The sequence below is a fragment of the Carassius carassius genome, chromosome 46 (assembly GCF_963082965.1).
Source record: "Carassius carassius chromosome 46, fCarCar2.1, whole genome shotgun sequence".
NCBI classification, from domain to species: domain Eukaryota; kingdom Metazoa; phylum Chordata; class Actinopteri; order Cypriniformes; family Cyprinidae; genus Carassius; species Carassius carassius.
Window position 1 is genome coordinate 25,293,923 of NC_081800.1, and position 65,296 is coordinate 25,359,218.

The window sequence follows — 65,296 nt, forward strand, 5'->3', positions numbered from 1 at the left end:
GTGATGATTAAAAAAAAAAAAAAAAAAAAAAAAAAAATATATATATATATATATATATATATATATATATATATATATATATGTCATTTACTTTATCTTATCCTGCATGACTATTTATTCTCAGAAAAACAAAGAGATTTTGAAAAATGTCAATGTTTTTGTGCAGATGAAAGAAATACATAGAGATTTAAAATGACATAAAGATGAATAAATTATTGAAGTTTGAACTTTGTGCTTTGAAAGACCATTCAAATTCATTGAAATTCTGCAATTTTGAATATATATATATATATATATATATATATATATATATATATATATATATATATAAAACCAATGATTTGAAGGCTGTTTAAATGCATAAATACCTAATACAAATTAAGTAGTAGCTACTAAACTTTTACTCAGTTAAAAATGCACAATGATAATGATTTTTTATATATTTTTTTATTTTTATTTTCGTGAGGAAAAACAAAATGTACATATAACATTTAAACCCAGAGTCGTTTGACAGTAGAATGTGGCTAAAAAGGGCACTGGTTTTCATGCCTTTCACAATGCATGACATTATCTTAAAAACAGAACCTAGATATTATTATGATGGAAGCATAAAAAAATAACATTGCACTCTTTAAAGTGCTTTATAAGTAGGCTACAGTTTAAAAACAATTGCATAGCCTATGAATACAGTAATCAGTATACAGTACCAAAAAAATACAATTATGCACACTGATAGCTTTTTGTTAGAATTAAAATAAGTTTACATGTTTTTTGGGAGATAAATGCTCAGGGAATGACCTACAGAATGAATATCCCCGTTTCAGCCATTTCCTGTGACCCACACAATACTAGGATCATTAAGGGGGTGTAAAAGAATGTTCCCGCCACAGGTTCGTATCAATTTAGCCGATGCGAGAAGGTGGAAATCAGCTTTTGCAGAGCTCAACTCAATCACTCGGAAAAAGACAATTATTCCGAGCTCTCTGGGCTGTGAAATTGCTGTTGAATCACTGTTAGCGCGCCAGTGTCATAATCACTGATAAGAGATGCGTGCTGGGATACCTGCCCTTCCCATCAATTGAAAATGCAAATAACGAGTTTTATGCAGGTGATTTCAGAGTGAGGGTGGAAGCAGATGTTGCACTGCGTGAGCCGCTGAGGCCTCCGACCCCGCCACGACACGTGGAGACGAGAGTGATTGGCATTCACTACCGAACAAGAATCGCTATGGTAATGAGTGTGTCCTTGAAGCGCGCCAGCCGCTCGCCCCGTTCTGTAGTTACCGCTCATTTGCATTTCAAGTCTGATGCATTGGCAGAGGGGCATCGATAATGTTCTAGGAACACACAATTCATCATAATGTGCAATTCAACAGATGGGTAACTGTCGCACATAACCTCCTCCAATTGTCGGCATTCCTCTACAGTATTTATGCCTCCCTCTCTCTGCAAACCATCTCCCTGGTAACGTCGAGAACTTGCGGCAATCACTGACCTCCAGAGATGAAGGGAAATACAGAGATCTAACAAATAAAGCCGTGCTACGCCAACAGAAGCACGGAAAGGACAGCCAGAGGATATTTAATATGCCAGGAGCATCAGCCGGGAGCGGGAAAGTGGAGCTCCTCTGAGGACGAGGCCAATAGATAAACAAAAGAGAACGTGCGGAGAAAGAGTCAGAGAGATAATGACTCTCGTGCACTTGTCCCGAGTCTAAAGGACAGGAAGTTATCGCTCTAAGACGACCGGGTGGGAAATGAGGAGATGCGTCTAACCTTTGGAGCCGGTCTGCGGTGGACGATGACCAAAGGGGCCTCGAGGTGTCGATGTCTGATAAAGTGCAAGCTGTAATGAGACTGCGGCACTTAATTAGCTAAAAAAAGTGTGGCACCGCCTTTCTCTACTCATCAAATGAAGACGATTCATCAAGGCCCAGAGCCACACAGCGATGTTTTTGTTACTACAATAATAATTTCCCAACATAATGTCTGTTTTAAAGTGCTGGCCCTACAGTGAGCATAAATCCAGTGTAATGGCCCCCCGTTCACCCTGCTGAAGAACTCCGCTGGATTGATTCAATTTGGCTCTAGAGCTTTAACAATTATTCTCAACCTTCAGCTAAAGACTCTGTCCATACTAAAGGAGAGCTTAGTAAGCAAACTGTCTCTATATGGCAGAACGTTCCCTGGCCGTGGCAATACATAGCCTAAGCCCACGGGAAAAAGGGAAGCAGCGATTGTAAATTAACAAGCAGATGTAAGAGAAGTTAGAAAACGAGAGAGTTGTAGCATTTTCTCGCTAGCTCAGCAGGCCTGCTATTAGCAAGGGATTGGGATTCTCTGGCTCATCGCCACTGGACAAACATCTCATTAATGGCCATTAGAATCACAGCAGCCATATCCTCTAAAAGAAAGAGAAAGATCAAAGCTAGAGTACGAAATTAACTCTCAACAATTGCAAACAAAATGTATGTGTGAATATATACATATATACACACAGTATATAAATATATAGTTACATATTTTCCAACAGGGTTCCTCAATGAAAAACTGGAAGTATTAAAAAATCTTTCCAAACCAGAGCAAATCATCATGGAAATCTGAGCCAACTAATACTTTGTTTAAAAACATTGCTTTAGCTTATCATTTTGAATTCATTCTTTAGCAGATTGGTCATAATTGAAACTTGAAAAAAAAAAATTCATCATTTACACACACTCAAGTCATTCCAAGTTGTTTTCTTTCTTCTGCTGACCTTGAAAAGATATATTACTATGCTATGGAAGTCAATTGGGACCAACATCTGTTTAGAATAACTTCTTCAACAGAACAAACAACCTTTATACCTTTAGAAATACAGGTTTGGAACAACTTGAGGTTGAGTAAATGATGACAGTTTTCATTAATGGGTGAACTATCCCTTTAAAAGCTTTGTCTAGTAATCACAACCAAGGTCATTAAAAACAATGTACTGTACTTTTATTGGTCAAATGAGGGAACCCTGGGTTTATTTTCAGATATTTGGCTTAGCTTATTGAGAACTCCAAAATACTCAAAATAATACTCCAAAACTGTGTTGACATTTCCCATTGAAACCAAAATAACAGAAACAAAATTGAGAGAATGGCAAACGTATAACGCTTCCAGTGACACAATAGCGTCCAATGTTTGACACGTATTCCAGGGAGAAGCAGGTAGACAAAAAAAAAATTACAAAAAAGCAACAAAATAAAATCCACCAGCCATTAGTAGGTTTAGAAAGTTAATTTTGGACCCAGGATTCATATAAAGGGATCTGAATAATGAGATGACAAAGACAAGGCTGAAAATATGGAAAAGCCACAATCAGCTGTCTACATAAACGCAACAATTTCCTAAATTATGTTTGAGCACAAGAGTTGTTTACTGTATAAATTAGTCTAACGAGACATTAAGTCTAGTGAAAGGTGATCTATGAAATCTAATGAAGGAAACAACACAAAGTAAAAAAAAGCACAAACTTGAATTAAAAGAAAGTTGTTTTGACAAAACATTTGGCTTAAAAAACAAAAACAACAATAAACATGAACAAAATATGTTTGAAATCAACAGATGCAATATCTAGATCCAATCTGTTGGGATACAATCAGCCACACAAATGTTCCAACATCAGATTTTTCTGGTCCAGTCAGGACAGGAGGAGGACTGTTCATCAATCCAGTTAGCATCACAGAGTCATCAACCGTAACACAGAAAAGGTGCTGTAGAAAACCCACGCCGAGCTCCAACTGGATTTTTAGAAATTCTCAAGCAGTTCCAAAATCCTCTTCTGCTCACTTTCCTTAAACTCCTCGCTCTTGCCATCACCAATATTTTCTGCGTATTCTGAAAAATGAGAGGGAAAAAGAAACGGGATGTTTAGTAATTTGGATGAATTTCATGTACACCACCCAGCCCTGCCAAGAAAGCCTTCCTAATGCTGTCTCAAAGGAGCGGCAGTGTACTTCAATCCGAAAAAAAGAAAAAAAAATCAAAGGGAGAATTTGTATCCCTGAAAGTATTAAAAAAATGACTGCCCACCAGAGTTTATTTTCAGACCTCCTCCTTCATATACAGAGGAACAGATTAAAAGAGCTAGGAGTTTAGGGTTTGATGTAGTAGGATTTAAGAAGTACCTTCCTTAATTGGGCAAATAGCTTTAAGATCCATGGCTGTTTGATATGTGGTTTTGAGAGCATGTTCCTCAGTAAGATCAAATTTGCTGGTTTGATTGAGGTCTGGCTATTTCGGGACACTTCAGTTTCTCGTAACATGCAGCGAGCTGGCGCAGTGCCCGAGAGCGCAAAGGGCTATAGACACTACGATAAGGGCAACATATGCTTAGAATGAGACTCTTATGACCGCTCTGGACCAATGCGATCGGACCACAGTAAGGACACTTACAAGACTCCTCGACTTTACACAGAATGAGCTTGAGATCTTATTGATTCACCTGGAAATCTTCTCCTCCACTAAAGCTCTGAAATGGCATTAGCATCTGAATTACAACTCCAGGAAAAGCATATGGACAGGCAAACAATATTGGTTCTCAGCATGTGTTGTGACAGTGTGAATATGCCGAATGGAGAATTAGATTTGAGAGCTGCAATGGAGAACAAGATCATCCTAGATCTAATTTCAGTTTCTCACACAAAAAGGAAAAGAGCTGCATAAAATAAAATAAAAATCGAATGCAAAATATAACAGCATACAGTTTTACAATAGGGTTATTTTCATTAACTAAAACCGTATCACAGATATTCACTATTAACTACGAGTTTTCACTGAATAAACATCTTATATGCTGCTTATTAATAGTTAGTTAGGTAGTTGTCAAGTTTATGTATGTGTAGGATTAAGGGGTCTAAAATATGGTCATGCAGAATAAAGCATTAATATGTGCTTTACATACTAATAAATCAGCAATATGCATGCGAATAAGAAACTAGTTAATAGTGAAACTTGGTCCTTAAAATGAAGTTGTCACACACCTGGACTCGTTTTGTGTGTTTTTGCCCCTGTGACCCAGTTTCTGTCTTCCGTGTTCGGTTTTGATTAGTTCCCAGGTGTGTCTATTCTATTGCCCCATGTGTTCCATGTCCCGGTTAATTTAGTCATGCCATCCACCTGTGTTTTCCCAATTATCGTTTGTACTTAAGCCTTGTCCTTTCAGTTCTGTTTTGTCGGGTCTACTCGTCTAAATGTCAACTTGTCCACTTGTAACCTGTTACTTGCCTCTTGCCACCTGTTATTTTGCTACTTACCATGCCTATGTTTGAGTTAATAAATCCTTGTTTCGTTTATCCCTCGGCTTCGTGTTCCTTCCAGCAGCGTAAGCCGTGACAGAAGACCCGACCTAAAAAGTTAAAAACGGCGTTTTTCCCTCCGTTTTGTTTTCCGTTTTTTCACAGTCTTTTTCTTTCCGTAGTGTGTCATGGATCCCCTCTATCGCCCCGAATACCTCCTCCTCCTGCTGGAGCAGGAGGGACTGTCTCTCGAGGACCATACCAGACGGTTTCTCTGGCTAGCTAATGCCACCAGCTACCCGGACCACGTGCTCTGCACCTTTTATCACGCCAGCCTGAACTCCAGGTGCAGAGCGTTGTCGCCCGAAGATGGTCCTCGGGAGGATTTCGCCGCATTCATAGAGTGGAATCTGGTGAGAAATGGGTCACCTCTCACGGTCGGCCCAATGGAGGATCTCGCCAGGTCCACTCTGGACCCAGAGCCCAGCCTACAATCTCCCCACGGTACGAGGCATAAGCCCGAGCCCACCGATGACGGAGAGCCAGAGAGCAACCCGTCAGACCAGGTGCGAGAGCCGGCGACACTGCCCACCACGAGGGAGCATAATGTGGAGCGCCAAATGGGTCAAAATGAGGGGGTTTCCTATTCACCTATGTCAGTTTCTCAGTTAAGCCCAGGACGGGCTCCTGATCTTCCGTTAAGCCCAGGACGGGCTCCTGATCCTCTGTTAAGCCCAGGAAGGGCTCCTGATCTTCCGTTAAGCCCAGGACGGGCTCCTGATCCTCCTGTAAGCCCAGGATGGGCTCCTGATCCTCTGTTAAGCCCAGGAAGGGCTCCTGATCTTCCGTTAAGCCCAGGACGGGCTCCTGATCCTCCTGTAAGCCCAGGACGGGCTCCTGATCCTCTGTTAAGCCCAGGAAGGGCTCCTGATTCCCCGTTAAGCCCAGGACGGGCTCCTGTTCCCCCGTTAAGCCCAGGACGGGCTCCTGAACCCCCGTTAAGCCCAGGACGGGCTCCTGAACCCCCGTTAAGCCCAGGACGGGCTCCTGAACCCCCGTTAAGCCCAGGACGGGCTCCTGAACCCCCGTTAAGCCCAGGACGGGCTCCTGATCTTCCGTTAAGCCCAGGACGGGCTCCTGATCCTCCTTTAAGCCCAGGACGGGCTCCTGATCCCCCGTTAAGCCGAGGACGGGCTCCTGAACCCCCGTTAAGCCCAGGACGGGCTCCTGATCCTCCTTTAAGCCCAGGACGGGCTCCTGATCCTCCTTTAAGCCCAGGACGGGCTCCTGATCCCCCGTTAAGCCGAGGACGGGCTCCTGAACCCCCGTTAAGCCGAGGACGGGCTCCTGAACCCCCGTTAAGCCCAGGACGGGCTCCTGAACCCCCGTTAAGCCCAGGACGGGCTCCTGAACCCCCGTTAAGCCCAGGACGGGCTCCTGAACCCCCGTTAAGCCCAGGACGGGCTCCTGATCCTCCGTTAAGCCCAGGACGGGCTCCTGATCCTCCGTTAAGCCCAGGACGGGCTCCTGATCCTCCGTTAAGCCCAGGAAGGGCTCCAGCCCCAGAGCTTACTCCAATGCCTGCTCCTCCAAAATTCCCACCCTCCCACCCACTCCTGCCTCCTCCTCCGCTGTCGTCTGGCTGCCCCTCTGCTCGCCCTCAGCCTACCATCATTGTGGTGCGAGCTCAGCGGGACCGCCATCCTCCAGCGACGCCTTGGTCGGCGTCTCCCTCACCTCCGCCTCCAGCCTCTGAGGCCTGGACTCCGCCTCGGCCCGTTGACCCGTCGGCTCCACCATGGCTCCTAGCTCCTTCCTCTCCGCCGTGGCCCGGCAGTCCGCAGGCTCTGCCTGGCTCCCTCGTCCCTCCGGCTCCGCCTTGGTCTGGCGTCGTCCATCCTATGCCTCGGGACTCCACTCCTCCGGCTTCGCCTCATCCCTCCGTCCCTCCGGCTCCGTCAGGCTCCTTCATCCCCTCGGCTACACCTCAGTCCTCGGTCACTCTGGCCTCACCGCGGCCTTCCGGATCCACATCGCCGCGTCAGTCACCAGAGCCATCAGTTCCGCCTAGGACCTCCGGCTCCTCCCCGTCACCCTGGCTCTTCGGCTCTCCGTCTCCGCCTCGGGCTCCTCCTCCACTTGCTCTGTTGCCGTGGGTCGAGTCCCTGGAGTCGGTGACCATTCCTCCTCCATGGCTCCTTCCACCGTCGGCCCCACCTTGGGCCGTTATGGCTGTGGCCTGGATCCTGCTGGGTACCTCCTGCTTCAGATCCTTCCTGTCTCCTCCCTGGCTCCTCCCTCCGTCATCTCCTCCCTGGCTCCTTCCTCTGTGGTCCCTGTCTGCTGGCCTCCCTTTGTTGTTTCTACGGTGCGAGGACGCACCTACCGGGAGGGGGGAGTACTGTCACACACCTGGACTCGTTTTGTGTGTTTTTGCCCCTGTGACCCAGTTTCTGTCTTCCGTGTTCGGTTTTGATTAGTTCCCAGGTGTGTCTATTCTATTGCCCCATGTGTTCCATGTCCCGGTTAATTTAGTCATGCCATCCACCTGTGTTTTCCCAATTATCGTTTGTACTTAAGCCTTGTCCTTTCAGTTCTGTTTTGTCGGGTCTACTCGTCTAAATGTCAACTTGTCCACTTGTCACCTGTTACTTGCCTCTTGCCACCTGTTATTTTGCTACTTACCATGCCTATGTTTGAGTTAATAAATCCTTGTTTCGTTTATCCCTCGGCTTCGTGTTCCTTCCAGCAGCGTAAGCCGTGACAGAAGTGTTACAACTAAAACAAAGTATTTTTTTTATTGTTAACTAAAACAAAGCTGATCAATTTAAAGGGAAAAAAACTGACTGAAGGATGAGGCACAAAAATTGCATACTGGAAATAATGAAAAACACAAAAATTTAAATATAACTAAAACTGAAATAAAAATAGTGAAAGTAAATAAAGGAAAATAATAAAAAACTAAAATCTAAAACTGAAAATGCACAAATAAAAGCTAATTTAATATGTTAACAAAATAAAACATATATTAACAATCTTATAGTTTAGAAACAATTGTAAAATAACACTGGTTTGCAACTAAATTAGGTCAAATAAAACTGAAATGAGTCAATTGTCATTTGTAGGTGAACAATTCATTTAAAAATTATTTATTAATGCGGTTTCACATTAATATTTCTATTTATGTGTTTGGCAGATGCTTTTATTAAAGGTGGTAAGTGAAGTTACAGTACACATGTTCATGCATTCCCTAGGAATTGAACCCATGACCTTTGTGTTGCTAGAGACATACTCTACTATTTGAGCTATAGAAAAACTGCTGGGTTGTTTCATCCCATCTTTGGGTCAAATATGGACTAATCAATTTTTGGGTTAGAAATTTAATTGGGTCAAATATGGACAAACCCAACCAAATTTTTCAAAGTTTGTATGAAACAACCCAGCATGTTTAAGAGTGTGTCTTAAAAATAACAAGCACTGACACAAATTCGTTCAAGAAGACCAGGATTGTGGATTAAAAATGAAATAGGGTCTATTTAGATTTCATGCTGACTTTAACAGAGCTTTTTGGGAGTGTACACAGCAAGCAGCAAGCATGTAAAGGTAGACACGCTCTCAGATTATTTTCTAAGCCCTGGGACAGAGGATCAAACTCAATGAAAAATGTATAAATCAATAGGATGGGTCTTTAAAGAAGGGAAAAAAGCGAAGTGGCACATTGAAACACAAGCCTGAGGGCTGGATGATTTGAGGGGGATTATCCATTATGAGCTCTGAGATGCTGGAAACAGAGGCTCTTCCCACTGACACCAGTACACACAGCTCAAGGTCACGCATGGAAGAGAATGACACACTCCGTATGACTCAAATGTGGCCTTAGAGCGCGTTGAGGCCACTGTATCCGTTTTCATTTCCCAATCTCTGTCACCACCAAACACAGCAAATGAAACCTGTATTCACCAGTGATTTCATGCTTAACAGCTACTCTCTATCAGAGTAACAGGCTTTAGGTTAAACTACAGAAAATTACCAATAAACCCTGACAACGGCGTTATGAATGTTGCTTCTCTGGCTCAAATCTTACACCAAAAAACAATTTTGTAAAAACTAATGCAAAAATTGTTTTAGCTTATATGGATGCAACAAAACAAGCCAGTGCTTTTACTAATAAGATGATTAGTCCATTTATTAAAAAAATGAATTGCAATTATTCTCTCCATTGAGAAATTATTATAACCTTCTAATTGTCAATCTTATTCAAAATTCCAGATAATTAAATAAAAACACAGAAGGATAATGTAGACAGAAGAAAATTTAGATCAAGTTGAATGAGGTCGATGAAACAATATAATTATTAGGGCTGGGTGAAAAAAAAATTTAAGATTTTTTGATTTTAGTTGTTTTTTATGTAACAGTATTGATTCACAAATCCCAAGAATCGATTAGTTTAGCCTGTCGGATAATGAAGGGAAACATGCACCTCTCATCCAATACACGGCAATAGACTTTGCGATTGTTACTTCTGATATGAAACAAAGTCTCAGATTTCAAATTCTGTTCATTTTATGTTTAATGCCGTTTTGATGTCGAGTGACGGATCGCTGTGAACTGCTTTACTATCAGTTACAGCATGAAATAAACATGAATGAACATCCGAAGGTTTGTTAAAAGAAAGAGTATAACTTACCGAAATCCATATTGTGTCTCATGTAATCACTCAATCAGTGTCAGACAGACAGAATGACAAAGATAGAAACGCCAGACAGAATGACAGCATTTAATGAATGCTATAAAGAACGATTCAAAACAATTCTGGGTTTTCCTACGGTGCATTGAAACATTTCCATCAGCCAAACCAGTAAAAACCGCGATGACAGTTAAAACGCAGAGTCTAACTCCTCATGTAACATTGGTTTTATTTTTCCCTGTGATCGTGTTTAATACCACGTACAGGAAGCACATTTGCAGGAGCGTGAAGGCTGCCCGTCTGACACAGAGGCCAGGTGAACATTTCACAGATCCGACCCACACCAGCTGCTGGGAGAACGCTTTCACACTCCTCCAACAGCTGAGAGCCTGTAATCTCACATTACACCCGTCACATGTCCTCCACTCGCCACAGGGCCAGCCAATCTATGACCATATGTCTGAGGGACGCCATAAAAGGTGCCAAATCACAACAGAAGGATATCAGTGGGTTTAAGATTTGTGCAGTTAACAATTTGTGTTTTCTTCATTTTACTTGAAGAGTAAAATACCCAGTCATAAGTCGTAACTGAGATTTATACATCATCTGGAAGCTGAATAAATAAACTTGTTATGACTTGTTAAACCATTGATCTATGGTTTGTTATGATCGGACAACATTTGGTTGAAATACAACTATTTGAAAATCTGGAATCTGAGGGTGTAAAAAAATCTAAATATTGAGATAATCACCTTTGAAGTTGTCCAAATTAATTCTTAGCAATGCAAATTACTTTAACACTGTGAAAATGAATAGTATTTAAATAATTATTGATATTTTAATACAGTAAATATAATATTAGAATCATGAATTGTGTGCTGACGCTTAATTTAATTTTAACTATTTAATTTTGTTATTCGCATTGTAAGCCTAACACGTTATTTTTTACTTGGAATTGCATGTAATATAATAATAAAAAATTATAATAAAATATACCTGTATGATTTACTCTAATGCTATGAAAACTATTAATATCATAAATCATATTACATAATATACTTTAATTATGTATAATATTATTTATTAAATGCAACACAATTACAATATTGTGCATTTGATGGTGCTTAAATTTCCCTTATTTGGATGTGATTTCAAAATTTCACCTTCACACTTATCTTAAATAGTTGGGACTGGATCAAATAACCACAATCAGACGATTAATCAACTGCAACAGGCCTAAATATGACCAATATCACCAAAATTTTACACATTTCCAATTTCAATATTTTTGGGTTTAAAAGCCACGTGTAAAATCTGAGCGTTTTCTAGAATCTGTGGTGAACGACTGTGGTCTAAAGGAGCTAAAAATAAGTGAAATGGCTCTGAGGTGGCACTTGTATCCCAGACAGCATTAGCTCACATTAACAGCACCTTCTAAAGAGCAATGCTTACGTCTTTGAACCGCCTCTCAAAATGAACCGCTTTAATCTCTGTCACCAGCTACAGCAGAGTTCAGGAGGGAACGTCCTCCCTCTGATGAATCATTAATGAGAAGGAAGTGCAGAACTTAACAAGAGCAGAAGGAAAGGGCTTGTGCTTTCCATTAAGAGGTTTAGCCGAGAAAGCAGCCTTAAACAGAAGACAACAACCAATCAGACAATATTGACTATAAATAGTTTATCAATTTTGTATGTGTATATATGTATATAAGTGACCCTAGAGCACAAAACCAGTCTTAAGTGTAATTGAGATGTATACATCATATGAAGCTGAATAAATATGCTTTCCATTGATGTATGGTTTGTTAAGATCGGACAATATTTGGCTGAGATGCAACTATTTGAGGGTGCAAAAAAATCTAAATATTGAGAAAATCATCTTTAAAGCTGTCCAAAAGAATTCTTAGCAATGCATATTACTAATCAAAAATTTTGTTTTTATATATTTACTGTAGGAAATGTACAAAATAACTTCATGGAACATGATCTTTACTTAATATCCTAATGATTTTTGGCATAAAAGAAAAATCTATAATTTTGACTCATACAATGTATTTTTGGCTATTGGTGCAGATATACCCCAGAGACTTAAGACTGCTTTTGTGCAACATATATAATTATATATAATTTAACATGTTAGCAGAATATATATTTTTTTTTTTCTAAAACATTTTAATATATTAAATATATAAACAATATGTATATAAAATATATATAATGTGTTTCAGTTATTTAATTTATAATATATAACTCATATATTAAATTGTTTTTGTTGTTTTATCTTTGTAAATAATATTACAGATTAAATTTTTATATTTAACATCATTTTTGCTACTGAGATGCAATTATATAAATATATATAATTATAATTGCTGAATAAAAATGCATTGTGGTACTCAATTTTATATCGTCAACAAAATCACTAGAAATCTATTGCCAATATTTGATCATCCAGCCCTTGTCAAACAGATATGGGACCCAACAGCTAGAAGCTCCCTCCAGACAGCAAACTGTTCACTAAAGTTTCATAAAATCAAATCAAAAGAGTTGGGTTCTTCCCAAGAGAAATCCTGGCTGAAGTATGAAAGTGTAGCTGTAAAAAAAAGAAAGTCAGCTGTCGAGACTTAATCAGGGTGCTCTGAGCTGAAGAGTAGGCGAAGCCGAACACCTCGTATCACTCTAGAGAGAGAGAGAGAGAGAAAGGAGGAAATAAAGAGAGAAATACACTGCAGCGCACAGCAAACCTTTAGCTTTAGCAACAAGGAATCTGCTTCAGCGCCTGCGGACATGTGTTCATGAACCACTCGAATCCATCCACCTGACACCTGATGAGACGCTGCTTTACACGCTTTAGCCTCAGACTCAACTAGTGACAAAACCACCAGTGAACCTCTCAACAAATTCAGATTAAAGTGCTTAAGGTTTGCAAGTCCTGATTGACCAATACGAGATCAATGGCATTATACAAAGGATTTCAGAATTCACATTTCATTTTTAACCCGACTTTTAGGTAAACAAGCTGGTGTAAAACGTGTTAGATTCATTGGTTATTACAATTAACTTTTTATTTATTTATTGTTTATTTTTGTGCATTGAAACATGACAATAACACATAATTACCCCACGATATCGCATTAATGTTACGGAAATATATATTTAAATTTTAACTACTACTGTGCACAAAAACAATGGCTTAGTATTCAAATAAAATAAATAAAAATTATAGATCGTTGTGCTGCCTTCAATTTATGCAAAAACACATTATATTTAAATAAAATAGAATATTCATGCAATATATAACACTCATTAAATTTAAGCAAAAATACATAATACTAAATATATATATATATATATATATATATATATATATATATATATATATATATATATAATATTCAGAAATGTTGCAATGTTTTACAGCATTAGTAATCATAATTTATTCAGATTAACCAATGAGAAAAAAGGGGGAAAATGTAGAATAAAATAAATAAATAAGTATAATCCTTCTATTAGATCTGCAAAAAAGCAATACTTTGGTGAAAAATGTAAGAGATGTTAAAATGCATCGTTACTACAGAGTGTCTTCTTAATATTACTATATATATCTGTACCTTTCATATTTTAATATAGTTTGGGCGAGTACTTTTCCTACTATTCTTTTCATCCTCCAGAAACATTTTGTTAGGATTGCAACCTGATCAGATGAATATAAGTAATCTCGATAAGATTTGGGAGCATAAAATTATGGAATGGTTTATCGCATCTAGCAAAAAAAATAAAAAAAATAATATTTGTTAATTAAAAAGTATTATAAAAGATGTATAAAGGTTCATTTTAGTGCTGCCTTGTAATTGTGCATTCTGTTTTTTTTTTTTGTTCTTGACGCTTTTTGTGTTTGTTTTTGGAGTACATTATTTTGGGGTTTTTGATATATGTTGTATTTCATTTGATGCGGTCATTTATATTTACATTTTTGATATTGTAATTTAGCTCTTTCCTTAATTTCTTAAATTGTTTTCTTTATTCTTTAGGTGGAAGCTTCAAATAAATCCTTTTAGCTGATGTAAAGCTGATGTATTGAAGTTATGAAATTTAGGTGGCATATGCATTTAATTGTTATAAAAATAGTCACAGTGCGCAAAAATCCTAATGGTCATAAACGTAGCCTTCGTTTTATGAATACAAATATTTTGTCTTTATATGTAGCTTTAGAAATCATCTTACCTCTCAGATAAAACTCATCGTCCATCGAGTCGTAGAAAATCTCACCGCGACGAACCATATCCTGAAACACATGACCTTCAGACACTTTATAATAAACTCGATGAGTAAAAGTCCAGGTTGGCTTGAGAAAAGCCTAGCCTGAAAGTTTGAAGCCGTTATAAAAGCTTGAAGTTTTAAAGTTTAGATACAGATGTAGCTAACCATGTTGCAACCATGTTTTAACCTTACTATAGCATAGTGTTAGCATGATGTTTCTAACATGATTAACATGTTGCTGGCCTGTTTCTAGGACGATGCTAGTGTGTTTCTAGCATAATTACCATGTTGTCAGCATTTTTTGATGATTAACATGTTGCAAGCAAGTTTCTAGCATGATTAGTGCATTGTTAGCATTTTTCTGTCATTGCCATGTTGCTAGCCAGTTTTTAACATAAGCATGTTGCTAACATGTTTCTAACACAATTACAGTGTTTTTAGCATGTTGCTAATATGTTTCTAGCATGATTAACATGTTTGCAAGCATGTTTCTAGCATTATCAACATGTTTCTATCATTACCATGTTGCTACCCAGTTTTTAACATGATAAGCATGTTTCTAGCATGATTAACATGTTTGCTAGCATTTTTCTAGCATGAGGCTAACATGTTTTCTAACACAATTGCCATCTTGTTAGCATGATTAGCATGTTGTCAGCATTTTTTGATGATTAACATGTTGCAAGCGTGTTTCTAGAATGATTAGCATGTTTCTAGCATGATTAACGCATTGTTAGCTTGTTTCTATCATTACCATGTTGCTAACCAGTTTTTAACATGATTAGCATGTTTGCTAGCATTTCTCTAGCTAACACAATTGCCATGTTGTTAGCATGATTAGCATGTTGTCTCCATTTTTTATTATTTATTAAACATTTTAGATGTATTTTTCTGCATTTTTTGAAGATGATTTACTTGTTGTAAGAATGTTTTTAGCATGTTGTTAGCATGATTAACGCATTGTTAACATGCTTTAATCATTACCATGTTGCTAGACAGTTTTTAACATTATTGGCATGTTATTAACATGTTTAAGAATATCGCTACCTTGACTTAACATGTTGCTAACGTTTTAACATGTTACTAGCATGTTTTAATACACACTTTACTAACATGTTTTATCATGTTGTCCTAGGATAGTCAATAAGCTTTGCTGGTGATATGAAAAACGATTTAATAGCAAGAAAGTCCCATGCAGATTGATTCGCAGCACCATGCATGTTAAAAAGGCTCTGGATGGTGATCTCAGAACACTTCAGAAAGGTGATTTTTCACACACCTCAGCTTTACAGCACCTGCAGACGAATCTAAAGGGACAAAGATGTTTGGCATTTGTTGAGTGCCATAATTGCGGCAATTGACACTGGCCTCTCCAGGGGATTTCAATCTTTTCGAGCATAAAACGCTGGCAAGCGCACACGTGTGAGAGAGTGTGCACGAGCAGAAAGGCTTGGGAACACAAAGGGAATGCCGCAGGAACAGCATGCTGGCAAGTGCTGGCCGTCACGGGCTGCTGAAGACACACAGAACGTGGCTCTGATCATGGCGAGAGGCTTTCTGAGAGAACAGCGATTAAATTTTGCCTAAACCATTCAGCCATTCTCCAAAAACTCAGGGCAGGTCAACGCACATTCAGTGCAACTCAGGACAGCATGTGATTTTGTCCTTTAAAAATGGTTTGCCTTGGGAAAAGTGGGATTTTGAGCAGGACGTGCAGGATGAAGGTCAGATTCACCTTGCAGTGCATCTCAATAGTGGCTGTCCCTTTTCAAATCAATTTGTGATTACTGCTGCAAGCATTCATTTGTGTAGCTCAAAAAGTAGAGCATGCGGTCATGGGTTCGATCCCCATTGATGCATGAGCTTATGAAATGTATGCATTGAATGCAATGCATGGTTTTCAGTTGCAAACAAATTAAGGTTTTTGAGGAAAACATTCCAGGATTTTTCTCCATATAAGGGACTTCAATGGGGACCAACGGGCTGAAGGTCCAAATCACAGTCCCAGCACCATCCCAGCCGAGGAATACAGTAAGTCTCTTATGTAGTGAAACCATCAGCCATTTCCGACAAAAAATTTAAATTTATATACTTTTCAACCACAAATGCACATATTGAACTAGCTGGACTTCATGCATTATGGAATCCCACTTGAAAGGTCACACGCCGTTAGCTCTTCATCTGTGTGCTCCAGTTCAAATAGGTAACGCAGGACAACTTTTTTCACTAGATAAGAGCTTTATTCCTCGGCTGGGATCGTGTTGAACTCTTTGAAGCTGCACAGAAACTGCGATTTGGACCTTCAGCCCGTTGGTCCCCACGGAAGTCCATTATATAGAGAAAAATCCTGGAATGTTTTCCTGAAAAACCTTAATTTCTTGGTGACTGAAGAAAGAAAGACATGAACATCTCAGATGACATGGGGATGAGTAAACAGTTAAGGGAAGGGAACAAATCCTTTAACAAAGTAAATATTTTTCATGCTGATTTAATGAGTTTAGTTCCTACTTAAGGCTGATTTAAAGAGCGGGCAAAAAACATGTTTATAATCATCACGCTGTCAGAACAGACTGTTTCGATCTTTCGCAGGCATTATTCAAGTCTTGTTACAGAGGTAAAGCCTTCGGCAAGTCAATTACACAAGTGCAAATACCAAGCGGCTTCACCTCCAGGAAACAGAGTGATTTTTAGTCACTTCCTGTTGGAGAACTGCAGGCTGGCACAGGTGTTAATATGACAGGCAGAACAAAGCAGCGCCGGGACCTGTGATTGAGTCTCACGGGACACACAGAGACTAAATTAATCCGAGCACACCCTGCCAACACTTCCTCCGCGGATCCTTTCAAGATTTCCCAAAGAGCCGTGTGTGTGTGTGCTCACATGTGGGGCGCTGCGGCAAAACGAGAAAAGCAGAAGACGAGCAAACCGAACGCAGAGGGGGTTTATGGGGGTCTGTGTTTAGGAAATGCAATTCAGAGAGAATTTGTAGCTGTCATTAGACAGTAAAAGGAGGCGAGACGGGTTCACATGAGCGCGGCGCTGACAACACTCCGAGGCGTTTTTAAACAAGGGCTCTGCTATGGGTGATATACTTTTATAGCACTCGGAGAACGCCTCGAACGCTTTTCTATCTGGAGGGAGTGCTGGTGCGCTCAGTCGACGAGTGCGAAACACGAGCAGACATTTCCACAGTCATAGTCCTGTCACCGCTTCTGAGACACGATTTATAGGCCTCTGAAGAAGAGCAGTAACTCAGATAAGGTGGACGCACACACACACACACACACACACACACACATAGAGGAGACACTGTTAAATCAAAACACCTGCACAAAGACCAGAAACAAGAGCTGAGCGGCATATTGAACATTCACAAAATGCTCAGTGGTTTTGCTGGTCATCATGTAAAAATAAAGCAAATTTGTTAGTTGTGTGATGATGCATATTAATTTAAGCATAAAAAAACATTAAGAACATTAAGTAAACCATTTGGCTGAAAATTTTAGGTAAAAAATCTTTGATTTGGGGATTCTTTTAAGATTTGAAATCTGGCAACCGCAAACATAGACACTTGTGGAGGCTTGTTGTTACTAATGCAATATAATCCAAATACCAAACTCAAATGAAAAATGTTTAGGATAAATAATTTTAAAGTAAATATAACAGACAATTATGCAATAACTGAGTTTAAAGTACGATTTATCAGGCTGATTTGCATCAGGGCCTGATCAACCTTGTGATATAATCCTAGATTTTTACTGCATTTTAATGATCTTTTTTAGGGTAGAAAAAAATAAAGATACACTACCGTCCATAAATTTGGAGTCAGTAAGACTTGTTTTTTTTGTGTCTTATGGAAATTAACACTTTTATTCAGCAATGGCACATTAAATTGATCAAAAGTGATATTAAAGACATTTATAATGTTACAAAAGATTTCTATTTTTAAAAAATGCTGTTCATCTGAACTTTCTATTCATCGATGAATCGTGAAAAAAAAAGTCTCAAAAGTTTTCACAAAAATCTGAAGCAGCACAACTGTTTTAAACAGTGATAATAATCAGAAATGTTTCTTGAGCAGTAAATCATCATATAATTCTGATTTCTGAAGATCATGTGACACTGAAGACTGGAGGAATGATGCTGAAAATGCAGCGGTGCATCACAGAAATAAATTACAGTTTACAAAATATTACAATAAAAAAATTTTTATTTTAAATTATAATGATATTTCACAATTTTACTGTATTTTCATCAAATAAATGCAGTCTTGGTGAGCAGAAGAGACTTTTCAAAAACACTGCACGGACCCAAAACTTTTGAAAAGCATTTTATATATCAAATATGTTTAGAAGGCTTAAAACTAGATGATATTATTCACTCAGTCCAAGCTGAAACATCCCTGAAAACCATTTTGAACACACACACACAAGAATGGAGGAAACATGAGCCGCAGGAGTCCACATCAGTACCCAGATCACATGCTCACACACACACACACACACACATACCAATATCCCCTGACACACACACACACACACACACACAGTATAATCACACACATGAAGCACAGTCTACCCTACAAACACAACACACACTCAGGGATGTTGGCTAGTGAAATACAGTTACACAACGTGGAATAACTGCTCAATCTGACAATTATCATCAATTAGCTTCTGCCTTCAATCATCTCCACATTAATTAATGCTGGCTGAGACCCCACAACTTACATAATGAGAGTTACAGCTCTAAAACCTGATTGGATGAGACTAAGAGCGGCTGTAAAAAGTAAAGACCAGTGAGCACACACCAATTACATTCTCCATTAATAAACCATCACAAATTGACAAATAAATATTTATTACTAATATTACTCTTTTTAATAAAAACAATAATAGCAATAATGTTTTAATTAATATTCAATAACAACAACAATACTCCTGTATTATAAAAATAATAATAATACAATTATATGCAATATTGTTATAATGCAAATGTCTGCATTCACAATGTTAATAATAATGATAAAAAAAAAGATTATTTTAAAAGTTATAAGCAATAATATATTAGGAATACATTTTTGGAATTCTGCAAATTTTTGCAGAATCACATTTAAAAAAATCACATTTTATAAATTCCTTAGATTTTTTTCTATATTTACTTATATTTATTTATTGTATTTATTTATTTATTATATAAATCTGCTTATTATTTTTAGGATTATAATTGCTATTATTAATATTACTATCAAGATGAAGAAATATAAATAACAGTAGTAATATAAGATAACATTATAGTTGTTCAGGGTCCACAATTGTTAATTAATTTGGACAACTTTGAAGATGATTTTCTCAGTATTTAGTTTTTTTTGCTCCCTCAGATTCCAGGTTTTCAAATAGTTGTATCTCAGCCGAATATTGTCCAATCCTAACAAACCAGACATCAATGGAAAGATGATTTATTCAGCTTCCAGATGATGTGTATCTCTGTTTTGTGCTCCAGAGTCACATGTTTGAAGCAGTGTTTTAATGCCAACACGAGTTTTTCAATTCAAGTTTATTTGTATAGCGCTTTTTACAATACAAATCGTTACAAAGCAACTTTACAGAAAATTATGTTTCTACAATATTTAGTAGTGGCTAGTAGTTTGTGCACGTTTGACAGGATTTTAGAAAAATAAAAATAATAATAATAATACAAGACGTAGTCAGCTAGATGATGAACTATCAATATTATTAATTAATAGTAATTATATGATGCAGTCACACATGTAGCAATAATTGTTAGTTCTGTTTGTTGATTCAAGGTTAGGATCATCTGGGGTCCTCTGAGGGTCAGCATCATCTCTTCTCAGGTGTTCTGGATCCAGACTGGAGCTTGTGTAAATCCTAGTTACCACGGGATGTAAATCCCGTGGCAAAACATAGAAACAAAATAGAGACATCATTAGCATAGCTGCTGATCCAACAAAGTAAAATTAGTTTAACCCAAGCTAAAGAATAAAAATGCAGATGCAACTACACTCACAATTTAAGAGATACATTATTCGAATGCTTGGCGAAAGAGATGCGTTTTTAATCTAGATTTAAACAGAGAGAGTGTGTCTGAACCCCGAACATTATCAGGAAGGCTATTCCAGAGTTTGGGAGCCAAATGTGAGAAAGCTCTACCTCCTTTAGTGGACTTTGCAATCCTAGGAACTACCAAAAGTCCAGCGTTTTGTGACCTTAGGGAGCGTGATGGATTGTAGCGTGGTAGAAGGCTAGTTAGGTACACAGGAGCTAAACCATTTAGGGCCTTATAGGTAAGTAATGATAATTTGTAACTGATACAGAACTTAATAGGTAGCCAGTGCAGAGACTGTAAAATTGGGGTAATATGATCATATTTTCTTGACCTGGTAAGGACTCTAGCTGCTGCATTTTGGACTACCTGTAGCAGGACAACCACCTAAAAAGTGCATTACAATAACATGTTTCGTAGCTTGGCAATGTTTCTAAGATGGAAGAATGCAGTTTTTGTAACATTGGAAATATGATTTTCAGAAGACAAATTGCTGTCCAATATAACACCCAGATTTCTGACTGTAGAGGAAGTAACAGTACATCCGTCTAGTTGCAGATTGTAATCTACAAGATTCTGTGTGGTGTTTTTTGGTCCAATAATTAATATCTCTGTCTTATCCGAATTTAATTGGAGAAAATTATTTGTCATCCAATCTTTTACATTTTTAACACACTCTGTTAGCTTAGATAATTGGGAAGTTTCATCTGGTCTCGTTGAGATATATAGCTGAGTATCATCAGCATAACAGTGGAAGCTAATTCCGTATTTTCTAATAATATTACCAAGGGGCAACATGTATATTGAAAATAGAAGGGGACCTAGGACGGATCCTTGTGGCACTCCATACTTTACTGATGATAAATGAGATGACACCCCATTTAAGGAAACAAAATGGTAGCGATTGGACAGGTAGGATCTAAACCATCTTAGAGCCTGCCCTTGAATACCTGTATAGTTTTGTAATCGATCTATGAGTATGTCATGATCTATGGTGTCGAACGCAGCACTAAGATCAAGTAAGACTAGAAATGAGATGCAGCCTTGATCTGACGCAAGAAGCAGGTCATTTGTAATTTTAACAAGTGCAGTTTCTGTGCTATGGTGGGGCCTAAAACCTGACTGAAATTCTTCATACAGATCATTGTTATGCAGGAAGGTGCTCAATTGAGCAGACACAACTTTTTCTAAAATTTTAGACATAAATGGAAGATTTGAAATAGGCCTATAATTTGCCAGTACACTAGGATCTAGTTTTGGTTTCTTAATAAGAGGCTTGATAACCGCCAGCTTGAATGGTTTTGGGACGTGACCTAAAGATAACGACGAGTTAATGATATTGAGAAGCGGTTCTTCAGCTACAGGTAACAGCTCTTTTAGTAATTTAGTGGGTACAGGATCTAATAAACATCTTGTTGGTTTAGATACAGTGATAAGTTTATTTAGCTCTTCCTGTCCTATATTTGTAAAGCACTGCAGTTTATCTTTGGGTGCGATGGATGAAACTGAAGTGTTAGACGCTGTAGAATCTACATTCGCTATTGTATTTCTAATGTTATCTATTTTATCAGTGAAGAAATTCATAAAGTCATTACTATTTAACGTTGGTGGAATATTTGAATCAGGTGGCGTCTGGTAATTTGTTAATTTAGCCACTGTGCTAAATAAAAACCTTGGATTGTTTTGGTTATTTTCTATGAGTTTGTGGATATGCTCTGCCCTAGCAGTTTTTAGAGACTGTCTATACCTGGACATACTGTTTTTCCATGCAATTTTAAAAACTTTCAAGTTAGTTTTTCTCCATTTGCGTTCAAGACTACGAGTTACTTTCTTGAGAGAGTGAGTATTACTGTTATACCATGGCACAGTACGTTTTTCTCTAACCTTTTTCAATTTGATGGGGGCAACAGCTTCTAATGTATTAGAGAAAATAGTGCCCATGTTGTCAGTAATTTCGTCTAATTCATGTGTATTTTTGGGTACAAATAGCAGTTGAGATAGATCAGGCAGGTTATTTGCGAATCTGTCTTTGGTGGCTGCAACAATAGTTCTGCCCAGACGGTAACGCTGAGACATATAGTTAATATCAGTTATACGCAGCATGCACGATACAAGGAAATGGTCTGTAATATCATCACATTGGGGTACAATATCTATAGCAGTAAGATCGATTCCATGCGATATAATTAAATCTAGTGTATGATTAAAACGATGAGTGGGCCCGGTGACATTTTGCTTGACTCCAAAGGAGTTTATTAGGTCAGTAAACGCAAGTCCTAATGTATCATTTGCATTATCAACGTGAATATTAAAATCTCCCATGATTAGCGCCTTATCAACTGTAACTAGAAGGTCTGAGAGGAAATCTGCAAATTCTTTTAGGAATTCTGTATACGGCCCTGGTGGTCTATACACAGTAGCCAGAGCAAGAGATACATTAGATTTCTTTTGCATGTCTGACAGTGTAACATTTAGCAGAAGTATTTCAAAAGAGTTAAACCTGTATCCTGTTTTCTGGGTAATATTGAGAATATCACTATATATTGTTGCAACACCTCCACCACGACCAGTCTGACGGGGCTCATGCTTATAACAGTAGTTTGGTGGAGTAGACTCATTTAGACCAAAATAATCATTTGGTTTTAGCCAGGTTTCAGTCAAGCAGAGTACATCAAAACTATTATCTGTGATCATTTCATTTACAATAACTGCTTTGGGTGTGAGTGATCTAATATTTATGAGCCCAAACTTTAAAAATTGTTTTTGTTCATTTACTTTACATTTTTCTGGTTTAATTACGATAAGATTTTTTCTAGATCCTACATTATATTTTGACCTCACTATTCGAGGAACAGACACAGTCTTAATAGTTTTTACAGCACAAGTACTTTTATCATTTAAGCGGGTGGAACAAAAGTCATCATAATAGTTATTAGAGAATTGTCTTACTAGTCACATGGAGCGAAGTGTCCTGGAGATGTTGTCAGAGAGCAGCTCCGCTCCGCCTCTGCTGGGGTGTAATCCATCAGCGCGAAACAGCCTAGGACGCTCCCAGAAAAGATTCCAGTTATTAACAAATAGCAGTTTCTGTTCTTTACACCATGACAACAACCATTCATTTAAAGCAAAAAGTCTACTGAACCTTTCATGTCCTCGTCGATACGTGGGCAGTGGTCCTGACACGACGATCGTCGCCGCGGGCGTCGTGCTGCGAACCGTCTCGATCAGGCTGCTGAAGTCCCTCTTCAGCGTCTCCGTCTGCCGCAGCGTGGTGTCGTTAACCCCGGCGTGAAGCACGACCGCTCTGGGGCTCTCGTCGACCTTCAGGATTGCGGGTATCTGCGCAGAAACATCGAGAACACGAGCACCAGGCAAACAATGAGTGTGCACTTTACCTTCGGCTAACGTAGCAGTTACGTGTCGGACGATGGAGTCTCCGATGATCACAGCGTCGCGTCCTGTCTCGCGGAGGGGAGCGAAGCGGTTCCGGATGGAGATGTCGAAGGCAGGAGGGGGAGAAGTCGTCGCCCGGGACCCGGGTCGCGTCCTCCGCTGTGGATGCACCCAGGGTCCGTGGTGTCTCGGCGTCGCAGTGAAGGACATCTGGGAAGATCGCGTCCTGGGTGCACCGGGCCTGTGCAGAGAAACACACGGAGTAGACGTGGTGGGACTGTTAGCAGATCGCTGTATACTTACCCCGGACTTGTGAGCGTCAGCCCGGGATGATTCCAGCGCGGCTCTCCGCTCTCTCAGCTGGGCCTGCCTCACCTCCAGGTCGCGAATCTGCTTTCCCACGGCCTCGAGCTCGAGCTGCACAGAGTGGAGACATTCATCCGCCATTAAAGCAAGTAACAGTGAGTACAGCAGTGGTAATGTGTGTGAATAGAGTATTAGCAATGTAAGCGCAGTTAGCTGCAACCACGCCGCTGATGCTAACGGGCTAAAAGCTAATAGCGGACCCGGGAGATCAAAATAAAACTACTAATAGCGAGGCGCTCTGATTGTTTTTGTTGTAGAATACAATAGAGGATATATTCACACGTTATATAAACGGAAACGATGATGTATAAAATTGATTTTTGAGTTAAAAATAGTCAATGAAAAGAATATAGTGACGGAGCTCAAACGCAGTACAGCCGCCAACAACAAACAGGAAGTCTGAAATGCAATGAGATTTTAAACGGAGCCCAACAGTGAGGTTTTTGACCTGTAAGAGCTGATGAGAAAGTGTGTGCAAATCAGCACCTTTAGAGTAAAAGTTGATCAGCGTTCAGCTGTAAAGTGGAGTGGAGCGAGCGGGAAGCATGTTGAGTGTCCGACCTGCAGATCCCACAGTGACGTTTGAGTCTGGTAGGTCTGCTCTTATCTTCACTTCTCGCTGAGGAGAAACTGCCAATCAAGTGTGAATCTTACGTCCTTCTCTCCTTCGATCTTTTGTCTGCGAGCTGAACGGCTTGCAGGTATTTAAAATGCAGCTCCATGAGTCTGTCGATCTGCAGAAGAGAGTGAACGAGGGCGAGCGTGTTACAAACACAAGATGTGCTTTAGGACACGCATTTGTGTTCGGAGAATGATTTAACTGCGGCGAACAAGACGAATGGTGTCTGTGTTAGTTAAAGACAAGCAGAAGCATTCGTCATCTTCTTCCGGGCAATTCCTGTGACAATCTGAAGACGAACTGAAGCGAGGCATGATGCCCATATGGCCGAAATCTTTTAGCTCGAGAAACGACCCATAATGCACTGCTGCTGTCAGAGTGATGAAACCGGCCCCAGCAGGACTGTGAGGGTTATTTTAAGAGAAGTGACTGCTGAGCGATGGAGACCCCCGGCAGAGACTAAAGGAGACGTATAACACTGGAGAGAACGGCAAACAACAAAATAAAACAAAGGAAATAAAGAACAAGAAATGAAAAAATAAATAAATGCATAAATAAAATAAAATAACAAACAAAACTGGAGGACATAGAGAACAACATATGAATAAATGAAAATGAGTGAATACCAAAAAACTGAAAAAGACAATGGAATATAAAAAAATCAATGAATTAAAAATGAGGTAATTAATTGATAAACTAACAGACAAAGAAAGAAATAGAAATAAATAACCAACAAACAAGAGCAAACTAAACAAAATGTCAGTAAATAAAGAACAAACAAAAGAATGAAAACCAAAAAATCAAAAGAGAAACAAATGAGAGACTAAAGGAATTAATAAAATAATAATAATAATAAAAAAGATCAAACAAAAACCAAAACAAATGGCAGGAAATAAAGAAACCAAATAAAAGAACAAACAGATTAATACATTAAAATGGGTGAACAAGCAACAAACTGAAAAATAAATGAATAGACTTAAAATAAAAAATAAAACCATGCATGATTGTATAAAAGAAGAACATCAAAAGGATAAATGAAAATGAACAAACCAACAAATCAAAAGAGAAATAAATGAGACTATAGGAATTGATAAATCAACAAATAAAAACGACAAAGAAAACAAAAACCAACCAACAAGGCAAGTAAATAACACCAAACGAAAGAACAAACAAAAGAATAAATGAAAACTGACAAACCAACAAATCAAGTGAGAAATAATGAATTAAAAACAATGACAAACAACAGGAGAAAGAACAAAAACCAACAAACAAAAGCAAACCAGACAAAATGGCAAGAAATAAAGAACAAAAAAAATTGTGAAAGTGAAAGAAATGAAAGAAAAAAAGTGAAAACACCCAAAAAAAATTGACTATAGGCTGAGAAATATGATAAGAAAACAAATGAACAAACAAAAGAAAGAGGATTAACAAATAACAAAAAATTGCAAAGAAAAAGTAAACCAATATTTGAAACAAAGAACAAATGTCAAACTCAAAGAAAGAATAGATGAGAGTACAAAAGAACAAATAAAAAAATGAATACATAAAACAAATCCAGCAACAAGCAAACGAAAAACTAACATACTACTGAAAAGCAAAAGAGAAAACAAAGCAAAAACAGGATAATGATAAAAGTTTAAATTGCAGAACTTGTCAACGGTTCAGAGTTTATGAAAAATTTGCAATCATTTAAATTTCTAACCACAGTACATTCCTTTAAATGTTTTTGTGAAAGGCTTTTAATTTTAAGTTTGTAAATTTCTATAATTTCTAGTAAACAAGACGGCAAGGTTTCATTTCTAAAAGAATTAGACGTTATGCTCATCACATGGAGTCACATGGACTCAACACTAGAAACACGTTATATTATATTTATGGCAGCATTAAACCCATCTGCCAGCGAACTCTCCTGAAGCGCTCTTTCCCGTCGTTTTTAGAAGCAGAAGATAATAAAGCCGTACCGTCAGCTGTCTTATTTTTACCCATGATGAAGAACCTTTCCCTTTGAGGTTCTTCATCATGGAGGCGATGATGGAGCACACATGCTCTGCCAGAAGAAAACAAGGCATTAGTGTCCTGATTTAACCATCCATTCACATTACATGAAGTAAAAGCACCGAGCGATGAGCTCTTCTAGACTAGGAAGATCAAACCAACGACAGAGGCTGAACACAAGAGCTTCCACTGCTGAAGTTTCAAACTTTCTCTTTTTGGATTTTCACTTCTGATCAAACGTGGTGAAGAAGAGACGGTAAAACTGCAAAACAAAGCTGAATATGAGAGTCTGAGTTATGCAGAAATGTTCTAGTGCTCTTTTTGTTGTCTGGGTGATCTCAATCTATGCTTATATGGCCTTTGAATCACTTTTTGTTAAGGCTATTTGGGTTTAATAAACTACTGATCAGAATAAGGGTTGGTAAGATTTTGTACTTTTTTTCTTTTTTTATAAAGAAGTCTCTTCCACTCACCATTTATTTGATTTAAAAATACAGTAAAAACAGTAAAATTCTGAAATATTATTACAATTTAAAATAATGGATTTCTATGCAAATTTATTTTAAAATGTAATTTATTTCTATGATCAAAGCTGTATTTTCAGCATCATTACTCCAGACTTCAGTGTCACATGATCTTCAGAGTCATTCTAATATGATGATTTGCTGCTCAAGAAACATTTCTGATGGTTAACAAAGTTTAACATTTTATGGAAACTGTGATGCATTTTATTTTTCAGGATTTTTAATGCATAGAAGTCTTCAAAAAAGCCTTCGATATTATACTTGTCTTAACTGCCCCCTTTGAATAATTTTCATCTACTGCTACAAACAGTAAAGTTTTGTGGAAAGCATCCACACAGAGCCAAAAGTTATAATTTACTCAAAACATAAAAAGAGCAATTGCTGAAGAACTGGCTGTGACTGCCTCAGATAACTGCTGCAAATGGAAAATACGATGCTGCACGAAAAGCTTTCATGAACGTGGAGTGAAGTGTGTGAAGGTCCTATAAAAACACACTAATGAGGAAGCATTAGAGCGGAGTCAAACAAGACATCAGACACAACCACAAAACTGATCTGACGGCTTATTTCCCTTCAAGTAAGAATGAGTCAATCATAAAGGACTCAAGCACTGTAAAAGAACACACCGAATACTTCCTAAAGGAATAGTTCACATAAAAATGAACATTTGCACAAAACTTACTTCTTCTCAGGTCATCTGAGAATAGGATGAGTTTGTTTCTTCATCAGGTTTGGAGAAATGTAGCATTGCATCAGTGTCTCATCAATGGATGCTTTGCAGTGAATGGGTGCCGTCAGAATGAGAGTCCAAACAGCTGATAAAAGCACAAGTTAAAACGTCTTAATGATGGATTTGTTTCTTACAAACACAGTGTTTGGCTTCACAAGATGTTAACTGATGGACTGGAGTGGCTGTGTTTTATATAGATGTTTTTATCAGCTGTTTGGACTCTCATTCTGACGGCACCCATTCACTGCACAGCATCCGTTGATGAGACACTGATGCAATGCTACATTTCTCCAAATCTGATGAAGAAACAAACTCTATTTATGGCTGAAAATATTAATGCACTTCAACATTGTTTGATCTTCACTTATTCACTGGGTGAGTGCTTGATGATGATTATTCTGTACCAAACAACATTTGACGTCCTCAATAACATTATGTCCATTAGAGTTATTCTTCATCAGGTTAAAAAAAATCAATATTTAAAAGCTATCTCGCACAAGCATTCAAAATCCATAACCAGACGGCCTTGATAAAACCATTTAATTTGGCCTTGGCCTCCTCCTCCGCTGAATACAAATGAGTTTAAACATCAGGCCGCATGCATCTCTTAACAAACACATTACGCATGCTAATGCCGCGGGTAAACGGAGGCGACACATTAATCAACAGACGCGAGAGAGGAAGTGCTCGGTCAGCACTGCGATGTCGAGGGTCTTCAAGGCGACTCTGAGGAGCGTGAGCAGCCACCAGGAGCGAGGGAGGAAAAGTGAATGTTATTAGTGTCTGGGGTGAGGAATACAGCCACAGGGAGCGGATGAGAGGAGAGAGGTGCAGGCTAGAGGTCTGAGATAAGTGTGTTATCTCACAGCTCTGCCGCGGGAAAGCTTTTGTCATCATTACACACAGGAAACAGGACTCGGATACACAGCTACATCACTCATGGAGTGATGTAACAACACGGAGAAAGGCCATTGGCTGGCGAGTCATGAAAGAGGCGGGACATCCAATGGGGGCGGTACTAATGAAAGGCTAAATGAAAATACAAAGAATGGGAAGTTTAATCAGACCATTTTAGCTTCGGTAATATACTGTGATTTGTCATTTGAGAGTCATTAACATTTTCACAATTAAAAATACATCCACTGTAAACTGATTTTTTTTTTTATTCAAGTATTCATTAAAAAAAAAAAAAAAAAAATATATATATATATATATATATATATATATATATATATATATATATGATAAATAATTGTTTTTATAGAAAATTTATTTTATAAAATATTAATTTCGAAATTATAATAAATAATAAAATAAATATAATAAAAATGCATTATACGCATATACAAATAATACATTTTTTATATATATACAATTATTTTTTTTAAAAACTAATTATACATAAAAAAGCACTAATTTGTAAAAAATTATAATTTAGAAACTATAATAGAAATATATATATATATATGATTAATAAATAAACTATAATGTTTAAACATCTATTTATAAATTATATAAACAATTATTATATCTTAAAGTATCAATTATAATTAATACAAATAAATCAAACCTATGCAAATAATTAAACAAAATTAATTAATAAAAGTAAATTATTTATTATTAAAATAAAGTAAATATATTTGTGGAAATATAACTGAAAAATATTTATAATTGAAAATATACATGCAATTAATAAGTAATGTATATATGAATAATAAATATGTATATTTTTTAAACTGACAAATTGATTTATGAATTATATTTATAAAAGAAAATATTAATTTAGAATTTGTATTTATAAAAATGCATTACACACATATGCATATAATTAATAAAGAATTAATACATTGTCGAAAAAATATCAATGCCGTCATTTTTTTTTTTTATTGTAAAGTTCTTCATACAAAGCTTCATGCATGTGCCTTCAGCAGACATGATGTACTGCACAATAGACCTGCTTTTACTGTGCTTTAAAATAGTTTTTGTCCTTTTAAGAGTTTAACAAACTCAATACTCGCTCACAGAAAAAAGATGCATGATGCAACACGATGCGTGAATAAATGACCATTTGCATTTTTGGCCGAACAATGCTTTTAAGAGCTTGCTTGGGATTTCAAAACTGCTCTCAAGGACTGAGCAATAAATATTCCTACATCTGCACGCTTTGAGAAATACGACATGAAGAGATACATGATCCAAAACTCTTATATGTGACTACATTATATCTTCTCCATAGAGAGGCGACACAAAAATGTTTTGTTACAGTTCAAGAAAATCCCTGGAAACAAAGCGGATTATCACAATATCATGGTATGAATCTGCAGCAAAAGAACTGCTCATTTTCAATAATGAATCCATTAGCCAAACCTTTGAGGACGGCGTAACAATGATCCGAATCCACGTTTCATTTCAGACGGGAGAATTAACAGAGCTCTGGAGATCAGCGCAATTACACTGACGCTTTTGATCCAATTCAGCGCAGCGATTCAAGCACTTCCTGCAATTACTAGAGATTAAAAAGCAGTTAAAAGACAATCAATAGAAATAAATGAAGTGCTGCTGCTCCCCTCCGCCATCAGTTTGGTTCACATTTGGCCAATTTTGAGTCACTTTCAAAACGTCGAAGCAAATGGGTTTGTTTGTCTTAAACATTGTCTTACATCTCTCCAAAGAATGATTATTCTCTGAAAGGAGACATTCAGACAAACCACTCGAGTAAATTAGTCACAAACAGGAAGTTTTTAGATGCAGGAGTCAGAATCAGGCTTATTAGAGTTACATTACAAAATAAATAAAATAGCTTGAAATAAAATGAAAATTATCAGAGAAAAAATAATCAAATAAATAAAAAAAACAGATAAAAAGTTTAATCATTTAATTTAACTTCATTTACTAATATAACTAAAACTGAAATAAATTAATGGCAACCTATACAGACAATAAAAATGACAAAACAATTAAAATGTTAACTAAAAATGAAAACAAAACAAAAACAATTCAAAATAATAATAATAAAACTATAATAGTATCTCAATTATACAAAAATAATTTAATTATCCACTAAAAATTTAAATTCATTGCTTGAAACAAAATAAATGGTAATGGAAATAAAAAATAAAATAAAATAAAAAACAAGTTATTTCAGCAGTTTAACTTGATGCACTAAAAAAAACTAAAGTAAAACTGAAATAACATAAAACAATTTGAAAATGCCAAACACACAACAAAACTACTTTAACTTTAAAATTAAAATGTATAATATAAAAATAAAAACTAAGTTGTATTAATTTTTATTAAAACATTTCTTTTGCTTGAAATAAAATGAACATTAACTGAAATAATATATGAAAAAAGCTTACGCTTATTTCTGTTTTTCATTTAGTTTAAGTAAATGAAATAAACTAAAAGTGTACTTACACTAATTAAATATACTAATAAAAATTATAAAAATGACAAAAGCTCAACATAACTACTAAAATCTTAACCCAAAAAATTTAAATGGAAAATATTAAAAAATAAAAAATAGTTTTAAATATAGTGTTTCAGTGATAAAATAACTAGTCGGAATTATCCACCGAAAATAAACAATTTATAACAATACATTGTTGCTTGAAATAAAAAGTAAAAAACATAATCTTTTCAGCTACACTCATTTACAGTTAAATCTGAAAAAAAATGCAATGCAAACGTTATAGATAAGGGATAATAACAAACAAAATAAACTATTAAAAGTGGAACCAAAATGAAAACAGAAAATAAAGTAACAAATGATTATAAATATATAAAAAAAATGATGATGGTATCTTAAAGGGTTAGTTCACCCAGATAGCAAATTTATGTAATTAATAACTTACCCTCATGTTGTTCCAAACCCGTGAGACCTCGGTTCATCTTCGGGACACAGTTTAAGATATTTTAGATTTAGTCCGAGAGCTCTCAGTCCCTCCATTGAAGCTGTGTGTACGGTCTACTGTCCATGTCCAGAAAGGTAAGAAAAACATCATCAAAGTAGTCCATGTGACATCAGAGGCTCAGTTAGAATATTTTGAAGCATCGAAAATACATTTTGGTCCAAAAGTAGCAAAAACTACGACTTTATTCAGCATTGTCTTCTCTTCCGTGTCTGTTGTGAGCATAGACTGTATAAAAACATGGACGTAGTGTCCGTGACGTCACCCGTAGACTACTGAAGAGAGTTTTTGAAGCCTAAAGTGTGTAGAGCGGGCCGTCGCCATCTTGGCAGCGCGTCACCGCGCGACTCTCCCGGACAATTAAAAATGGGCAAAAAGGCGGGAGCTAGTTGCTGTAGCCACGCCCACCTAGCACGACGGCAGTGTCAGCAGCGGCAATCTCCCTGTCACTCAAGTGGCCACGCCCTTAATTATGCAGAACTTTAAGTCTTAATATAATTTAAACGGATGAGTTATAAAAAAATTCACCCCCCTCACAGTTGTCATGAAGGGCAAAATTAGCTATTTAGACCAAAATCATTTTTTGAACCAGGCTGTAAACATGTTTTTTCCAGCTGTAAAGTTGGGCTTTTTAACATGGGGAGTCTATGGAACTGACTCCCTTTTGCAGCCAGCCTCAAGCGGCCAGTCGATGAATTGCAGTTTTAGTCACTTCCTTATTGGCCTCACGAGAGAGAGCGGGAGGTTGGCGCTCGGTTGTGAGAGAGAGTTCAAAACAAAGCGGTCTGGATATCCGGTTTGCCAACGAATCATTCAGTTCACCAAATCGAACTGAATCGTTTTAAACGGTTCGCATCTCTAATACGCATTAATCCACAAATGATTTAAGCTGTTAACTTTTTTAATGTGGCTGACACTCCCTCTGAGTTAAAACAAACCAATATCCCGGAGTAATGCATTTACTCAAACAGTACACTGACTGAACTGCTGTGAAGAGAGAACTGAAGATGAACACCGAGCTGAGCCAGATAACAAACAAAAGACTGACTCGTTCACGAGTGAAGAATCGGTTGCATCGGTTTTCGGATCACCAGTAGTTCTTTCTGACAGTTCGATTCAATAAATCGGTTGAAGAAAACGGTTCACCGGTTCTTTTGCGCTCGACGTAATGGCGTCATTTGCGATGATTGCCCTTGATTCAAGCCTTCGGTTTACCCGCGCTCATAACATTAGCCCAGAATCAGTTCAGAATCAATCACCAAAAGAATCAGTTCGGTTCAGACGCTCTGTGTGTCGGTCTGCTTCACCCTGAATCACACATACGCAGTGTCATCAGCTCCTCGGTTCTCGAATCGGACACGTCTGACAGAAACGGTTCTTGACTCGAGAACGAGTCAATCTTTTGTTCATTATCTGTCTCGGCTCGGTGTTCATCTTCAGTTCTCTCTTCACAGCAGTTCAGTCAGTGTACTGTTTGAGTAAATGCATTACTCCGGGATATTGGTTTGTTTTAACTCAGAGGGAGTGTCAGCCACATTAAAAAAGTTAACAGCTTAAGTCATTTGTGGATTAATGCGTATTGGAGACGCGAACCGTTTAAAACGATTCAGTTCGATTTGGTGAACTGAATGATTCGTTCGTGAACCGGATATCCAGCTGCTTTGATTTGAACTCTCTCTCACAACAGACTGATATGACTGCTGAATAAAGTCATAGTTTTTGCTATTTTTCGACCAAAATGTATTTTCGATGCTTCAAAATATTCTAACTGACCCTCTGATGTCACATAAACTACTTTGATGATGTTTTTCTTACCTTTCTGGACATGGACAGTAGACCGTACACACAGCTTCAATGGAGGGACTGAGAGCTCTCGGACTAAATCTAAAATATCTTAAACTGTGTCCCGAAGATAAACTGAGGTCTCACGGGTTTGAAACAACATGAGGGTGAGTTATTAATTACATAAAATGCTATCTGGTTGAACTAACCCTTTAATGGCACTACAAGAGTGTCTTGGGCCCTAAAAATAACATTGGTGAAAATGATCCAGGATTATCGGGCCCTGTCAGGGAGTTTATTTTGTGCTATCCTGAGGATATTCATCATCCACCGCCCGAAGAGTCAGACAGAACCTGGAGCGATGTTTCTGTGACCCTCATCCCGAGTGCTTCCCTGAGTCTCAGCCACACACACACACACACACACACACACAAACACTCTGGAGAAAACAGCCAAACGCTTTCAAGGCCTTTGTAAACTAGTAAGTTTAAATTGCTTGATGAGTTCAAAGTTCACGGCGACCGTGAGACAGATGTCCAGCGTGTCACGTCTCAGAGAAATCTTATCTCACTCCCGTCGGCGTTCACACATCATTAGCTAAAACACATCCTGATCATTTCTCCATTCTTCCGCTCTCCAGCTCAACAACATGCAATTATTCTGCCGAAGCGGCTCTTGTCACGCTCTTGTGCTCGAGTCTGTCAGGACTGTTTACCTGCCGACGGTCCACTTCAGTCCTCTACACAAAAGAAAGACGCCGCTAATTTGTTTGGTGATTAACGCTGCAGAAGTTTAGCTCAAGTTTGAACTTTTTATGTTGTTCTTCCCAGTTCTTTTAAACTATTATCCATCAATAAAAGACTTGCACACAATGCAGTAGTGCAGAAGACATAATGTTGCTTTGCTAAATCTTTCTGGTCTGTTTGCAAACGCAAAGCGCGCTTTCTTATCAGCTAATTACGAATGCTAATGCGAGCGCGTGGTGGAGTCAATACATTTCAGAGAGGGGTTTACAGGGATCAGACTAAACTTCCTCAAGCTTAGCCGTTTAATTACTCAAACTCTCAGTCGTCAAAGCTGGTAATTAATTAAAGCACTGCATCTTCCTTTTGGTGTGAAGAATTAAGATGCTAATCTCATATTTCGCATGACAACGTCATAATACAAGCGTTTCCTTACACAACAAACAAACCAATTTACAAAAATAAAAAATGGGCGCAAGTGTTGCTTTTTATTTTCAAGGATAAACGATAACTTTTCTGGACAAATTTGATAAATTGGGACATGCAAATATATTTTACACATATGCAGATTTAAATAATTTAATTTGGGTATAAATTTATATTCAATAAATTTATATTCAAATAGCTTTTTAATTTTTGGTCTATATATGTATAGGAATATAAGCAGGAATTAATTATATTAACATTAAAATAGAAATACATTTATTTTAAATTGTGATAATATTTCACTGTTTAACTGATTTTTATGTATTTTTGATCAAATAAATGCAGGAGATACTTCTTTCAGAAACATAAAAAATCTTACTGTTCCCAAACTTTTGAACAGTAGTGTTTATTTATGGGAAAGGTGCTTAATTGTCATGCAAAAATGGTAAACTGAAAATAAAAATTAAATAATTACATACTTAGAACAATATACTTACGGATTAATTTATATTAAATAACCAGTAATAAAGTGTTTTACCAATCCGTGTTTAGTCCTCCTCTTTTAAGATGTTTTGGATGAAATCATCTGCTGAATGCATACATGTAAATGCAAAGAGATCTGGGAAGTTAAGAAACTATTTTATAATGTTGCAGTTAGTCTTAGGCTGCAATGTCAGCTGACTTTGCTTAAAAAAAAATAATAATAATTTTGCATTCAAATTAAAGATGCCATCATTTATTCATCATCTGAAGCTGAATAAATAATCTTTCCATTGATGCATGGTTTGTTAGGATCAGACAATATTTGGCTGAGATGCAACTATTTTAAAAAAAATCGAAATATTGAGAAAATCTTTAAAGGTGTCCGAATGAATTCTTAGCAATGCATATTACCAATCAAAGATTAAGTTTTGATATATTTACAGTAGGAAATGTACAAAATATCTTCAAGGAACATGATCTTTACTTAAAATCCTAATGATTTTTGGGATAATAATTTTAACCCATACTATGTATTTTTGGCTATTGCATCGACTGAAGACTGCTTTTAAAAATAAGGTCCATTTCGGCTTGATTTCAGACAGGACTCTTTCCACACTTTCCATTTGCATCTTACACATTCATATCCATCAAACTCTCTTACTCTAGTGTGCAAGCACATGAAATTACAGCAGAAGTGAGATGCATCCTCTCTCTCTCTCATCGCAGGTCTCTAATAAGCATTAAGAATAATATGAGGAGCTTATTTGTATCGCTGTGGCAAAACAATAAGAGCAGCAGCGGCAGAGCTTTCCTCCCCGCTGAATAAACCGCCGGCTGAACTGTAAATAATAGCCCAGAAAACGATATTACTGTGAACTCGCCGTCATATTACAAAGGCCTGTGTGTGTGTGTGTGTGTGTGTGTGTGTGTGTGTTCAGAGCTAATTGAGCAACTCCACCAAACTAAATCCATTTCAAAAAGAATGAAACTAGTGAGAAATAATATTGAACTGGAAACAAAACAGAGCTGCAACGGAGAAAGAGAAACCTTGACAAACCTTCATGCTGCTTGTCCGATATCCCCACTTTCTTCATCTTCTTGGGCGTCTTCATGAACGGAGGGAATGTGGTCCGCAGGCCCAGGATGTCCACAAACCTGTGACAGTTATCTGACCACTCTGGATTGATCACCCCATAGTCCAAGACCTTCAGGGCGCTGACTCGAGACATCTTCTCCCTGAACACACATATAATGAGAAATATAGCATTGGCACACTTTAAAGGGATAGTTCCCCCAAAAATGAAAATTATGTCATTAATAACTCACCCTCATGTCGTTCCAAACCCGTAAGACCTCCGTTCATCTTCGGGACACAGTTTAAGATATTTTAGATTTAGTCCGAGAGCTCTCAGTCCCTCCATTGAAGCTGTGTGTACGGTCTACTGTCCATGTCCAGAAAGGTAAGAAAAACATCATCAAAGTAGTCCATGTGACATCAGAGGCTCAGTTAGAATATTTTGAAGCATCGAAAATACATTTTGGTCCAAAAATAGCAAAAATGATGACTTTATTCAGCATTGTCTTCTCTTCCGTGTCTGTTGTGAGAGAGTTCAAAACAAAGCAGTTTGTGATATCCGGTTCACGAACGAATCATTCGATGCAACCAGATCTTCTTGAACCAGTTCACCAAATCGAACTGAATCGTTTTAAACAGTTCGCGTCTCCAATACGCATTAATCCACAAATGACTTAAGCTGTTAACTTTTTTAATGTGGCTGACACTCCCTCTGAGTTAAAACAAACCAATATCCCGGAGTAATTCATTTACTCAAACAGTACACTGACTGAACTGCTGTGAAGAGAGAACTGAAGATGAACACCGAGCCGAGCCAGATAACGAACAAAAGATTGACTCGATGCATCAAAAACTGTTATTGACAAATTCAAGAATAATATATATTTTTTTAAATTTCACTTCAAAACTTTTATTAAACAATATTATATTTTAAAAAGAAAATGTCTAAGTACATAAATAAAAGCAATTAAATACCATCTATTTTTGCAAGATAAATGTTTTTTAAAAATGAACATTAGTGCACTTTGAGTCAAATAATTTCATGGTATCAAAAATAATACATATAACGTAATAATTTATTATTATGAATAACAAAATAATATAACACTTTGATTATATTGCAACATTAGAAAATATAATAAAGTAGCAAATTAAATTAAATATTATTTATATGTAACTATATATGTATACACACATTAAACTAAATAACAAATATATTATATTCCACGCATTTGCAAATAAAGAAAATAAATTATCAGAATTTCATTATACAATATTATATGGCATATAAAATATAAAGTATAATATATAATATTACCATTACTTATGACAAAAATAATAATACTAATTGTAATGCACACATTTACTAAAAATATTAAGAGTAATTTTAATTTATATAATAAAAACCATGATTGTTAATTTTACTAATAAACAAATAGTCTAACCCTAACAACTAATGACTTAAAAAAGTTGTTTTTTTTTAACTTTTTTTTCTGTAATTCTTGTAGTTTCTTTTTTTTCTGCAAAGTAATTTGAATTGTTAATAAACAAACCTGTCTTGGCTAAAATAGGACATGAGAGCGAAAGACCTTGGACTTCAAGAAACACAAGCAGAAGCATGTTTTAGAAAAAGAAAACTGATGTTCATTCACAAAGCCTTTGTCTCTATTTCTTCACTTTACTCATTCATGAGTTGTTCTGAAGTCTAGGAGGACACTGTATAAATGTTCTCCTGGTTTGTATAAAACAAAACCTGATCTAAACAGCATGTAGGAGTCTGAAAGGGCTCTGCGGGAGAGGACTGTACAGATGGAAGCTGACTATCATTGCCTCTCTCGCTGTCCGTCATACTGCCACTTCCTTCATTCATCAGCCAATGACAAACAACAGTTTATCTACACCACGGGGAAACATTTCACATGTCTAAGAGACGCAGAGAAAACATAAACATAAAATAAAAATCACATTTAAAACTATTACTTAATAGTGAAACTCAATAAGTTAGGGAACATATACTGTAGCTGTCAATCAGAGACAGACCTGAGCATGAGGTTCATGAGCTGAAGCCCCGCCCCCCTGAGGAAACGAACACGATTGGCTGGAAGCATGAGGCATGAACAGAGGCCATCAAACAGATTCTCCATCATTTCCTGTTCCTCCGGCGTGGCTGGATTATGATGCTTTAACACCTGCAAGGAGAACGTTAATAGGATCTCACAAAAAAAAAAAAAAATTAAATGCAAGAAATGTAATCAAACAAATAAATAATAAAGCCTTGTATGAAGATTTGATGAGCACACTGTGCTTGTCATCAAAATCAAGGATTATCAGTAACCTCATAAAAATGTTAATGAATACAATTAAAAACCTTTAAATAAATAGAAATGAAAGAAAAAGTCAAATTGTCATGAAAATTAAGTATTAATTAACAATAATCTTGTAAAAAAAAAAGTTAATGGATAAAATAATGAAATGCATTTTAAATTAACAGGAAGGAAGGAAGGAAAGATACAGACAAACAGCAACAAACATTACATAACATTTTATCATTTCAATATTTGATAAAAAAAAATAAGATTATTCAGCTGAACTCATAAAACAATTCAATTTACTGCAGTTTTAACAATAATAGGGCCCTATGTTTAATCTTTTATCAAACTCATTATCATCAAAAATAGCAGTAATCCAATGAATTTATTACTTTGAAAAGTAGAGTAAAATCAGCAATGTAGCAGTGGCTATAAACTTGAGCATGAATGTAATCCACTGGAGTCTGTAATAAACCCATGCACAGCCAATCAAAGCAATCCTTCTCTTATTTGTACTTTCTGTCATTATTTTGCAGCAGGATAGCCAGTATTTCACTGCAGTACAGCTTATTGGCATCAAAATGCATCTTGGCCTGTTTGGGAACACAACAAACACACAATTTCAATGGCTTTGGCAGCAGCGTCCCATTCGATCTGTGTGCCGTCTTCTCTATTGTCAGTGTAATTGCTGGTGTGCTGGATTCATGGAAGTCTTCAGGGAGCATTAAGACTCGAACAGCATGACGCTCTTACTCCAGCAGCCAGCGGTAAATCTGAGGAGGATTTCACCTCACGTGGATAAAACACATTGTGAATGGTGGCAGCAGGCCTACAGCTCTCATGAAAATCTTAAATCCAGCTCAAAAAATAAAAAAGGTCAAGTTAAATCCATCATAACGTACAGCCAGCTGACACTGTGTGTTCACTTCGAGGAAAAAAGACTTAAGTTATTTTAAAATATATATACATCTCGCTTGACTTTGAACTTAAAGGTGAAGTGTGTAATGTTTTTGATGTCTTTCCCAGTTTAATGCAGAGTCATTTCTAAGTAAGCTACTCCGAGTTTAACAGAGTGAAATAAGTGGAAACATTAATGCACTTTTAAAATCAGATTTATTTATTATTATTTACAGGTTTTGCTTAATTGGCTTTGCTTGATTTATTATGGTAACTATGCATGACTTTGCACGGTCAGCGAGCTGCTTTATTATTTGCATTTATGCATTTATTTTTTCATGCATTCATTTATGCATTTTTGGAGGGAAGCTGCAAGTGTGTCATATCTGTGCACGGAATTGCAAAAATAATGAGTCAGACATGGTCAAGTTGGACCAATGTAAATAAATTAATAAATACTGTTTACTTGTATATATATATATATATATATTATTTAAAATGCATAAGTGCTTAAGTAAATGCACAAATGAAAAAATAAATAAAAATGCAAACATAATATGCAAAATACAGTACATAAACAAATGCAAAAATTGCATGCATTCTTAAATGCTTCAGTAATGATAAATGCCAAAATCGTAAACAAATGTCTAAATAAGAATGCATAAATAAATACATAAATGCTAAATAAATTAATGCAAAAATTGCATACATTCTGGAGCAGTGGGCAGCCATTTATGCTGCGGCGCCCGGGGAGCAGTTGGGGGTTCGATGCCTTGCTCAAGGGCACCTAAGTCGTGGTATTGAAGGTGGAGAGAGAACTGTACATGCACTCCCCCCACCCGCAATTCCTGCCGGCCCGGGACTCGAACTCACAACCTTTCGATTGGGAGTCCGACTCTCTAACCATTAGGCCACGACTTCCCTAAACAAATGTCTAAATAAGAATGCATAAATAAATACATAAATGCTAAATAAATAAATGCAAAAATTGCATACATTCTGAAATGCTTCAATAATGATAAATATAAACACAATTTATATAACATAAATGCTGAATAAATAAATACATTAATAGATAGCCAAAAATTGAATACACAATTAAAATATAAAAATAAATAAAATGCATAAATAAACAAACCAGCCAGACTGAGAACAAGCTGTACGTCTGTGCCAAGTTTAGTGGAGGTAGTTTGAAAACTCTTTCCCAGTGTCTGGTCACATGGTTGAGATTTTAATCAAACTTGTGCCATGTTTTTTACAGTAACAGTTTATTGGTTTGTCAAGCCAACATACTAATCAGCCAAACTCTATTATCAGATTTCATCTATTAGCAGACTACATTCATAAAGAGAACAGCACCAATCAGTGAATGGAGTTGCTAGTGGACGTTCCATTATAAGTGATGGGAACTGAGACGGATGGGTGTCTCACCTTGATCCTCTTCAGCAGCCACTGCATCAAACCCTGCTGGGCCGCCTCTGTACACAGACCAGGACGTAACCCGGCCATGTTCTCGATCACAGCTGCCACAGAAAGACAGAGAGACAGAGAGATCTGCTGTTACTGTAAGTGCAAGCCTGTCGTGTGTTGTGTTATGACCTAGTTTCTGCAGTGTCTGCTTCACCTAGTTGCTATGATAACTGATGGAGACACTGCAGAGAGATCAGAAGACGTTCACTCAACACATGAATGCATGAACGCAGAAACCACAGCACTGATTTGACATCCAGAGCTGACAGTAAGGACGACCTGATGACCTGAGGTTTGAGCCATATATTATACATAAGCATACTTGTGTGCAAAAGAGCGAGTGACCGTCAGGTTTGAACAAGCATTTAGAAAACTAAAAACGGGCTCCTGTTAAAATCTTGTGGATTTTATTACATAAATGTGAAATGATAAATATATTCTAATTCTAATTCAATATATTTGTTATATTTTTGTAATAAATAATAATAAATCAATAATAATATTATAACATCTATATTTATTTTTTTAAAGCAAAGTTAAAATTCTGAAATGCAGAATTAAATCCATACATGCACAAATAAATGCATAGATGTAAAAAAAAAAAATACATAAATAAAAATGCATGAACAACTGCATAGACAAATCCTCAATTGCATAAATAAATGTATTAAAACAAAATGCGTAAATAAATACTTGAATGAATGCTTAAATACATAAGATAACAAATAAATGAATTAAATCCTGAAATGCTTAAATAAATGCATAAATAAACACTTAAATGCATAAATGCAAAAATCCTGAAATGCATAAATAAATGCTTGTCTTTAAATGCATAAATAAGACTCAGAACAGGCTACAATAAAACATTTTTGATGGTGCATGTATAAAAATACACATTTTACCTTACATATTTTATATCATATTTGTTTTAGATTTTTATTCATTTTAAACTTGCATTTAAAAAACATTTATGTCAACATAATAGTTATATAAACGTCTTTGAAAATACTATGTGTTTTATTATTACACATTTGAGTAGGTCATACTGAAATATATACAAATATATATATATTATTTTTTGTTGAGTTTCTCACTAGAAGCAATCGTTAGTTCTAAAGCACACGATTCTCAGCAACTACTTTTATGGTATATTTGCTGTCCATTTTGGAGCTCGAAACACCCGGTCACCATAAACTGCAGTTGTATGGAAAAGAGCAAAAGTTTGGGTGAACTATTGCTTTAATAAGAATATTCTTTGCTTGTGACACCATTTAAAAATAGGTTGCTAAAAAAGAAAAAATCTTGCTTTCGCCTTAGGGCCTGAGAAAATGTCACCAGCGTGAGTGAGTAAAAAAAAAAAAAATCTGAACTACAGCCCAGACCAGGAGTAAAAAAAAAAGAGAAAAATGGGACACACAAACCGGAGGAAAGAGTGAGCAAAGGGAACAGCTCTATATGACACATCACAAGGGAGTTCGAGACTCATTTGTATTATAAAAGACTCTGAGGACACCTGATAACTCAATCAGAGGCATGATGGGAGAAAATCTCACAGCGATGAGTGGGAGGAAAAGAGAGCGAGGGTGCGAAATCTCATGAGGAAGGGAAAGAGATTACACAAGAACTGGAACAGCAGAGGAAGACACAGAGGAAATGTGCCGTTTAAATCCATTCAGATAGACCATTTATCTCTCTCTGCAGCTGAACAGGATCTTTCCAGAACCAAACCTGCAAACTCAAGCCATGTGCAGTGTTTCCAACACAAGAAACACCTTTAAAGTGAGCATTTAGGCATTTTCTCCCCTCATTAGATGACATTTGTTTTATTTTAAACATATTCTACCAAAGGTTTGGAATAATTCAGATTTTAATGTTTTTGAAAGAAGTCTCTTAGGCTTTTCAAGGCTTTATTTATTAGATCAAACCTACAGTAAAATCCGTAATAATGTGAAATATTATTATAAATGAAAATATATGCCTTTTATATGAATATCTCTTAAAGTGAAATTTATTTCTGTGATGCACAGCTGAATTTTCAGCATCATTACTTCGATGTCTTCAGAAATCATTCTAATATACTGATTTGCTGCTAATTAATAATAAATGTTTGTTATTATCAATGATGAGAACAGTTGTGGAAACCGTGATACATTTATTTAATCATTCTTTGATGAATAAAGAGTTCAAAATAACACTTATTTGAATTAGATATATCTAAATAAATAAATATGTGAATTTATAAATATCTTTACTGTCACTTTAAAACAATTTAATCCATGCATGTTGAATAAAGGCATTATTAAATGTCATTTTTTCATTTAGAGGAGGGTAAATCTGAAATCCGGTATTTTCTCTGAAAACAAACAGCTGTGCTCGTGAATATCTGGTTTAGTTGCTACAAAGTGTCTTAAAAAACAACAACAATTCTGAATATATTTTAATGTCAAATCCAGAAAATCCAGTGTTTAGTGGTTACTTGTAGTTTGGTAAATAAATAAATGAATGAATGAATAAAACGTATTTAAAATTATTCGTATTAAATTATTTCTAATTACAAACAATTATTATTTGTTATATGTCAGTGCATTTACATTTATGCATTTGGAAGATGCTTTAATCCAAAGTGACCTACACTGTATTCAAGGCACTCATTTTATCAGTTCATGCATTATCAAAAAAAATAAAAATAAATAAACCCATGACTTTGGGACTGATAGCATCATGCTTCACTGCTTGAGCTACTGGAATTTTATATATACACACACATCAAGTATGAAAAAAAAGATCTCTGAATATTTTTCAAAGGCAAGCTTGGCAAAGCCAGAGTTCATCTGTCATCTCTTGTAGTTTGGGAACTTGGAAACACAACTTTTGCTGTGTTTGAAATGTATTATTTTCCTCCTACACAGTATTTGAAAACAATAGTCGAAAAGATGACCTACTTCTCTGTGCATCTGATGGATACTTTACAATCCCATGAGGCCACAGAAGAGGATTTATGAAAGGCACTGAAGCGCTCAAACTCACCCTGGGAGGTCACATGACGTAACAAATTTAATTTATAAATGGGATACTTCAAATCCTTCATTCTGATTGGTTGAACCGCGTTTGAAGCTGAATTACTCTACAAACATACACCTTTGTTTACGTTTGTCTGTTGCTTGTTCGGTGGAAGAATACTGTTTTTTATTAATATCGTTACACTTTATTTGCTCTGTTTTATTTTGTGAGACCTTATACTACGTATATGGAATAACAGTTTAATAAAAGCAATAAACCCCGAGAAGCTGTGGTTTACAGTGAATTTATAACAGCTAAAGGGCGTTGTAAACCACGTCTTCTTGGGGCTTATTGTTTTATCACACTACCCATAAGAACACAGTTTTTTAATGGTTGTGAAGTAAGTTCAAAATCAAATTTAGTATCTACTTAGAGAGTATGCGATCACGGTACAGTACAGTAAAAATACAGTAAAAACTGTAAAATTAGTGAATATTATTACAATTTAAAATAACTGTTTTCTATTGTAATCTATTGTAAACTGTCATTTATTTCTGTGACGCACAGCTGTATTTTCAGCATCATTCCTCCAGTCTTCAGTGTCACATGATCTTCAGAAATCATGAAAATATGATGATTTACTGCTCAAGAAACATTTCTGATTATTAACAATGTTGAAAACAGTTGTGCTGCTTTATATTTTTGCGTAAACTGTAATACATTTGATTTTTTCTGATTCTTTGATGAACAGAAAGTGCAAAAGAAAAGCATTTATTTGAAATAGAAATCTTTTGTAACATTACACATGCCTTTACTTGATCAATTTAATGTATTGTATTTATTTTATAAAAAATATATTTACATTTTTTGTTAAATTTTTTACATTTATATTTTAATAATAAAAAATATGCATTTTATTAAATATACTTTAATGTATATTTAATAATTTTTATATAGATATTTCAAGACCTATTTTGTACCGTTTGTTGTGCTGCCATATAAACAGTTATTCAGCTGTGTAAATGCGTTTTCTCGACACAAATACAAAACGGCAGCAATCAGATGCATGCGGTCCAATCAGCCTCTGATTGTTCACAAGCTCTTCCTGTTTCCTCTGCTCCATCTGACACAAGCAGTGATTGCACAACCTTAACAAAGTCTGGATATGAATGCTGTCTCTCTCTGCTTCTCTCGCAAACGTCAGGCCAAACACGAAGAAGCAGTAATTCATGTCATTTTCTCATAATAATCTCATTGTGCCGCTGGACCGTGACCTGCTAATGCTGGTGAATCAGCCTGTAATCTCCTGTAACGCCACTGATGATGTGTATTCTCTGATTACTAAATATATATTTTCTTACCAGAGCGTCGATGAGCACCTCGGCCCCCTCCTCGCTCTCGTGAAGCGTGATCCTCCACAGCGATGCTGATATGTGCAGAAAACATGGAAGGAATCGCGGAATCCAGTCATAAAAACGGAAATTTACAGTTTAATGCGGAATGGCACTGAATTTGCCAAATTTTGAATGAATTAATCAAAAATAGGTCATTGCACTTACATCAAATCACGAAAATCGCGTCTCCCTTTATTAACACACTGAAGCGCGCGTGACGCTCCGGTGATTTCAGCGTCCGTCGTCTCTCTAAATAAGGACGTGAACAAATGAACAACATCTCCAGAACTGCTCTGACAGTCACTTCATGAGCATTTGACCGTTTGATTTGAGTAAAACTAGCGCCACATCACATACACAGAACTGTAAAGGTACGTCAACCCGTCAAAATAAGTCCGGTTAAAGACTATTGTTCAGGAGAATGTACATAGCCTACTACTAAAAAAAAATCAAAAGGTTTAATCACACAATATTTCTTCCATGTTTTTAATAGTATAGTTTTAATAGTAAATCCCCTTTGTTTACCAAAAGGTTAAGTTTTCAATAATTAAAAGATAAATTAAATTAATGTTTTATGTGTTTAATGTTTAATGTGCATCTCAGAAAATGCTTTATTTTAAACCCCAACTGAATGGCACTTAAATTAACTTAATTCATCTGTCAACTTTATTGTCATTGTTCACAGTACAAGTACAGACAGAGAAACAATGGGTAATAATTAAATGTTTATTTTTGATGTATGCATTGCATTCTATGCATTTAAAAAATTAAAATATATTTTTTCTAAAAAGGGAAACTTAGATGTTAATTTTAAGAGACCCAGGAGTCTTATTTTCTCTTGCATAATTAATATTGCACTTTAATTAAGCAAAAACACATTTTATCCGATTACTCGATTAATCGATGGAATTTTTGGTAGAATACTCGATTACTAAAATATTCGATAGCTACAGCCCTAATTTGATCCAAACAAAGATGCTGCATACATACAACATGAGCAGATTATAATCTAAATTAGATTGTATCATTTTGAAATTTGAATCAAAAACAGAACGGTTTGTCTTCAGTTTTGTGAAACTATACGTAAAAAAAATTCTGCATGAAACAGAAACAGCAGATGCGGTTTCTGTTTCAGCAGACGCAGATTCATTCTTTGCTAGCAGGTGGCGCTTAAAGCGTTTCCTTTGTTACCGCTGTAAACAAAGCACTTGTGAACAACTCAGCAGGTGGAGCTTAAAGGGTTTCCTTGTTTACCGCTGTAAACAAAGCAGTTGTGAACACTGTGGCAGGTGGAGCTTAAAGCGTTTCCTTGGTTACCGCTGTAAACAAAGCACTTGTGAACAACTCAGCAGGTGGAGCTTAAAGGGTTTCCTTGGTTACCGCTGTAAACAAAGCACTTACGAACACCGCAGCGGGTGGAGCTTAAAGCTTTCCTTGGTTACCGCTGTAAACAAAGCACTTGCGAACACCACAGCAGGTGGAGCTTAAAGCGTTTCCTTGGTTACCGTGGTAAACAAAGCACTTGAGAACACCGCAGCAGGTGGAGCTTAAAGCATTTCCTTGGTTACCGCTGTAAACAAAGCACTTACGAACACCGCAGCGGGTGGAGCTTAAAGCGTTTCCTTGGTTACCGCTGTAAACAAAGCACTTGAGAACCCCGCAGCAGGCGGAGCTTAAAGTGTTTCCTTGGTTACCGTTGTAAACAAAGCACTTGAGAACACCGCAGCAGGTGGAGCTTAAAGCATTTCCTTGGTTACCGCTGTAAACAAACCATCGCTGCACGTAAGAACTTTATTATGCATTAGACAGAGGCAAGATGAAAAGAAAAAATACCATCTAAACTTTTCTCAAGACAGTATGCACCCCTCAGACATGCATTTATACAAACTCTTACCCCTAAATGAATCAAGATTTGTTTAGCATCTCAACCAATTTTTGAATCGTCACATATTTGAATCGGTTTTATCCTCCTCGTTGAATGTAAAATAACCTTGTATGACTAAGGTCTCTTCTCAACTCTGGATTCTCTCCGTCCTGATCCATCAGTCTCTCCAGGATGTTCTCACCGTCTCCCGTCTGCTCCTCGCTGTCCGCCGCACCAGATCTCACCAGAACACATCTGGCGTCTCAGCCCGCCGTCTTCTGCTTGCTTCTGGACTCCTCACAGCTGTCTTCATCTTTGGGTCTCTTGGCACCTCGGTAGGACTGAAAAGAGATGTTTTCACATGACCGTGCAATTGACACATCTGCATCAAAGAGAACCACACACACAACTCAAGGCAAATCTATCATAGTTACTGTAGATATTATAACTTGACTTAGGCAACAAAGACATTTTACCCACTATTACTAAAAGACCTTTTTATTAATGTCTGAACAATGTCATACTTTCGAGCTAATAATTTAATTCTGCCACACTAAAGTAAATCATATTTTAGTACTAGATTACTAATATAAATATACAGATTTTTTTTTTACATTGTATTTCCAATCTTTCAAATGTAGAAAAAGTATTAAAATCAGGTATTAAAATTCTGTACAAATAAATACAAATAACATGTAGTACATTTGTTAAAAGGAATAAAGAGTGTGAAAACCTAAATGTAAGCCCCAATATTATACGTTTGTATCATTGCCTTTATAAAACTTTTTTTACTTGGTTTTGGATCAAATGCATCTGTTAAATTAATAAATAAAAAATGCAAAACAAAACAAAAAATCTAATATTTTCGGAATAGTATCCTAATAAAATGTATACTTTTTGTTTCAAGAAATATGTATAATATCAGCAATCGAACATAATAATCAGCCATAACATAATAATACTAGGCAAAACTAAAAACATCATAAATTAAATCTAATTATTTACAATTACAGAAAACTATTTTTGGCTACAGGTCATAAAACATGACAGACTATTTTGTGTTTGAAAGCTGATTAAGTTTTATGTTTTTACTTTGTTTTAGCATAAAAGTGTTCTAAAATATCTGTATCTAAAATACAATAATTTTAATAAATATTAACCCCCCGGAGCCATGTGGAGCCCTTTTTATGATGGATGGAGAGATGTTTTGGACTTCAAAAATATCAACACCCATTCACTGCCATCATAAAGCTTGGAAGAGCCAGGACATTTTTAATATAACTCCCATTGGATTCGTCTGAAGGAAAAAAAGTCAAATACACCTAGGATGACTTGAGGGTGAGGAAACCATGGGGTCATTTTCAGTTTTGGGTGAACTGTCCCTTTAATCCAACTTTATGTAAAAATATTGTGCTTTTGGTTTGTGTTTGCAAATTTATTGTGTCTAAAAACAATTCATAATGCAACACAAGTATGTCGATTATTGAAGTAAAATGTGTTGTAAAAAGTCATGGTGCATGGCAGGTTGAATGTTTCTGGCCTCTGGCTCTAAAGGCAGATTAATATTTACTGGATGTTTAAATAATGCAGAGCTGCTGCAGTGACTGAAAAGGTCTCATTTATGTTTTGGTCTCTGGCACCACTTCTGTCCGGCCTGGTTTGTGTGTCACGGATGACTGGCTGTTGTGACACTTGACAAGACAGAGACAACACTCATGAATCCAGCATGAACAGGTGATTTTGGAATAAACTCATGGAATATTCATCCGTCATGAATCCAGAATGAAGGCCGCATCAGAGCTGAGTTTGAGCACATTATCTTGCTTTTCATATTCCTCTGTTATTCTGATGCATGTTATTTGTACAGTAGGATATACAGTGCAGCAGATGGGTGTGTGTTATTAAAACATGTCCAGGATACCACAAAATCAAGAAATTAGATTGTGCATGAAGAAAATGCAGCATAATTTGATTCAAGATTTTTATTAGTCACATCCACGATTATATAGAGCACATATAACCAGCAGTGAAATGTGAATAAGTTTGAAGAGATATGTTCAGGACAATTAAGCACAAATTTATGCAACATAAAACCATGAGATATAAATACATTGCAATTCATATTATATACATATATATTTTTAATTTAGAATATATATGCTAAATCCGTAAATGTAAAAGTATATATATATATATATATATATATATATATATATGAAATAAAAAAATAAAAATGATAAAAACACAAAACAAAATGACTAAAACTACAATAAAAAAAATATTTAAAAACATAAAAACTATAATTGTATCTCTGATACCAAAATAACCCTTTTACAGTAAGACTAATATATTTATCTATTAATTTATTTAACATTTTAATATAGTAAGAAACCTATAGAGATGTTTTAAAAAATGATTAAGAAATTGTTTGTTTTATTAATAAGAAATAATTTATTTTTATAAAAACGACAAAAGCACTAAAGAAAAATACTTAACTTAAAAAATTGAAATGAAACCAGAAAATATAAAAAACTTAAAAGATATTAACAAATCCTGTACTATCCCATTGATGCTAAATTAACGTAACTAAAACTACCCTGTTTATATATTGTTTCTATATTATTTTGATTATTATCCTATATAAATAAGATACAATTTATTTATTTTGCATATAATATATAGATTTGGTATATGCTTTCATAAAAATAATAATTGTCCTTTTCATGGACCTGACGATAGGCTTCCTTTTGTGTATGCAAAATATAATTTCCTATTTCTTTCTTTGATTTGGGGTGAAATATAAGCTGGAAAGATGTTCTTGACAAGTTTCAAGTCAAATGTGCAAAATGAATATGTATGTCTGGACATGAATATGCAAATACGAGGTGTCCATATGCATTTAATTTGCCTCTGCAACCACATGACATTAATTTTCTGTGGTGTGCTGTGACCGTAGTCTAATATGCAGATTTGTGTCATTGTTTCTGCAGTAACAGATAACATACATATTAAACATAGCTACAGTGATTTAGTGAATCCTAAACTTTTAATGAACAAGACCATTTAATGACACCAAAAACAGCAAAAATGACTCATACAGAATCATTGTGATTATGACATCACAACAGTGAGCTCATTACAGTTTTTTACAATCGCTATGACAGATTTTTCAATACATTTAACAAATTTCCTAAACTCTTAACACACCAACACACCTAAAACACACAATTGGCAAAACGGTTAATTTCATGCTCAAAATCACACATTGTAAACTAAACTCCAAATCTAATTTTCAAAATACAATAATACACTAACACAATACACTATGTCTACCAAAACACTGCAAACATGTTTCAAAATCAAATAATTATTCAAAACACTAACACATGTTCTCTTCCAACAGGAACATTTAGTCAATCATAACACAATGACAAAAAAAACACTATCATCAGCTGAAATTACAGAAACTGCATTATTTTATGTGACAGGTCTGCCCTTATACAATGGACAGTACAGTATATTGTATTGATCAGAGATTGTGTTTTGCACTGTAGTTTCTTTTGAAGCCTCTCTACATTTTTGTTTTGTTGGGTTTAGTAAATGCAAGCATTTTGTCACAAAAAATGAATGACCATCTCAGAGTAGCTTTATAGAATGTACAGTTACAGTTCTAAAAAAAGACAGAGACAGAATTGCTGCAGTAAAGACTTTATTTGCAAAAGGACATTACTGCAAGATATACAAACAGAAAAAGCACCGGAATAATAATTAAAAAAAACAAAGTAAACTTCTAATCTGCCCGGTCTTCTGCATTTCGGCCACATGTTCTCATCCACATCACACCTGATATCTTCTCTGGCAAGGCATCGTGGGAAGAATCTTTTTGCATGTCTTATCCACCCCTGGCAGTGTTCAGCTGTGATGTCTTGGCATGCAGCATCCATTGCATCCAGGAGGGACATTTGGTCATGTGGGCGATGGTCAAAAACCTTCCATCTCCAGGATGAGAAAAACTCCTCAATGGGGTTGAGGAAAGGGGAGTAAGGAGCAAGGAAAAGGGACACCATCCTAGGATGGGCGTCAAAACATGCTGTGACTGCACGGGAATGGTGGAATGCCACATTGTCCCATGTGATCACATATATTGGCAAGTGGTCTCCCACCTGTCCCCTTTCTACCTCTGGCACCAATCTTTCGTGCAGGTCTTCTAAAAATAGGAGAAGGCGGTCGGTGTTGTAGGGGCCAATCTCACATTTATGCAGGAGTGCACCATTGTTGGAGATTGCGGCACACATGGTGATGTTGGCTCCTCTCTGGCCCGGCACGGTAACTGTGGACCTTTTGCCAATTATGTTTCTCCCACGGCGACGCCTTTTCGCCAAGTTGAAGCCAGCCTCGTCAACATAGATAATTTCATGTGGGACTTGATTGGCCTCCAACTCCATGACTCTCTGAAAGTAATTAGACACAGTGTATGTACATGCTGTGCTGTACTGTATATCTACTGTATGTCCTAATGTACTCCAGGTTTATAGAGTAGTTTACTGCAAAACACACTGTGTATAGTACAGTAATCACTGTATTGCATAACCTTACCTGGACGTATTGGTGACGGAGTTCTTTGATGCGCTCACTGTTCCTTTCAAAAGGAACTTTGTATAGTTGTTTCATTAGGACTCTGTGTTTAGCTAGAGTCCGAGAAATGGATGTTATGCTGATTGCTGCAATGTTCCCAAAGACAAGGTTGTCCTCTACAACTCTGGACTGAATGTCCTTCAGTTTTATTTCATTGTCAGCAATCACCATGTTGACAATAGCAAGTTCCTGTTCTTCATTCAGGAGCTTTCCTCTGCCCCCTGAGGGAGGTAGACGTTGAATCCTTAGAGGAACAAAATACAGTTACATATTAGAGACCGGAGGCATACAGTCACTCTAATACTGTAAATGGTAATATTACAGTATTTACAGTACACTTTGCTGTAGGAGAAGCAATATCCTACCTGTTGGTTTCTCTGAAAATACGGACAATGGATGCCACTGTGTCCCGGCTGAGATTTGGTTGTACTCGTTCACCAGCCTCTCTATACGATAGCCCATGGTTTATGACATGGTCAATGATAGTTGCTCTTATTTGATCAGTAACCCTAGCTCTGGTCCTTCTTTGAGCGCCACCACGCATTCTAACTCCTCTCCCTCTCCCTCGCCCCACTCCTCTGTCTCGTCCTTGTCCTCGCCCCACTCCTCTCCCTTGTCCTTGCCCCACTCCTCTCCCTTGTCCTTGCCCCACTCCTCTCCCTTGTCCTTGTCCTTGCCCCACTCCTCTCCCTTGCCCTTGTCCTTGCCCCACTCCTCTCCCTTGTCCTCGCCCCACTCCTCTCCCTTGCCCTTGTCCTTGCCCCACTCCTCTCCCTTGCCCTTGTCCTTGCCCCACTCCTCTCCCTTGTCCTCGCCCCACTCCTCTCCCTTGTCCTTGCCCCACTCCTCTCCCTTGTCCTTGCCCCACTCCTCTCCCTTGTCCTCGCCCCACTCCTCTCCCTTGTCCTTGCCCCACTCCTCTCCCTTGTCCTCGCCCCACTCCTCTCCCTTGTCCTCGCCCCACTCCTCTCCCTTGTCCTTGCCCCACTCCTCTCCCTTGTCCTCGCCCCACTCCTCTCCCTTGTCCTTGCCCCACTCCTCTCCCTTGCCCTTGTCCTTGCCCCACTCCTCTCCCTTGCCCTTGTCCTTGCCCCACTCCTCTCCCTTGCCCTTGTCCTTGCCCCACTCCTCTCCCTTGTCCTGGTACTCGTCTTCCTCTCCCTCTTGCAGGCATTCTTTCTTTCTTTCTTTCTTTCTTTCTTTGTGTTGCTCTATATTGTTTCTTTTCCACACAAGATCAGCCCAAAGAGTCCTCTTTTAGAACATATGATCATGTGATTGAAAGAACCTCAACACCTGAGTGTGCTTCCTAGATGGGAATCAGCTGTGATTTATATATTTGCATAACTTCAATAAGCTGTTTCTCATTAGCAATGGAATAAAATACAGGGAATATATTTGTGTTTCAATTCACAATATGAACAGCTGTTTACCTTGACTTTAGCCTGTAAGGTTAGGTTTAGAACATGGTGTTATGTGTTCTGACATACAGTGTTAAATCATTGGTAAATTTGGCAGTAAAAATCCATTGTTTTGGTCTTGTTTGAGCTTGTGTGTAAAAGAAGTTCAAGCATTTTAAATTTGTGTTAATTGTATGCATTTTGTGTTAAAGCAACAAGAAATGTGTTAATAGTATAGCTTACACAGGCGGATGTAGTGCTAACTGTGTTAAGAGTTTTGGAAAATTGTTAAAAGTATTGAAAAATCTGTCATAGCAATCGTAAAAAACTGTAACATATTTGACCCTGAGAGGTTAAGTCTTAAAGGTACAGCGGCATGTTTTATATTTATAGATTAGAGAGGAGGTGGAAAATGTTCGTAAATCTCAATTAAACTGGGAAAAAAAACTGATGTAGGATTTATTTTGAAACATTTTCACTCTTTAATTGCTATTGAATTTGAACAACAATTCAAAACGGTTTGGAAACATTGAATTAAACATTAAGACTGAAATCGTATTTCCCTTTTTTTTTACATGCTTATAATTTCACTAATCATTTTTTTACATTGCATGATTGCTTTGCTTCACAAGAAACCTAAAATTGTGTAGAAATTGTGTGAGATAATGTAACTGAAATCCATTATGGCTTCATACTAGAGTATAAAAACCATCTATATTTAAAAATCTGTGAATTATATCATACATAATGAATACTTGCGTGGTGAGAAATGAGACCAGAGACCTTTACATCACACACGGCTGTCAAACAGCGCCAGGCTTTATACTCTCAGCCTCCATCTACCGAAGAGAGCTGTAGAGGAGGTGTGATAAAGGAGAAGGAGAGGGAGGAAGAGAGCGATATTTGCATGTCACCTCCTGTTTTAGCACACATCCAAATGAATAGTTACTATAGCAACATTTTCAGATTTGATTCTGTGGCAGGTTTGACCCTGGAAAACTTACCTGAAAGAGCCTCGCATGCTGCATCCTTGACAGTATTCTTTGCAAAAGATGCTTATGAAATACAGACACGCAAACATAACATTGTTTAGCAGGTTGCAAATCACCATATGCTAATATCTTGAAGGCCTACAAGGGCAGTTTTTGTGCTCTATCTTTAGTTCAACACAGTAATGAATTCATGTTAAATTAAAGCATGCAAAAACGTGTTTTTGTTTTTGTTTAATATAACATTATAACACCATGCATATTTTTGCTTTTTTATTTAAAGAAGAAACCAATCCAATGTATAGCTGACATTTGAGGCTTAATACTATAAAAAAGCAACAAATGTTTTTCAGTTAGAGTGTTTTCAGCATATTCAGCATGCAGTTGATTAAAAAAAAAAAGATACATACACGTTAATTGTAATAATCATAATTAATAATTGGAATTACAATTACAATGGAATAATCGAATGTTATGATTTTTGTCATAATCGTGTGGAGCCCTGATGTACACACAAATTTTATTTAAAATATTTTATGTAAATATATATGTGATCTTGGACCACAAAACCTTCTTAAGTATTAATTTTTTTTTTTTTTTAAATTGCTGAATAAATAAGATTTTCATGGATGTATGGTTTGTTAGGATCAGACAGTATTTGGCTGAGATACAACTATCTGCAAATCTGGAATCTAAGAGTGCAAAAAAATCTAAATATTGAGAAAATCATCTTTAAAGTTGTCCAAATGAATTCTTGACAATGTATATTACTAATAAAAAATTAAGTTTGTATATATTTACAGTAGAAAATTTATAAAATATCTTCATGCAACATGATCTTTACTTAATATTCTAATGATTTTTGGCATAAAAGAAAAATCAATAATTTTGACTCATACAATGTATTTTTGGCTATTGCTACAAATATACCCCAGAGACTTAAGACTGCTTTTGTGCTCCAGGGACACAAATTATTTAGTTTTTTATATATATAATATTTTATATATGGTTTCTGAGCTACATCACTGAGGGCTGTGTGTGTGTGTGTGTGTGTGTGTGTGCGTGCGTGCATGTGTGTGTGTGTGTGTGGCAGTCTCAGCTCGGTGGGCACGGGTACGAAGTGATGCTGTCTAATTGAAACAGGTGTGAGAGGTCAAAGGGGATGTGTTGTTAACATCCGCTCAGGGGGCGGAGCCAATAAGCCTCCGCACAGCACGAAAACACAAACCCCACACACTGGTTCAGACCCGCCTCGTCTACTGTAGGAGCTGCGCAGTCTGGAGGTCACAGCAAGGGCACTGGGGACAACACGCTTATTGCTAATTAAAACTAGAACTATTAAAACTATAAATACTTGATGAAAAACTTAAACTTGAAAAATGTCAACTTAAAACATATAATGAAATTTTGCATAGGTATTTAACTGAAATATGATAAGTTTAATTTGTAGTAGTAAAATTGCTTTATAGTGCTATCTGTATGCATCAAGGGTCTGAGAGTAACGCATTTTCAATTCTCTGTATGTATGTGCTGTACACGTGGAACAATTGATAATAAAGCAGACTTGACTTGACTAAACCTAAAACTGAAATAAGAATAAATTAAAGCTATATAGAGAATAAAAATTGACAAAAGCACATAAAAAAAACCACTAAAACTGAAAACTTACTAAAATAAATTAAGTTTAATTTGAAATTCTAAAATTACTAAAAAAAAGTATAAAATTACTAAATCTGAAATAAATATTTTTCAGAATATTTTTCTGAAATAAATATATTATATGAATGAAATATATAAATAAATGTCAGATTTAGCATCTTTAGTACTTTAAATTTATTGAATAGCTATATATTAATATAAAAAGCAAAGAATTATTAAAACTTAAAATCTAAATGAAAACTGAAAATATATAAACATTCAAAATATTAATAAATACTAAAATAGTACATAAAAAATACTAAAATAACACTGGTTAGGAATAGGTGTATGATATAATCACTACCCATCAGTCCAGTGTTAGGACCATTAAAGTTTTGTTAATATACTGAATTAGGTTTTATTTTTGTATTTTCAGTTTACTTTTCACATTTCACTTTTAATTATAGTTATTTTGTTAAGTAAAAAAAAAATTTGTGTCCGTAGTTTTGGTTTTTAGTTTTATTCAACCCTGCATCAGCTTTAATGCAGCGCCTGTGAATATTAATCTAATTTCTATGAGCTTTCTCAACCAAATCATGTTGACTTTTATATTGCATTAATATTACGGTAGATAAATACATAACTGTATAATACAAATTCACTCATATAAGAACATAAAAATTGAGTCAAGAATCGCTATCATTATTGCTCGGCTTTCTAAGCAATCAGACTTGTGATTTTTTTGCTGTCAGGCTCCAAGGGTCACGCAGGTAATCAGGTATATGATCGTCTGATTACACTTCCACTGGAAATTCAATTAAAAATCTGACAAGCGCAGCAGCGTGATGAGGAAGAGTCGGGCCACGCTTATCAGACAAATGCAAAATCGCTCCCTTTTCTGAACTTGAGCATTACTGTTGTGGCTCTCTTGACCCTTCACATCACCAATCAAGAAGAAATCACTAGCAAATTACAGTACAATCATATACCTATTTACCTGCGTGTCCCTTGGAGCCTGACAGCTAAAAGATTTAATAAATGCATTAGGACCAAAATAGCTTTTAAAAAAGCAGAACTGAAAACCACTGTTTTTAAAAAAGGAATTGTGGGATTGCATTCTCTGGTGCTTTTTTTTAAGGTATCTTCATTATTATGCTCACCTTTTGGAAAAGCTTTGGCGTCTGCCGCCTTAAAATGCTGTCTGGATAGACCTGTTTTGAAATGCTGGTCTCTGTCTTGTTTTCCCTCTGTCTGTCTGATCTAAATCACTTTTGTTCATCAGCATGCCAGCGGTAGCAAGATGCACCGTCTAATAAACAGAAGAGATTGAAAATTGGGAGGTTAATGAAATTTTTCTAAAGTGTCTGTCTGGCTGTTTAAAAGCAGATTAAATCGCCACGCCATAATTAGAGTGAATTGACCTGTGAAATGACGGCGTCTCTTCTCGCGTAAGCATTGATAAATAGTTTGGAGAGATTGGCAGATCAGGTAAATCAGCATGTGGCCGAGAGAGAAAGAGTCTGATTAATGTCTGATGTGACCTGCATGAATTCAAACACTCAAGGTTTCCACAAAGTTTTGCACTTCTTGACTTTCACTCAGATACTCTGAGAGTATTATAAAGCATAAATGGAAATGTTTGTAGAACAAAATATCTAAAAGAAAAGTTTGCATGCATATGTGTTTTTGTTAAGTATCATATTTGATCTTTCAGGCTTTTATGGCTTATATATTCTGATAAATGAAAATATGGAGGAAAACAGCTCAATTTTATTCAAAGGGTGGACAAAAATATACCATTTGGTGGAGATGGTGATATTTATAAATGCCTCCTGGTTTTCAAGCAAAATATCTGAAATTGTGATCATTTCGGGGTGGAGTAACCCTTTAAGGTCTGTGCCGACCCAAAAAAAAAAAAAGACTTAAATATAAAAGTATAAAAAAGTATCTTTTTTTTAAGTTCCATATAAATCATGGAAATCTTAAATAGTAACAATATTTCATTTTCATCAAAAATGTTTTTAAAATATAAATATTAGATGAAAAACTTAAACTTAAATACAACATAACAAATAAATTACTACGATTTTCATATTTTCTAAACAAAAAATATAAAAAATACATGCACATAACGTATGGCAAAAGCACGTAACGTAAACTAAAATATTCTATATAAATATACTATACTACACAGCTAATTCAAAATATTATAAAGATTACATAAATACTACTAAAATATACTACATTGATAAAAATGCCTTCACAACCTAATAATTTTACACAGTTTAGTACTCAAAGCACTAATGATACATATGGCTCATCCATCTAATTTTAATAAACTATCTTATAAATTATATATGATCTAAATTAAGCAGCTTGACTAGGAGAGCTTCTGACTGTTTATTGTGCAATGCATTAAGAAAAGTATGTCCTTATAAAAAAAATGCCATAGTAAACCATAGAAGAATTATGCAACTTGTATACTAGTCTACATGTAGAGTTGATGTCTGTTTTATATTCAGCACTTTCTCTTCTTTTTCCTCCCTTGAATTAGTTTCTTTATCTCACAGCAGGAAACACTGTGTTTCGTGGATTACTGTTATCAGAAACACGCCAACAGCCCCTCATTCATATTTAAACCACATGCTAGTCACTACTCACATTTATCTGAGGCCGTTAGTGCCAGTTCGCACTATTCTTCTGTTATTGTTTTTATTGCTGGTCTACATCTGCAGTATATTCACAGCTCAACAGGCGCTCGGGGGGCCACATAACTCACCAGTGTGCAATTATGATTTTGTTCACAGCTACCTTCACTGTTTTACAGCTTGTTATTATGCATCTGCCTTTTCTTCTATTCTCTTCCACTGTCTCTCTGCGGTTAGTGACACTGCGTAAAGTGAAACGTAGCATGAAAATGTCATTAATATGTAAATGAGAGCAGTGTTTGAAGTCTGGTTTGAAGTCGTTACGGGCCGGATGAGTCCCGTTTGAGTCGACACATTAAATCATAGGTGTTTGATGGCATGCATGTGTTTAATTACAGCAGGTGTGCCACACAAACACAAATTACATATCTGTGGGGATAAACGTTTAATTGTGTGACTAAACTGAACAAGAAATGGAGATGCAAAAGAGGATAAATAAGGGATGTTAACACTTAAAGGAACAGTTCATCCAAAAATGAAAATTTGCTTTGGAGAAATGTAGAATAGCATCAATTACTCAGCAATGGATGCTCTGCAGTGAATGGGTGCCATCAGAATGAGAGTCCAAACAGCTGATTAAAAACTTCACAATAATCCACAGCACTCCAGTCCATCAGATAATGTCTTGAGAAACCAAAAGCTATTTGTAAGAAACAAATCCAGCATTAAGACGTTTTAACTGTTTAGGGCTGTTTTGGCTTGTAAACTGGGTTTGATCTGTGCAGATTTCTCTCCTGATTCAGATGGGGCGACTTTTCACTGGAGAAAGCAATATTGCAGCTTATGGATCCATATTTTAGCAACAGTTTAGTTAAAAACATCATAATGATGGATTTGTTTCTTACAAATATGTCGCTTTTCATGTTAACTGATGGACTGGATTGCTTGTGGATTATTGTGATGTTTTTATCAGATGTTTGGACTCTTATTCTGACGGCACCCATTCACTGCAGAGCATCTTTTGGAGATCAAGTGATACAACAGTTACATTTCTCCAAACCTGTTCTGAAGTAGTAACAAAGTCTCTCTACTTATAAAAATGTCATATATTAAAATGTATTAATTTAGTTTTGAATATAATAAATAAATAGCAATCTTATTAAACCTTTAAATATGATCTTACATGGATATGTTGCATTTTCTTTATGCATGTTATAGATCTTATTGGGAACGATCTATCCATCTCATGTTTATTTATTTATTAGTTTTTGGATTTTGTGATTGGAGTAAATATAACTTGTTCTTCTAGTGAAATGACGAGTCTCTCATGTGTGCCGAACTTTTCCAATCATTTAGGGGGCGTTTACACAACACCGTTTCCAACTAAAAATGCAAATGTTCATGAGTTTTGGCCGTTCATTTACACAACAATGATATTTTGGGGGCCTAAAAATGCAAACATTTGAAAATGGGTTTCAAAGTTTTTGAAAACAATAATGTCATCATCGTGTACATTACCAAAAAGGTATTTCGTGAACGGTGTCGTCATGTGCATATATTACATGTTCAGTCTACAGCCATATTTCTAGTCTAGTGTTTCTTTAAAAAGTAATATCGCCAGCTACTGGCCTGGCAAGCAAAATATAGCATTTTTAGTTGTTTTCGTGGATCTGGTGTGAACAAGGATCGTTTTGACAACATTGTTTTCTGTATGCAAAACTTTTCCAAAATGCTAAGTTTTTAGTATAGTCATTGTCATGTAGAAATTGCATAAGTTCTTTGGCCATTTAGTATGATTAAACTCCGCCCCTTTCTTTATCATACAACCAAGTACCCACCCTTAATCACTGTTTCACTTATCGCATATTTAAGTTACAAACAATTTAAAAAACTGAAAAAGGCATCTGTTTCATAGCCTCATATATTAAACACACATCTTTGAAAACTCTCTTTCTCTTTGTTTTAGGTCCATCTGTTGTTTCAGAGTGTTGGGTTGTACAGTAAATCATCTCATCCGCCGCTGTTAAACTGTGATAATATTTCACCACTGATGAATTCACAGAATTTCTTGTCTCGGAAAGCACTGAGGACGGTGCAGTGAAATTATTTTCTCTCTCAGTGCTTTTCCATTTGCTCCCAGATAAATTGCGCGTGTGTATATGAGTGCGAGAAAGTCTAAATTTCTCCAAAGATCCACATGGCTATTTCTGATTGCCTGGCGCTGAGAAAGAAACCAATTCGCTTCTTATTAGCAAACAACCTTTCCACAACATTATAAAATCAATATATATTAAGCTGTTCCATTATCTGAACTTTTTTTTCATTACAGAAGAAAACAAATCTCCAGAACAGGCATCGAGACGAGTTCCTTGTTCCATTTCGGAATGTTGGAATCCGTCAGTCGTGGAGAAGATTGAAAATTCTGCGGTGATGTAATGCAGTGAACCATTTGACCTTTACATTAGGTCAGCTGTTTGGCGGGAATGGGTTGCCATGGTCACTGAGTGGATTCTGGCGGTAAACAATGATTTGTTGTTTTGCTCTTTCTTTTGCTAGCAGAGACTGAACCCTGACTATCTGTCTAACACCATCATGAAGCCACAATAATCGCTCGTAATCACTTTAAACACCTTGTGAAATCAAGAGTTTTATGACATTAAGTGCCTGTCTGCCCGCTTTGAGCTCGTCTGCATTCAACAAACTAATGCTGCTTTTTTATTTCATTTTTATATCATTTTTCACATAGTTTCACAATTTCATTGATATTAATCAATGGAATATGCAATGTATAAGCACATTTTTGCTGAATAAAAAAAGCTGAGAATGACCAGTTTCCAAAATGTGAACCACTGGGTGTTCGCTAATAATTAATCAAATCGAATATAGTTCAGAATTAAAATAAATAAATAGGGCTGCACAATTAATCGAAATAAAACAGTAAATAAGATATAGGTTTAGTAATATTAACTAAAACTGAAACCAAAACCATTAAAAAAGTGCAATAAAATAAAATATAAAATCTTTTTATTTTAGCTAGCTGTGAAGTCAATAGTTCTCATATTTAATTTAGTTTAACTTAAATTAAAATAAAATGCATATAGAAACAAAATGTATAAAATATAGGACATAAATATATATATATATATATATATATATATATATATATATATACATATATATATATATATATACATATATATATATATATATATACATATATATATATACATATATACATATATATATATATATATATACTAAAATTACAAACAAAATTCAAAACAATTACTCAAACGTTAACTTAAATTAAAATGAAAACAGAAAAATATATTTTTTTAAAACTATAGAAAAGAAAAATTTTATATTAAAATACCACTGGCAATTTTAAATTAAAAAGCTGAAATTTCAATAAGTACACAACACTGCATCTATGCAAAAAAAAGGCCTACTATTACCTAATTTGATTGTCAACTTAACAAAAAAAAAATCTAATTACATTTAACTAATTGCAGTTAACTAAATAACAAAAGCAGTTCAAAATGTATCATTTAACTTAAATTCTGCAAAGAAGTGGAAAACTATGTTCAAATTCTTCATTAAATATATACATAAATACATACAGCCTGTCTATATATATATTCCCAAGCATGGTTAAAAAAGTACATTTTGGACACTGCTGTTGTCCTGCTTTAATACGTACAGTACTCAAAAGTGAACACTTTCAGGATAGTGTGTAAAGAGGGATGCACTCTTGATCTGTTTATTGTGTCAGTGAAGGGATGCACTCACAGATCTGTGAACAGTTTCTTCCCATCAGATGCTGATTGCTGCTTTTTGTGTCTGAAGTCCATCTGTTTCCAGATCAGGCTCTTTATTCCTTGTGTTGGTGTTGTTTGGAGCCGCTGTGTGTCTGTAGTATCCCAGCATGCGGCTTTCAACAGCACAAGCTCAGTGCAAGGTTAAAACACTTCCAGAGAGGACCTTCAGATGATGTAGCTTTATTAAAGAAGAGTGATAAACCGTCCTCTGAATGTCTCACATCTACTGATAAGCATCTGAAATATTGAATACAGGACCTGTCTGATCTGATGACTCTGTGTCACTTTTTCAAAGATCAAATAGTTTTGTGATTTTTAAAAATCCTATTATATATATATTTTTTTACAACGAAATCTCTACTGCTCACCAGTGCTGAATGTATTTGATCAAAAATACAGAAAAATGTGATATAATTTGATAACTTCAAATAACTGTTTTCAATGAGAATCTATTGTAAAGTGTAATTTATTTCTGTGATGCTCCGCTGTATTTTCAGCATCATTCCTTCAGTCTTCAGTGTCACATGATCTTCAGAAATCAAGAAACATTTCTGATTATTATCAATGTTAAAACAGTTGTGCTGCATTATATTTTTGTGGAAACTGTTCAATAAACTTCAATAATGTTTTGAACAAATGACTGATTTCTTCAAAAAGACTAAAGTGTCTCAAACTCACAATTTTAGTTGCTCTAATGACTCTAAGGGAAAGAAAATGTTCTTGTAAGAAACTGTTCACTGAAAGGTTCTTTGGGGAAAAGATAATGTTTCTTCTATGGCATCATCTGTGAAAAAAACATTCATTAATTAATAAATGAAAATCAAGTCATCATTTACTCACCCTCCACTTGTTCCAAACCTGAATGAGTTTCTTCCATCTGTTGAACACACAAGAAGATATTTTGAAAAAATGTTGTTGTTTTTTTGTTTTGTTTTTCAATTGTGAATCATCTCATTGAGAAACATTTGAAATATGAAACTGAAGTCATTTATGATTTTATACACACCTGTAATTGGAATAACAACTTGACTTTTTAAGCTTTTCCCTGCACAACCAAAACTACTTGAAAAGCAGACAGAATTTCTTCTGGAGCCAAAGTAAATGCAGCACAGGAGCAAAGTTTCTGCTGTCAGGAGGGAATAGGACAGTCTGTGCGTCGAGGTGTTTTTAAAGCGAGTCTTGTCAGCGTTCCACCCCAATTACATTGATTCCCTTCCCTCCTGATTCACTCAGTAACGATGATAAATTGCCGCCCGCAGAACGAAACCACTTACCAAACATTATTTGATGAAATTCTTTCAACACCTCCTTCCCAAACCTTAAGAGCGTTTCGCTTTGATTCCCATCCTTCCAGCTCTTTAATTGCAGTGTATTTTTGCTGGATTTACATGCACTGACTGCAGAAACTTTCATCATTTTTATATATAATAAACAAAATAAATAATTTTTTAGAAGAACCTGGGAGGACTAGGTCTTGATAAGTCTCTGTTTTTGATAGAACTCCCAAATATTAATACACTGAAGGCACCAATTGTTTTTATTAGAACATTTTTAAAGTTTGGAATTTGTTTGATGTTAATATCGGATCAAATTCAAGTTTGTTTTGGTTACTTCAAGAACCACTGATTTATGGAACTCGTTTTGAAAATGTAGTAAACAGTTCTTATTCAACTGCAAACACTGGACTATTAATTAAAGCAGGTTTTACGACAGTGGGACATTTAGTAAATAATGCAGGACCGGACTTGAGAACAACATTGAGAAGACAGTGGCAAAGTTGGGACTTAAATCTTTTAGGCTGGTTCATCAACTTTTAACGGATCGGCTGCAGATGGGTTTTAACTTCCTCAGCTTTCAGAGCAGGATAAAATGGATTTAGAGAGTCCTCTTAATTTTTCTGAGATTTCAAAAGCTGTTTTAGATTCGAATCCAGGGAAGTCTCCTGGAATAGATGGTCTGACAGCAGAGTTTTATAAATGTTTTTGGAATTTGACAGGACATGATCTTTATGGAGTTTTGTTAGAACGTGTTGATAAAGAAATTCTTCCTTTGAGCTGTCGAAGAGCTGTCTTGACATTGAGTCCAAAGAAAGGAGACTTAGGTCTTTTGAAAAACTGGCTACCTGTATCGCTTTTAACTGTGGATTTGAAGATATTGTCGAAGGCTCTTACAAATAGATTAAAGCAATGTATATCAAGTCTAATTCATGAAGATCAAACATATCGTATTCCTAAAAGAACTATTTTTGATAATCTGTTTTTGATAAGTGAGTTAATATCCATTGGAAAAATATATGCTTTGAACATTGGTTTTCTTTCTCTTGATCAAGAAAAAGCATTCGATAAGGTTGATCATTTTTATCTTTTTTTTAAGACTTTAGAGGCTTTTGGTTTTGGGTCACACTTTGTTGCTCTTATTAAGCTGCTGTATAATAATATTTACAGTATGCTAAGAATGAACGGTTCCTTGACCAGACCATTTTCTGTAACTCGGGGTATAAGACAGGGGTGTCCACTGTCTGGATTATTGTATGCGATTTCGATTGAACCATTGTTGGTTTCTTTAAGGAATAAGCTACAAGGTGTGAACATTTCAAGTTACTCAGATTTAACCCCAGTAAAACTTACAGCATATGCTGATGACCTCACTGTTTTTATAAGCAATTTTGATGATATAAATACTTTAACAGCTTGTTTAAATAGTTTTCATAAAGCAACATCTGCAAGTATGAACTGGGAGAAATGTACAACTTTTCTTATGGGTGAATGGAGGGAAAAGCGACCTCCGAAACTGCCTCATCAGTGTAAATGGACTCGAGATGGTTTTAAAATTCTTGGGATTTATTTTGGTACTGAGGACTATATGGCGAAAAATTGGGAAGGACTTTTTGAGATGGAGATGGATTCTTCCACATCT

General features: G+C 36.1%; 1 pseudogene; it reads right to left on the reverse strand.

Annotated features, from left to right (window-relative positions):
* Positions 1 to 24,541: 24,541 nt before the first annotated feature.
* Positions 24,542 to 45,440, reverse strand: LOC132129552 (beta-catenin-like protein 1; annotated as a pseudogene).
* Positions 45,441 to 65,296: the final 19,856 nt, after the last annotated feature.